Source organism: Homo sapiens, chromosome 5, assembly GCF_000001405.40.
Source record: "Homo sapiens chromosome 5, GRCh38.p14 Primary Assembly".
NCBI lineage: Eukaryota > Metazoa > Chordata > Mammalia > Primates > Hominidae > Homo > Homo sapiens.
Window position 1 is genome coordinate 27,380,481 of NC_000005.10, and position 72,089 is coordinate 27,452,569.

A 72,089-nucleotide genomic window follows, 5' to 3' on the forward strand; every position below is an offset into this window, starting at 1 on the left:
ATTTAATGTACATCACGTAATTAGTTTGCACATATGAAAACATTTGTCATACCATTACCACATCAAAGTAATAGCCACATACATCACCTTCCAAAGTTTAATTATGTCTTTTTTGGTTTTATTTGGGTTGTTTACTTGTTTTGTGTGTCTTTGTTTATTTTTGTTTCTCTTTGAAAGAACCCTTAATATAAGTTCAATTCTCTTAAAAAGATTTGAAGTGCACAAAACCATCACTATGTTGTACAGAAAATCTCTAGAACTTGTTCATTTAGCATAACTGAAACTTTATATCCATTGAACAAGTCCCAATTTTGCCTACTCCTTGCAATCACTGTTGTATTCTCCAACAGTGTAAGTTTGTCTGTTATAGATAATTCAAATAAGAAGAATCATGCAGTATTTGTCCCTCTGTGATTGGCTTATTTCACTTAGCATAATGCCCTTCGGGTTCATCGATGTTATTGAAAATGGTAAGGTTTCCTTTTTTTTAAGATTGAATAATATTTTATTGTATATATATACTACATTTTCTTTATCTAGCTCTTTATCAATGGACACTTAAATTGTTTGCATATATTGGCTATTATGAATAATTCTGCAATGAACATGTGAGTGGAGATTTCTCTTCAAGATCATGATTTCAATTATTTTGTGCTACGATCTAAATGTGCCCCCTCGAAAATTATATGTTGAAACTTAATCACCAATGTGATGGTATTAAGAGATAGAAGTTTTAGCAGGTGATCAAGTAAATAAAGGAGAAGCCCTCATGTACAGGATAAGTGTCCTTAAAAAATAGTGCAACAGAGCTGTTCACCCCTTCCACCATGTGAGGAAGCAGCAAAAGGCACCATCTTGGATGCAGAGAGTAACCCCCACCAGGCACTGAATCCACTGGTGCCTTGATCTTGGTCTTCTCGGCCCCCAAAACTGACAAAATAAATTATTATTCTTTATAAATTACCCAGTCTCAGGTATTTTGTTACAGCAGCAAGAACAAACAAAGACATGTTGGATATAAGAAATTGAACCCTTATCTTAAGCCGTACATGATGTAAATGTATTAAAGATGTAAACATTATGACTTAAACTGTAAAACTAATTGAAGAAAATATAGGTGAAAGCTTGTTGATGTTTATTTTGTCCAATGCTTTTCTGTGATATAACATATGAATCATATTTTAAGTCAAAGCCATAGATACAACATATTTTTCCAAACATTATCACCTGTTTCCAATAAAGACTTATGAGAATATAGCATTTTTAAAGTGATTTTTTTATAATGTTTTTCTTCAGGATATTCAACATTTTTCCAAGATGTTAACATTCATTTTTGTGTTTTCATATCTATTCTGAATCATTATTTTCTGCTAGTGAATATTTTCACCTAACAACTAGAACTTATGTGCCTGCTTTTACTCTTTTCTCAAACAGTTTGTTGACTCAACTGTCAAGAAGTTATGGTTCGACTGTCACACCACCAAAGAAAACATTTAAAATTGCTAGCACATGTGAAGTTGCTAGCAATTTAAAATGACAATTTTAAATGCCATTGATTGCTGGATAATTTTAGAGATATTGAAAAGTTAAAAATATACTTCACATAGTAATATGAACTTATGTCCACATGGACTCTTGAACTTTTTCCTCAAATCAGTTTATAGCTAGTTTATTGTTCAGTGACATAAGAAACATTTATGAAAATATTAAAGAATCAGAACATAAGACCATTTTCCATCTTGCTATTGAATATGAAATTCTTACAAAAATATATAATTAAAATTATGATATACCTTATAGGATCAATCACATTATAGTTAGTCATTAAATAGGGTTACATTCCAAAAGGCTCATCATGTTTGGTTCTGTAAAATAGTTTGACTGTGGACCGAGTCTTATTTGACAATTATAAGCCAAATGCTTATTTTGTATTCAAAAATGTTTGAGAATTTTAGTATATCCTAAAAAGCATTTAGGGTGTACAACAATGATAGGTTGAATTTAATTGCTGATTTTCAATTATGCCTCTTAGAAAATGGAGGTGACAGGCAGGCGTGGTGGCTTACGCCTATAATACTAGCACTTTGGGAGGCCAAAAGGGTGGATTGCCTGAGCTCAGGAATTCAAGGCCAGCCTGGGAAACATGGCCAAACCCTGTCTCCACTAAAAATACAAAAAATTAGCCGGGCATGGTGGTGCGTGCCTGTAATCCCAGCTACTCAGGAGGCTGAGGCATGAGTATCGCTTGAACCCAGGAGGCAGAGGTTGCAATGAGCCGAGATGGTGCCACTGCACTCCAGCCTGGGCAACAGAGAGTGAGACTCTGTCACCAAAAAAAAAAAGAAAGAAAAGAAAAGAAAAAACAAAAAAAATGGAGGTGACACAAAATGATCAACTACAAGTGCAACAGAGCATAAAATAATTGGGAATGAAACAGAATGCAGGAAGTATGCACAAAAGGGAATACTGAATTTTACTAAGATACTATGAACATTTCCACAGCTCAGACGTATAGATTTGCTTCAACAGTGAACACCAATGGATAAGACTATCTCAGGCAGAGGAAATAGCACTAGCCAAGACACAGAAGTGTGAAGCCGCATAGGACATTAAAGGTAGAAATCATTTGGCCCTGTTGAAATTGTTTGCTGAATTTAGAAAAATGTTATATTAGAAAAGGATAAATAATGTGACTAGATCATAGGGATAAAATAAATAAAAAATGTGTAAACTCTTCTGAATAGTTAGATTTATTGGAACAAGATAGATCCATGCAAGTGTACAAAAAATTTCAACTTTATCATTGACACATGATGCAAAAATAAATATTTGTTGGTGTTATGAAAGATATATTAGAGGTAAGTATTGAAAGATAGAGTTAAGTATTGAAACAGATTAATTGGCAGGTTACAAAAGGAGGCCAAGCTCAAGATGATGAATTTTAATAAATATAGTAAACAGGCTAATAAATGTTAAGGAACACAATAGAGCAAAATTGTCAATTAACTAGGAAATGGTTAAGGAAGAGATGAAAGTTGATTAATGTGATTAATTAATACAGAAATCCAATGATTAATGATGGGATTTTTTTTAAAAGACTCAATTTACAGGCTTTCTCTCCATATATGTGTGTGTGTGTGTGTGTGTGTGTGTGTGAGTGTAGGTAGATATTATTGCTATATTATATATAGATGTCACATATATACATATGATGATAAAGACATGATAATGGAGCATGCTACTGTAGAAAACCAGTTTTTGACACTTAGCTACAAGATCATAATAACTTGCAAATGTATTTGGGGAAAACACATCTGCTAAAAATGCCAGCAAGTTACAACTTGAGGAAGATTAAAACCATTTTAAACTTTAACAAATAAGTACACAAACCTCTTGAGCACACTGAATTGTTCACTTATGAGCACACTACACAGACCTATGAGAATCTGTGCATCATATTTCCCTGAGCATGGAGAAAAAGAATAGTCATGAGTGCCTGTTATTCTAACATGCCCTAGAATTCTTAAATAATAGGTATTATTAAAAGGAGATCTATTTTATTTAAACTTGTTAAGCTTAAATAGAATGAGCTAATGGGGGATACTTTTCTATCATTCTTGACTTACATTGTCATCCTCCAAGATATCACTTCAAGTTGCTAAGCCCATCTATTTATCTATTTATTATTTTACACTTGAAGTGGGGCCTAATATAATTATTGTCAAGTGAATGGTAGTAGTAACAATAATTTCTAATAATAATTGGTAAATAATACATTTAGAGTAAATATCATTCCTGAATCATTAGGTGTCAACCGCAAATAGAGTTAATATAGAAACAAAGAAAGGACAAGTAAAAGGATGCCAAGGTAATAAAATATTTTAAAATAATATTGTAATGAATATGTAAAATTTGCTAAAATAATAAGGTAAAAATTATTTAAAGCATCATAAAATGATAAATTTCTAAAATAAGAAAAATCCTGCACATGTATTAATATAATTATTCACTTTTTAAAAGCAAAGAGCAAAATATATTTCAGAATATTTGATGTAACAACTGCCTGAAAGATTTTTCTCTGAAAATCTATAACAATTTTTAAGTCTCTCAAATTACATCATCAATCAAGTATCATTTATACAGACATTACTTTTTAAACTATCATTTTCTCTCAGAATATCAAATGCTTTGAAGCTGTACTGAAAATGATTTTGATACATTAAGGTGACATGCCAAAAAAATTTCCAGAGACATTTTTCACATACTTTTTAATGCTTTTTTGGTGTTTTTTCATTATTTCAAGATTAATTCAAAAATAATATTTTGGCTGGGAAAATTTTCATAATTTGACTATGTACTTTGTTTTGCGACCCTTATTGACGTAATAATACAGTAAGAAGATCATGTAGTGAAGTACTGGGAATTTATGTTGCTTGAATTGAAGATTTATTGATAAGGCATCCCATTCACAATTTGTAAAATAAAGAGATTCATACTGTAATGAATAAAATTTGTTCTCTCCCTGGGATACAGAAAATTCCTTATTTACACATCATTTAACTGATTATACTCAGATCTTTTACTAGTCATAATATGTGGCTGCTCTAATATTCAAAGATTAGATTTGAATCCAACTTCCTCTTATGATTATAGATTTTCTTTTATCATTTAGAGACAAAAAGAAGTCTCCAATAGTAGCTGAAAGTTTTCAGAGGTTCCTCACTTGTCCTATGGGTTTAAATTAGGGTGAAGATGGTCTAAGCTTAGCTATAGACCAAGCTTTAGGCAAAGCGATTTTAGAAGGTGCATATTATTCCTTTAGAAATTAAATCACTAATTCGTGTGTGTAAGACTATCATTAAAAAGCAAACATAGCAAAATTATCATTAGATTACCTGACCTTCAAATATTGTGAAAGATAACCATTTTTTTTCTATTTCATTTTTTTTTCCTCAGGATATTTGTGTGTGCCAAATCCTTAGCCTGCTATTGTCAGAAACCATTGACAGGCCTCTTTAAAAATATTAACTTCTCAATCACAATACTAGACCCATGTCTGAAAGAAAGCCATGTAAAATATTTCCCCAAAGAGTCTTGAAAAAAGGAGCCACTCCTAAGAATCATTTGTGCTGCATTTTCTCTTGCTATATCAGGGTGATAAACTGGGTTTGGTTAATGCAAGGGTGTTTTCTCAGTTGTCCTTTGTGGGTAGACTCAATAGTGTTCACATCTGAGACTCTTTCATCACCAGCTGTAGAGAACAACCATCTTTGAACAATGAAATGTTATGCTGAATATGAGCTTAAAACTTTTGTTGAGCCCTGTGTTGCTGTTTATTTTCAGTGGTAAAATCAAGTACAGTCATTCTTCGGTATCCATGGGGGATCAGATCTAGGACTCCTGTGGATGCCAAAATTCGCAGATGCTCAAGTCCTTTATATAAAATGGCATCATATTTGCATATAGCCTGTGCATATGCTTTTGTATACTTCAAATCATCTCTCGATTACTTATAATACCTACTACAATGCCTACAGATCACTTTATTTGTGTGAATTCAACACAGTACTCAGCACCTGGCAAATTAAAGTTGTGCTGTTTTGGGACATTGTGGATATATTTTTCCAAATATTTTCCATCTGCACTTGGTTAAATCCACAGATGGGGAACCCACAGATCCAAAGGGCCAACTGTATATTATTTAGGATTCTGATTGGTCTGTGTAAGCCTGTGTTCCATGATGAAGTCCAGGCTGTATCTTTCTTTTCTATTACTTCATTCTCTTTTATTGATGAACTTGACGTTTACACTTAAAGAAAATGGCAAGAAGAAGATGCTCAATAAACCTGACAGCTTGAACCAGCTCCAAAGAATAACAAGTAGAATTTCTGAATGTACTAGTGTGCTTTGAACACAAAGACTTGAGTCATCACTCAAGACCTTGTATAGACTCTTTTCTTGCCTTTCTTGGTTTCCCTGAGAATTGATTTGATTTTTCCATCTACTGGGAAGTACAGTATGTCAGGCTCACAGGTGGTGATAGCTGGCATTTGGTTAAAATCTATACATGAGGTGCAGAAGTAACATAATTTTTCAACCAGCTCAGTTTTTACAGGGTTGTCTCAGTTGAAGTATTCACTCCAACCTGAGCAAACTTATGCTTCATACACGCACTCCCATCTTGTCCTAAATATTATTTCTAACAAAGTTGCACATTTTTACTAAAGACAACTTAGCACTGTTGCGGCCATTTTGAGGAAACTTCGATATGACTTAGACAATCTTATAGATGTCTTAGAAGGGAAGGTACAAAATACCTAACATTTAATGGTCAGCCTTTCTTGACTGGCATGTGGAAAAATCAAAACCTAATTTGGACTCCAAAATCATTTTCCTAATTTTTTTTTTCTGGTGCAGACTATTCAAACGTGAAAACAGACAGCAAATAAACAAGCAAACAACTTCGAACAGCTTTACCCTTAGAATTCTCCATCTCCACATCATGAGCTTTTCTCCACATTTACTCCTCCTACCTCCAAGACACAATTCTATTTCAAAATTATAATTTCCTTCTATCCTGTATGAAACCACTTTAAGGTCAGAAATCTATGTCAGGTGGACTTTAGCACATTGACATGGACAATTTCAATGGCATTGTCAAAAATTTCCCAAATCCATGAGAATAAAGGAAAAAATTTAAAGGGATACTGAATTTTCTTGGGTCCTTATAATCTCAGTTTTTTGAATTTATAAAACTAAAATAGACTGTTTATTAAAGATGGTAATTTAATAGCCAAGACTTGGATAGAGATAATGATTGGGGGAGAGGGAACTCCCAGGAAGGATCTAAAGGAACATGGATGCTGAAAGTCTGAGAATTGACTTCAAATAGCCCAGGTCATAGTATAAAACCTTGTCAAAGACATTTCACAAACTTTAAACTGATTAAATATTGACCTAAATTTAATTTCAGAAACAGTGAAGGCAAAGGATAAATTGGAGATTTTGGAGATCACTTGAAAAATACTTTTAATGTTGACAATGTAAAAATTGCCCTGGACAAAATCAAACAGGCCAGGAAGCCTGTAAAGTTCAATATTTTTACAACATTGAAGAGGGATTAAATTCACTTCCGCTAAGATTAAAAGCAAACAAAACAACAACAACACTGAAATTTTTAATAGCTGTGGTGGGGGAAATTGGAGGCCACCTGTATTTGCTAACAGTCTTTACCCAAAGGAAAAGTAAACTTTCGCATATCTTCATGACAGAAGTTAGCTTTACAATTTGGAGCAAAGAGCCAACTGAAGTTAGGCTTCTACCCTCCCAAAGAGACTAAAAGATGCAGGAACTTTCTCCTCCAATGTTGACGTTTCAAGGAGGGAGAGAGAGAGATCTCAGGTTCTTGAGAAAGCCATTCACTGGATCTTAAAACTGGTAAGGAACTCCAAAGGAGAGATATATACATTTCAAAGAGAGCTGAGAAAGAATTTGCAATTACAAGTGTTCTAAAATGTATGCTCTATAAAAAGGGTTGTTAGGGGACTACAGTAAGAAAGAAACCTGTCTAAAGCTTAGTCAAGCTAAGGGGAACATTAAAACCATCTCGGGCACCGTATTTTAGGTATAGACATAATACAGATGTTTCCATTGCACGTTCCACATCTTTTTTAGATCAATTTAAACCTGAAATGTTGTCTGTAAGAAAACAAGAAAAGTGGCAAATGTTCCCCTTGACCAATCTATAACATTTAGCTGAATGCTCTACAAATATTCAAAGAAAAAAAATAACAGCAACAAGATTCAGATTCATTTAATGGCTCTTACTCTACAAATAAAACTATGTGATGGATGAACTCCAGTGACAAAATGAGAAGATACTCTTTTATACAAATGTTTCAAGATATTATGAAAACAAATAGGACTTCAAAAACTTTTGACCCATCCTTGCTACCAAGAGACAGGAGAAAGATGCTTCTGAGTTAGGGTGGAGTGGCTCTGAAGGATTGCAGTATCTAGTTAGCATTGATTCCCTTAAGGAAAACAGGCTCTAAAGTATAGAAAGAGAAAGCAGAGCTTTTGAATAGCAAAACTGCTACTTTGTCAACAGTAAATTCTAGTACAATTTCCATATATCTCCTTTGGCATTCTAAGTCTACTTGAGTGGTCTAGGATCTCTAATTCCCCCAGGCACTTTTACTCATCCAAATTGTACCTGTTTCCTTTGGGCTTCTAACAAATCAACATTGAATTCCTTCTCTATTTCATCTAACTTAAAGAAAAGTACCTCCTTTATAAATAAAACTGCCAAACCAAATGCTCATAAATCTGGCTGTTCTTGAAACAACTGAAGGCTCTGTATTGCTGACTACACACGGATTTTTCTTTCTTTTCATACTTAAGTCAAATCCAACCGTGTGTTTCCAAAGGAGCCAAGGCTTCCACTGGTGCTGGGAAAATACTGGGCCTCAGTCCATCAAAGAAAATATTAACTCACCTAAGTTAATAGCCAAACTTGCCTGATACTCTTCAAAGTCTGAAGCAAAAAATAAAGCTGAGTCTCATTGTAGAAAGAGTTACATAGATAGAGGCTCATTGTTCTCTGTGCCAGACCTTTTTGTAACGCCAAAAAGCTAAACGTTATGAATTTAGGCTCTTGCAGCATCTAAGAGATACAAGCAAAATTGTGATCTCTCAAAATTTGTGTGTGGGCTTTCATATAGCGTCAAAAGAAAGCTAATCTACCAATAAAAACACTATTAAAAGCCACTGAAAATGCAAAAATTTTCACGAGAACAGACAGGTCTTCATAATTATGACTTACCTTAAAAAACATTTGATTTTTTTATTATGCATGCTACAAAGATCATTTACTCTTGTTGATATGTTGAATAAAAATAAATCACAAGTTTAAATGACATTTTCAATATTTCAAATCTAGAACTATCAGAATATGTTCTATTACAATGTGATCTATTAACTCATCCAATTTGTTGCCGCAATATTATATGCTGCTTTATTTATTTAATAACATATTGTACTTTATTAGAGACCAAATTTTGAAAGAAATACTACACCTGTACTTGCATGATCCTTACAGTGAAAGCCTCCTTAAATTTTGGACCTCAGCTCCCTCATTTCCCTTAGCGTCAAGGATGAGATGTGGTGGATGCGAGCAAGAACAAATCTGACCCAACGAACACAAGCTGAAGCCCAAGAAGACAAGCTGACATTGATATCCGTCCTGTTTGTTTCTTGCCTTGATTTTGAGATTGTCTTGTATAAGTTGGGATCCTTCATCACAAAGCTAAACATACCCAGACCAAGAGTCAGAGAAGCTGATGAAGGATCCTCTGAAAGGTGAAGTATTTGCAGTGCCAGTCACTGTGTCATGCTAATAAGGTGAACAAGCAGAGAACTGACAAAATACATGACCAATAAAATGCCTGTGGCTTTATTTCTGCCTACGTAATGATCTATTTCATGATCCTTCCCAACAGGAAAGGATATTCTAGGAAATGTAGGTCAGCCTAGCCAAGTGAACCTATTGCAAACACACCCACCTATTTTTGTATTTGTTGAATACATTAAAATATCTGTATTGACAAAATATCTGTATTGACAAAATATGTTAGTTTTTTATTATTTAAAACATCAAACATTCTATAAAAGTATAGATTTGGTACAACTCAACTAGGGATTATTGTCTGAAAGTAATATAAGAATATTCAAAAGGAAAATAAAGTTGTGTCTAAATATCAAAATTTGCCAATTGTTACATTATTTTATGGAATGATCATGGCTAGGGAAATACGCAATATTTAGGAATCTAATATACTTTACTGATTAGATTTCAACTAGTTGAATTTACATGCAAGTATTATTTTGGCATTCTACTGTGTTTCTTTAAACATCATCAAAATTTTTTTGCAGTTGATACTTTCAAATTTTTAAAAATTTATTCATCTGTGAAAAATAGTGTCAAATTCAAAGATTCACAAAAGCAATGCCATAATGCTCTTTAATAATATACCATTAAAACTATGTTGTTTTCCTGTTCTTATTAACTACGTAGAACTCATTCTTTAGACAATGATCAACATATTCCAGCGATACAATAATTATAATGTTTAAATATGTTAATTTGTAAAAGTGCAAATATAAATCCATATGTGTTAGATATATTTATTTTCTGGACATACTTATCTTTTAATAAAGGCTTACATTTAATTTGCATTATTTACTTCTATGTTTCCATCTAAACTAGAATCCATACATTTCTTAAAAATTGAATATTTTGTTACAATAAAAATATCAAGTAAATTTAGACTCTGCTATTAACACCTATTATTATGTAGGCAGTACAAAGCATACAATGATTTTGTAATGCCTTTATGAGTTTCTATGGTGATAAGGAGCTTGCATTGATAGACAAATAGAGTTGAATAAGTGATAGTATCTCTTGCATTATAAAATCTATTATCATTATCTGTATAGCTCTTTCATCTCGTACATTGTTCCTAAATCTTCTTAAAGTGAATAAAAAATTAAAATAGACTCTTTTGTGAAAGTCCATAGGATCTGCAGCTGGGTAATTTGTTCATCTCTAGTAGTGCCGAAATAGCCCAATGACACCTAAATGCACTCCCTGGCATACTTGTGAGATTGCTAACGCATCAATTATAGATGTCTCTGTTAAAGTTTCCTGGAAGTATGTGTCCCAGGGAGCTAATTTGTAGGCTTGAAGGCTTTGATATAGGTGTCGATTAAGTTGAATTTGGACTTTTCATAATTGGAAAATGTTAATTGAAACAAATTCTCATTTTTCAGTACAGCTAATCAGTTCCAGTCTTTAGCACATTCATTCCAAAAATTTCCCCATTACATTTCAACATTTCACTGATGACCTTCATATGAAGTTGAGTGTGCTATTATCGAGTAAAGATTTTAGTCTGATAGAAGAACACCATAATAGCTGGTACATGGAATAATTTTACTGAAAAGAGAAGAGACATTATGTCATTGGAGTGCCATGTACAATTCTGTTTGATTTTAATCACCCTCCCCCCAACCATAAATTTGCTGGGTACATGATATGCTGGGACAATGTCTAAAATAAAAAATGTATGGTTTTCTGGTTACCTAGTGGAATGGCTATCTGGACTGGGGCACATGGTTTAAACTTAAATTTAAATAGAACTTTTCTATTCCCCCCAAAACTATATACATATAAAATTAACTCTAGTTGTTCAATAAAACATTCCCAAAGTTCACTGGCTTAATGAAACAAATGTTTCATTTTCCAATCTTACCATAATTTAATGTAGAGGAATGCTAGGGCAATAGTGTTTGCTCAAGGCAGTCATTCAGGTTCCTAGTGTCCTTCCATTTTTAACATGTGACTTCAAATTTGCCCTGAAATTATTCAGCTAGACTCTATGGAAAAAGATAATATAGAGGATCCCATAGGAAGATATTGAGACCAGACCTTCAAATAAATTGTTTTCATTATTTCCATATTTATTCCATTGTCCGTTCACTCACATGGCTCCTTCTAATTGCAAGATGGATGGAAAATGCAATCTAGCAGTTGCATGGAAGCAAAGTAAATGCATTAATATTGGAGGATTATCATTCTCTGCCATGATCCCTTACCTCTTATCCTTTACCTTTAATATTCAATTCCCTACACTCTTTGCCAGGTACCTTTATTCTTAATGTACAAAGTGCTTTTGCTTTTATTTAATATAGATGAATTTAATTTGTTTTATTTTATAATAAAATACTTATATGATTTTGATCAGCATGTTCTTTGACAGACTACTTGATAACCACACTGTTATTTGATTGAGGGTTTTGAACAATTATTAAAAATATTATAGTTAACTTATAATGTGGAAAAATAAATGAAATTTTAAGTTAATGACTAATTATAGAAATAGTCTTTAGACAGGTAAAAATCCTCATCCTATCGGGTAATGGTGTTTAGACCAACACTTTGCCTTACCTTGTCTTTGAGTAGTTACTCAGGATGTACTATTAATTACATCTTACATTATGGACAAGTGAACATGTATAGAGTTTCTAGCCCAATTGGAAGAGTGCAAAATGGTCAACATCAACAATAAAACTAAAATAAAATCTGTAGAAATGACTAAGAAACATTTTTCAAGGTGCTGATTGCATCTTCATATAGATGAGGCAATGGCATTATCAGTAAGCCAGATTCCTGGACATGTAAAGTGTAATTACTGCTGTACTTCCTGCTTTATTCTAATTTATAGCTAATGAGTTGGATATTTTATTTATTACAAAAAAATATGCTTCGACTGCCTGTTAGTATCTTTTCTCCTATTATATCACTTATGCTTTGCCACAGTGATGTTTTAACTTCAGTTCATAATTGTGAGGTTTTAGAATTGGCTCCAGGCCATTGGTATAAATAGTATCCCAGAACCACAATAAAAACAAGGAAGTACCTGGACATAAAACTGTGTTCAACAGTAAATCTACTAAGATCTTTCTTTTCTGTATTTATTTCATGCAGCTTGGTTATAATATCTCAAAGAAAAGGTTTTTTTTACAAACAAAAGTACTCATCTGAACCAATAATAATATACAGTTTAAGCAAAAGTTGTGTCAATGCTCTTTGATAGTCAAATCCTGCTACATCTGAGCATTTAATGGTATTTTCACTCTGTTGAGAAAATATGTAAATTTTATGATATATTACATCCTTGGCATAAGCAGAAATGATCAATGTCTCTTGAGGCCTTGAGAGGAATTTAAGTGAATATTATTAATCAATTAATCAATCAATTCAATCATTATAACAACCATGCAATATTGGCAGTATTATCATCCTCATTTTATAGAGAAGAGTTCAACAAATGGAGGCTAATGTTGGGTTTCAGCATTTTCCAAAGTATTTCTATTCCTTTCCAGAAAGAACCAAATGTAAATTTTAATTATTATTTACAAAGAATTCCTATCAAGATATCCATGTAATGTTGACTCCCAAAAAAGGTCACCAGAAAACTTATTAAGTAAACTAAAGTCTATGCCAATGCAGGTATGGAAAACACCATTTCGAAAGAATCTTAGTAAATCTCCAAAGAGGATGACAGAGGAAGATATTTTTATGATTATTAGGATCTGGAGGCCAGATAATTTAAAACAAGTCTTTCAATGTGGGAAACTGTTTGAACTAGAAACGTTATTGACATCAAAGATTAGGATAGTTGGCTGAGGTGGTGGCTCATGCCCGTAATCTCAGCACTTTGGGAGGCTGAGGTGGGTGGATCACGAGGTCAAAAGATCGAGACCATCCTGGCCAACATGGTAAAACCCCATCTCTATTAAAAATACAAAAATTAGCTGGGCGTGGTGGTGGGCACCTGTAGTCCCAGCTACTTGGGAGGCTGAGGCAGGAGAATTGCTTGAATCCAGGAGGCGGAGGTTGCAGTGAGCGGAGATTGTGCCACTGCACTCCAGCCTGGCAACAGAGTGAGACTCTGTCTCAAAAAAAAAAAAAAAAAAAAATAGGATAGTTGGCACAGATAATAAATGGTCTTGATAAGTAAACTGTTATCTCCTAACTAAATTGTTTGCCCAGGTGAGCAAAATTTTCTCCTGATAGGAACAATATACTTTGTCATATATTGGCAATATCTATTTATTGGTTTGTAGCCTTACATTCCTGTGCAAGAATATCTAGGGAAAAAGTCAATACACGTTAAAATGGTAGGAAGAGTGTCATTCAGTTCTCAGTTGAGATTGTTAGACTATGTTAATGCAAGTTATTTCAATTGTCACCACCTTTTTTGGAAAAGAAAATTTCTTATTATGTGATATGAACAAACTACACTTACAAAGACTTGTGAGAAATTTTTGTTAAAGTGTGGCCATTTTCTCTAGGATCCTTACATTCAGAAAGGAAACAGATCATTGATTGTTGTCTCAAATTAAAAAAAAAAATCCTATTTCTTTGGCCTTCATCACAGTTATAAATTCCTGCTTGGATACATGTCCTATTGTGAAAATAACTGTTATCAGCCTGGAACTTTTCTGTCAAATACAATAGCCACTAGCCTCATATCATTATTTAAATTTAAGCTTTACTTATTTAAAAATTAAAAGGCAGTTTCTTAGTCGTGCTAATCAAATTTCTGGTGCTCAAGAGCCACCTGTGGCTAGTGACTATCATGTTAGACAATCCAGAATTATAGAACATTTCTAACATCACAGAAAGCTCTATGGCACGGCATTAATCTCAGAATTGTTTATATTCTGAGAGTTGACTTAAAATATAGTCACCTTTTACAAAGCATAAATATCCTTTCTGGGCTTTTGGAACAATAGTCTTATGCATGGGTAGGACCAGTGCAATAAAATCTCCAAGTAGTAGTATTTCACATTAATTATTATTTTTATGTGAAATGACAGTGTATTATACGTTCCAGTTTGGCATCAAATTCCCATTGGGCTCTTGTGTTTTCATTTCATTATTTTTTGATAAAAAGGTATAAGAGGGAATGAGAAGTAAACACTTTTTCTCTTCAAGTTTCACTGAATGTTCATTAGATATTTATGGGCTCAGTGAAAAAAAAAATACCACTGAGTCATTTCTGGGAAATGTGAAAATACATAAAAGCAATCCCAACATGTGCTATAAAATTTTAATGTATATTAAAATTAAACACCTATGACTTAATAGTTTTGCTGTATTCCACTGCAGGAAAATAAAAGAAATTTATAAATGAGATTAAAATTTTCAAGTATTTGGTTCTACTTGATTAGTTTCATTCAAACACAACACATTAGTTGAAACTGTAGAATATTTAAACTAGTTGATCCCTTCCTGTGGAATTTTTACTTGGTGATTATTAACTACACTTGAGCATTTTGGGTTTCCAATGTAAGATGTGCTCCAGTACAGTTACCACTATCTGATAAAATCAATAATGGTGCTTTTTTTTCTTAAAGTGACCAATATATTATCACAAATTCCTTTAAAAAATACTTTGAAATAGTAAATAACCTAAGCTTATCTTTTAAGCATGAATGGGTCAAGTTTAATAAATTAAGAAGGCAAATGCAATAGACACGCAGTATCTCGTGTGTGTACGTGTGTGTGTTCGTGTGTGCGTGTGTGTGTGTGTGTGTGCATGTGTGCGTGTGTGTGTGTTTTCTTTACCCAGTTGCTAACCAGTTCTTAAGGCTAAGCTCATATAGTTATGTTCTTACATTTTGAAAAACATCTCCATAATCTCAATCTCTCAAAATTTAGTGCGAACATTTTCTCTGGGTCTTTAATAACTCTAGAATTTTACTTTACCTGCAGCTTTTTAAATGTTTAATCTTTTCAACAGAAACACCTGCCTCTTACATCTTTCTAAAATAGTTAAAGCAGGGATACCTTTCCTGGCATCACACTGTGTGCGTCCAAATGGCAGGTCTTTCAAGATCATGCAGATGCATTTATTTTACCCTTTTAAGGTGAGTCCTCCGAAGCCCTATCAAAAATTACTAAACACAGCAAATTGTTTTTACTTTTTTTCATAAGATGAATGTACTGGAATAATATCCACCTACTTTTTAATTAAAATTGATTTAGATTGCCTACTATGAACCAGACACTCTATTAGGCACTTTGACATGTATTTTGCTATTTATTAATCACTAGAGTTTAGTGAGAAAGATGGTCAATCTTTGTTTATAAAATTAAGAATCTCAGTATAAAACAACTATTTTCTAAAAAATTCATAGCCGATGCATGAATTCTGGTTCTACCAAATCCAAGTTTGAATTTAATTCAGATTTAAGTATCTTAATTCCATACAATATTTTTTAGTTCCTTAGATCCTAAAACTACTTGCAGGCAAAAAATATTTTGTAATTCCAGTTTTAGTATTCAAGTGCAGAAAATGTAATATCCAAAATGTTTCACAAATTAATCTACTTATCAAAAACTCTTGTTTCTTCCATGTTTAAAGATCTTCTTATTTAGCCATCTAAACAGTCTCCTTACTTTAAGTAGATTTGCCTGCTTAAAAATCTATTTTCTATAACTAATTTTGCTGTTTGAGAATTTCATGTAAATTTGCTTTCTTGTGCCTCACTTTTTCCAAGCAACATAATGTTCTTGAGATTCTTCTGTGTTGCTGCATGCATCATGATTGATTACTTTTTACTGCTTAAAAATTCCATCGCATAATTATACAACAATTTGTTTATTCAATCTCTTGTCAATGAATATTTGAGTTGTTTCCAATTTTTGGCTTCTATAAATTATTTATTGCCTGTGGCTAAAAATGAGTAAATTTGATTTCAAAAGGGTATGAAGGAACATTTGCAGTGATTAGTTATACAAGTGTATATATTCAGGTATAGTTTAATGTTTAAAATGATATCTTAATAAATTTCACAAAATATTTATACTTCTTATGGTAACCAGAATGAGATGTAACTCACACAAATATTACCATTTCACTTCCTTTTTGTAAGCACTGTAATAGTTCCCTATATCATTAAAAAAAAAAAAATTAAACTTCAAGCCAGGCGCGATGGCTTACACCTGTAATCCCAGAACTTTGGGAGGCAGAGGCGAGTGGATCACCTGAGGTTGGGAGTTCAAGACCAACATGACCAGCATGGAGAAACCCCGTCTCCACTAAATATTCAAAATAAGCCACGTGTGGTGGCACATGCCTGTAATCCCAGCTAGTCAGGAGACTGAGGCAGGGGAATCGCTTGACCCTGAGAGGTGGCGGTTGCAGTGAGCCAAGATCGTGCTGTTGCACTCCAGCCTGGGCAAAAGAGTGAAATTTCGGGTCTCAAAATAAATTAATAAATTAATAAATTAATTAAACTTCTTGGAATTTATACAAAACCCTTCCCTTACTTGGTTAACAATCCATTACCCACCTTACTTACTTACTAACTACTAATATTTTTAACTTGATCCTCTTAAAATATCTTCATGTTTAAATAATTTAAAAATATATTTAACTTTTCTGCACATTCTACAATAATTTTTCTTTACATATTTCTTGAAATTATTTTCTACATTATTCTCTTTTGTGTAATTTTTACCACACACACACACACACACACACACACACACACACACCATTATCATCTCCATAAAGATTATCTTCCAGACCATCATCACCATCTCCACAGCCAACAAAACCGGCAACTCTAGCACTCTGCAAAACTGAGTAGTTTTAATTCATACTTCAGATTTAGACCAGGTGTGGTTATATACTGTTGTTTGTAATTGCTTCTCTACCATTCACAAACTGTGGAACCATAGACAATACAACACATTTTTCTTATCCTCATATACCTCATTACAAAATAAGGATATTAAAGAATAGTGATAATAATGGTAATATTAATATATTCATGTGAGGATTCACATTGAGGATTAAATAAGAAAAGGAGTATATGTAGTTCATTTAAGTATATGGCATAAGACAAACATTTACTTATTCAGCATTAAAAACAAAGCAACATGTTGGATGAATTATCTCCCTTTGTGAATATATTCCCATCACTTTCCTAAAACTTGTACCACTGGGTATTTTATTTTGTTTGTAGCTATTGGAAATAAAATTATTTTCTTGGCTTCTTTTTCAAATTACTTCCTGTTGGTAATTTGTATCCTGAAACTTTTACTGAACACCTGAGAATAACCTTAAGCAAAGAAGTGAAAGATCTCTACAATGAAACTAAAATACACTGATGAATGAAATTAAAGAGGACACAAAAGTGGAAATATATTCTGTGTTCATTAAATGAAAGAATTAGTATTGTTAAAATGTCCACATTACCCGAGGCAATCTACAGGTTCAATGCAGTCTCAATCAAAATACTAAAGACATTCTTCATAAAAATAGAAAATATAATCTGAAAATTTATATGGAACCACACAAAACCCAGAATAGCCAAAGTCTTCCTGAGCAAAAGGAACAAAACTGGAGGAATTATATTAACTAACTCCAAATTATACCACAGAGGTATCATAACCCGAACAGCATGGTATTGGCATAAAATCAGACACATAGACAAATGGAACATAATAGAAAACCTAGAAATAAATCCACACATTTACAATCAACTCATCTTCAACAAAGCTGCCAAGAACATATATTGGAGTAACGACAGTCTCTCCAATAAATGGTGCTGGGACAACTAGATAACCATTTGCAGGAGAGCAAAACTAGACCTCTTCCTCTTGCTCTATATATAAATCAAATAAAAGTGGATTAAACAGTTAAATAAGAGACTTCAAACTATAAAGGTAATATAAGAAATTATTGGGGATAATCTCCAGGACATTGGTCTGGGCAAATATTTCTTGAGTAAGACCTCAAAACAACAGGCAACTAAAGCAAAGATGGACAAATGGGATCACAGCCAGATATGAAGTTTCTGCGCAGCAAAGGAAACAATCAATGAAGTAAACAGACAACCCACATAGTGGGAGAAAATATTTGCATACTAATCATCTGACAAGGGATTGGTAATCAGAATATATAAAGAACACAAACAACTCTATATTACTATTTTCCAGAAACAATTAATCTGATTACAAATGGGCAGAAGATCTGAAGAGAGATTTCTCAAAAAAGACACACAAATGGCCAACAGGTATATTAAAAAATACTCAACATCTCTAATAATCAGTGAAATACAAATCAAAACTACAATGAGTTACCATCACACCACAGATAAACTGGCTTTATCCAGAAGACAGGCAATAATGAATGATGGTCAAAATGTGTAAAAAGGAGAAAGAGCATACATTGCAGTGAGAATGTAAATTAGTACAGCCACTAGGGACCACAATATGGAGGTTCCTCAAAACACTAAAAATAGAACTACTAAATGACCCAGCAATCTCACTGCTTGGTATATTTCCAAAAGAAAGGAAATCATTGTGTAACACATGAGACACCTGCACTTGTATGTTTATAACAGCACTATTCAAAATAATAATACTGCTATAAAGACACATGCACACGTATGTTTACTGCGACACTCTTCACAATGGCAAAGACTTGGAACCAACCCAAATGTCCATAAATGATAGACTGGATTAAGAAAATGTGGCACATATACACCGTGGAATACTATGCAGCCATAAAAAATGATGAGTTCATGTCCTTTGTAGGGACACGGATGAAGCTGGAAACCATCATTCTCAGCAAACTATCACAAGGACAGGAAAACAAACACTGCATGTTCTCACTCATAGGTGGAAATTGAACAATGAGAACACTTGAACACAGGGTGGGGATTATCACACACCGGGGCCTGTCCTGGGATGGGGGGAGGGGGAAGGGATAGCATTAGGAGATATACCTAATGTAAATGAGGAGTTAATGGGTGCAGCACACTAACATGGCACATGTATACATACGTAACAAACCTGCACATTGTGCCCATGTACCCTAGAACTTAAAGTATAATAAAAAAAAAAAAAATCAAGCTATGGAATCAACCCAAGCATCCAACAATGGATAAATGGGTTAAAAATGCAGTACCTATATGCAATGGAATATTATTCATAAAAAGAACTAAATCCTGTCATTTGCAACAATATGGATAAATCTGGAGGACACTGTGTTAAGTGAAATAAGTCATGCACCGAAAAAATAAATATTGCATGTTCTCACTTATAAGTAGCAGCTAAAAAAAATTGAACCTATGGAAATAGAGAGTAGTTTCCAGAGGCTGGGAAGAGTAGCAGAGGGGTGAGGGAATAAAGTGGGGATGGTTAATGAGTACAAAATAGAGTTAGATTGACTCAATAAGATATAGTATTCAGTAGCATAATAGGATGACTTTAGTTCACAATAATTTATTGTATATTTTAAAGTAACTCAAAGAATGGAACTGGAATGTTACTAACAAAAGGAATGATAAATACTTGAGCAGATGGATACTCCCAATATCCCCATTTGGTCATTATACATTGCATATCTGTATCAAAATATCAAATGTACCCTATAAACATATACAACTATTATGTACCCATAGTGATTTAAAATAAAACTTAAACTACTGCATTAAAATTATCTTAATTTTCTCACATCATTATATTTTTTATTATATTTAAGCATCCCAAATAGATATACTTTTTAATATACCAAGTAAAGATCAGTGTTTTGTAAATAGTAATATCTAAGAATATTTTTGAATTAAATTAAAGTGAAATAAAGAATATGTGTCTTAAATACAGCACTTTTCTTAAAGCTAAAATAATTAAATTTCTTGCTTTATAACACAGTCATATGGGTCAAAATAATTCCTGGGTATGCCTAAACCTTCTTTTTCACATCAAATTGCCATTTGTCAATTTGTCGCATTTTCATGTCATACCTATTTTGGTGGCATTTTCTTTTCAAATTAATGGCATTTTCTAAAAAAACATTTTTGCCATTTGCTTTTAAGAAAACCTAACCCCAAGTGAAGTGATTTTTATGAAGTCAAAAAATTCATGTTACTATGCATTTTCCTTAGGCTGATTTTAACTACCAAAATAATATTCTAATGTGCTTATAACATAGATAACCAGGCGGATCTTTTTCCTTTTTCAAGACTAGAAAAAATTAAATAATTGGAATTAATTGAAGCATATTGTATATCTCACCATAAAGAGTTATCGTAAGACTGATTAAAAAAAGCTGAGTAGAGCAAATTATCATGTCCCTCACAGCTTTACATATTTCAAGGAGAGAAATAGTATGATTAATTAATTGTTAATTAATTTTTTATATTATTTACTCAACTGCACATATATATGCATAATACCTTGCATAATTAATATAAATATTTATAAATAAACTGAAATGGGTAATTTAGAAACATAGATTTCTAAACTTGTCTATAATCTGCATGGAGGCAATTCAACTGATATAAAATTTTAATTTAACTTCTTAATAGATAACTTTATATAGAATAAAGATAAAGGAGTTTAAAAACTCCAAGCAAAAATGGTTACATGTATAATAATTGTTTCCAAATATTTATTAAATTGATAAATAAATATATATCTTATCTGGATAGTAATGCTAAACATGTAATATATGGTAATTGATCCATATCCTAATGAATAGCATATAAAAGCCTGTTTAGGATAGGACCTTAGATATTTCTCTGTAAATATTCTCATATTTTTGTTGGTTGTATAAATTTATTAAAATAATGCCTGTAACAAATACTCAATAATTGTTAGTGACTGCCACAATTACTATTATTAATACCACTAATACTAGTACTAGGTTCTGTTTCTCTCTGTGCCTGTTTTGTTCCCTATAAATGAAGGGAAAGATAGCGTGCTTATTTTACAGAATTATTGTGAGTTAATACATGTAAAGATGAAAGCGTTTGACATCAAGAAAATACACTGAAAATGTTGGGTTTTGCTATTATTGTGTGTGTGTGTTGGGGGGGGCAATTCTTATATTTTTCCACATCCCTTTTTATCCTCTTATAAAATACAAACAAGGCAAACTGCATTATTATTAGGAAGATGTTTACATTTTACATTACATACATCTGAATTGAGACTTTATTAAATCTAAGGTTTTATTTATCAAGAATCCATAAAATGTAAACAAACTATGCAAATGTGTATTAATATGTACTTTGCAGTATTTTTAAAAAGAATAGATCAACTCAATACCTATGCAAGTGAAGGATTAGTTGAATTAGAGTATATTAGTAATAAAATGCTAAATATCTTTGACCTTTAAAAATGCTGGTAGGTCTAACTGTACTGACAGAGACATAGCCAAACTGTATTACTAAGTTTAAAAAAAAATTGTTAAATATATGTAAATATACCATTTAAAATAAATAAATAATTCTAGAGGACTGTTAATTCTTGTACCTGAGAATTAAATTTTGGATTATTTCATTTCTCTCTCTCTCTATATATATATATAGAAACACACACATATGTACACATACACACATATATATCAGTGACTGTTCCCAAATACTCAAATTAAGGTTTACTATTGAGTAACAATATAATTATCAAAATTTTGGAACTGTGATTTAAACAAAGTTGAGTACAAAAGAGTTGAGAAATGGTTTGAGAAACCTGAATTTTTTGTTTAGTCATATTTATAGTCCTTCAGTTTTATAATATTGTTGCATAATATCTTATTTTGTGTGTAATAAACACCCTCATTGAAAAAAACTTACTCTAAAAAGTGAACTGTCTTGAATTATTTTTAAGGAAGACAGCAGCGCCCATCCATGTTAAATTCCAGTAGCAAGAAATCATCTTTGGTAAAAAGGCTTTCGTTAGTGAGGTACTGATGTGTTTTATTACTCTAATTTTAATAATTTAAACATAGAATCGTAATCGGTTCCATCTAAAGCATGAAACTACTTTTTCTAGTATCCCCTAATGTATTTGGTTTAAAGTTAAAATTTCTCAATGAGAGGAACTCTCCTGTGAGTATGAAGTCACAACTAAAGGAAAAGCCATTATATCTGGGAGCTTCTAGGGTCAGACACAGTAAGTTCATAAGGTTTAGTGGTTTCAGCTAATGAGACAATTTTCTAGTAGTAATAAGCTTTGCAGACATCCAAGTGAACGCTCTGTATTGTTCATTTTACCTCAATATAACTATGTTCCTAATAATTGCAATCATTTAAATATATTGATATTTTTTCCTAAGTTTGAAAAATGAAAGAGAATTACAATAGATTTAAGTTAATTAAAACTTTGAGCGAATCTAATTATTTCTTCTATCTTTCCTTTCAAAAAGTGAAGGAGTCTATGTGTAAACTGGTTTAGTTTCCGGGAAAACCAAACATGATTTAAATTTAAAAGCAAAAGAAAGGAATTCTTCCTACACTGTCCAGATTCCAGGGGCTCATTTCCCAATTCCTTTGGCAGAATGAATGAATTCCTTTTTGCAGTTTTCGCTTTCCAACACACCTCTGCTAGAGGCTCATCTTAGAGTCCATGTTTGGAGAAATAGAAAGTAAAACAAAACCAATACCCAAACAAATAAACTAATGAAACAACCGGGAAATTCACTTTTGGATGAGTTACTTCAAGTTTTCAGTTTCTCTCCTTCTCTTCTGGCTTCTGCTTACTTTCCAAGGTTCTTAGAGAGTTATTTAAATTTTGTTCAGAGACTTTAGTTATAATCTATCAGTAAGAGGCACGAGCTGTAGTGGGTTTACTCTGTTTTGGCTGGGATGAAGAGTCAATAAATATTTGATTATTCTGAATTTGGGAAATTAATTTGTTACAAACATAATTGAGAATTGTCAGAGGAGACAATAAGAAATGAAAATTATATCTAAAGGCAAGAAATAGATACCGGTAAATTTTAAAAGTAAACAGCAAGTAAAAATAATAATTAGCAACTTAATTCTTTAAATAAGGAATTTTGGGTATGTATGATTTAAAAGTATGCCAAATGCTTGGAGCATTGACAAAACATTTAGTAATTAAAAGGACTTGCTGGTTTTGAACAAAATAACCTTGAAAATTTTGTAGCAATAAATATAAATTTTAAATTCCTCCAGTAACAATTTGCAACAAATTATTCATAAATTATCCTGATGTTTTACTAACCCAAGTAAAACAAAAAAATTAATCAAATATCAAGAAAATATTTTGTCCGATTTTCATTTTAAACCGATACTGATAAATTGTTAACATTCAATCAACTTTGTTTAAAATATGAATTATTTACTATATTTTTAAATATATCATTTGAAAGCAAAATAAACCAAGGCAAGTAGAACTCATTTTACTCTAATATTTGTATTAATATTTATAGTATAACATAAAAAAATTTAAATTATTTTTTACTATGTATTATCTTTGGTTTATTCTTAATATGCTGGTAATCTTAATATGTTGATGTGTATATGTGTATGTGATTGTGTTGTTTGTGCGTTTGGATGTACATACTTACATAAGTACAATAGATAAAATGTTTACTTTTGCTTTACTACATATGTATACGATATAATCAATGAAAACCGTGTGCCAACATCAGTTTAAATGACAATACAATCAATGAGAAGACACAATATTTTTATAATTAATATAATTCTAATTTGTTGAAAATGTTGTCTCCCAGAAATACTATCTAAACTCATTTAAAATAAATAAAACTCTGTAGCCTTATATAAAAAGTTGTTAATGTTATTTAATTCATGCTAAAAGTTTGGTTTAATTTTTCTTCTTACTTAGGAAGGAAGGCCGTTAAAAATTTCTTCATTAAAATTTTTCTTCTGAAGTACAGTTTTAGTAAGTGAAAAAGATGCAAAATGACTTACTTTTTAATTTTTTAAGAAAATATGTTTATCTTCACTAGATATTTCTAGGGTGTGCATAAGATAATAGAAAAATCATTTTATAGCCAGTTAATCTCCCATTTTCTTAATAAAAGTCAAAATGAGAGAAAAATTGCAAAAAGAAAAATAAGAGAGCTGGAACTGACTCCAGACGTGTATAAAATTACCACTAGGAAAAGCTAATTATCCTCCCTTTGCAGGCAAAGGAGAGTACTTATTTGCAGAAAGACCAATTTTGACATACACAGAATAAAAAATCATGGTTTAAACAATAGTTTATGATTTTGAAAATTTTATCTGCTATATGATTAACAAAAAAAAAGGTACAAAAATGTACTCCAAATACAGAAATGAAAGAAGGGGGCATTGTCCATGTTAATCACTATAATGTCTCTTTAAAAGTGAAGACAGATAGAGGATGTGGAGAAATAGGAACACTTTTACGCTGTTGGTGGGACTGTAAACTGGTTCCACCATTGTGGAAGACAGTGTGACGATTCCTCAGGGATCTAGAACTAGAAACACCATTTGACCCAGACATCCCATTACTGGGTATATACCCAAAGGATTATAAATCATGCTGCTGTAAAGACACATGGACACATATGTTTATTGTGGCACTATTCACAATAGCAAAGACCTGGAACCAACCCAAATGTCCAACAATGATAGACTGGATTAAGATAATGTGGCACATATACACCATGGAATACTATGAAGCCATAAAAAATGATGAGTTCATGTCCTTTGTAGGGACATGGATGGAGCTGGAAACCATCATTCTCAGCAAACTATCGCAAGGACAAAAAACCAAACACCACATGTTCTCACTCATAGGTGAGAATTGAACAATGAGAACATTTGGACCTGGGAAGGGAGACATCACACATCGGGGCCTGTTGTGGGGTGGGGGGAGGGGGGAGGGATAGCATTAGGAGATATACCTAATATAAATGACGACTTAATGGGTGCAGCACACCAACATGGCACATGTATAAATATGTAACAAACCTGCACGTTGTGCACATGTACCCTAGAAATTAAAGTATAATAATAATTTTAAAAAATTTAAAAAAGTTTAAAAAGTGAAGACAGATAATCTTCCCATAAGGATTTTCTTCCCTTTTCTCTTTCAAGTCCTCTCTCAAGTGAAGAATAAAAAATTTCCCAAATAGCCATTGCAGTTTCAGATAGTACTTAGTAGAGTTATAACTGTTAGAAAGATATGCATATGAGAATTGCAATATAAAATAGGAAAACTGTGCTTTTGTAAACCTTGGATCTCCACAATCTGGCCAAAGATAAGTCATCACAAATTGAGTATCCAATGAACCCCCATGTCTGGCCAGAAAACAAACAAATAAATAAATAAATAAATAAATAAATAAATAAATAAATAAATAAAACTGTTCTCATGGATATAAACAATAAAACTAAAGCATCTGTATGATTTTGAAAAGTTGATCCAAGACAGAGTTTGTACAATGAATACTGGTCCAGAGAGACCTTCTGAACCCATCAATCCTTTGGGATTATCCAAGAATTAATCATCATTCTTATGTTGATCTTGCTATATATTAATACTTCGTTGTAAACACATGGACAATGAATGGAGTAGACAAAGACAGATGACAGTGTTTTTAAAGACATGGCAGTGTTTCCTGTAGGATAAGTGTTTTCAAATATGATCACTTAATCAAATGAGTCTTTAACAGGTTTTTATTTCCGAAGAGATAAAATGAATTCAGCATTTGGGAATTCCATATTGCAATTTACAACCTATATATGACTTTCACTACACATCATCTCACTTTCACTATCTGAGAGTACAAGCCTCTAGAGCCTTCTTAGCAAGTTCTTTTGAATTGATGGCAGTGAGGACATATTGATTAGATTTCAGTAGAATCTTCAGAGATCATCATGCATTGACTCTCCAAAACTCCTGAAAAAGACAAAAATGAAAATAAACTAATGCAGCAAAGTTCAGTTTATTAGAAATACTACACTGAAAGAGAATACCACCGTGAAAGAGTTTTAATCGTTTCTCAGGAGAGAAAATTTGGAGAAGAGTATTGATAAAGTTTTTATTAAAATAAATTTTTTAATAATCTATCCATGGCAACCATTGTACTTTTGCAATCTGCTTCTAGTTTAGACAGAGAAGGCACTTGGTATATATAATATGAACCCACATTTCTTCAATATTTCTTACAGGTGCTATTAGTAATTGGCTCAGAGAACTCGCCATTAGGGGCAGTGCATCACTTAACAATGGCTGGGCGTGAAAGAGGCAAGTAAATTTATTTTAAAATTTTAGCATTCTCCTTGTTCCAGTCTGAACATATCTGAATTGAGAGTATATTAATGAAGATTGAAATGCTGCATGTTTAATGACAGTTTCATCTTTATTCAAAATATGTATACAAAGGAAAAGATATGTCTTTTCATGGGTTTATAATATCTTGATTAATGGAAGATTCATTATATCAATAGAGAATTTTTAATAAGTTAAAATTTTGCATCTTATATAAAATCAAAAATAGTATGAGCACATATTGAAAATTATCTGACTTCTTAATTAGAGAACTAATCTAAAGATGAAGCTGGTCCAAAGGAGAAGTAGAGCAATGTTGACTTTTATTACCCTTCAAAGGAATGCTGAAATGAATTTGCTAATCGACACGAAACTAGTTAATGTACTATTTTTAATAAACTGTCACATTATAGCTATATTTTCTATAGGTAATCTATAGAAATAGATGAATACATAATCTATAAATAAATAGTTAAATAAACAAGCTATTTCCTCCATGTCTACAGTATACTATAATAGCAAATGCAAATTCAAAAGTACATTTTTTTCAGGAAACAAATTATCTTCATCTGCAACTGTTTATGCTCCAGTAGATGTCGAAGTTCAGGCAGCAATGCCGTTACTTGATGTCTAAGTTTAAATAATTGTTCTTTGCAGTCAGCATCAATTTTTTTTTTTTTTTTTTTTTTTTTTTTTTTTTTTTTTTGAGAGGGAGTCTCGGTCTGTCGCCCAGGCTGGAGTGCAGTGATGTCACCTCGGCTCACTGCAAGCTCCGCCTCCCGGGTTCACACCATTCTCCCGAGTAGCTGGGACTACAGGCGCCCGCCACGACGCCTGGCTAATTTTTTTTGTATTTTTAGTATAGATGTGGTTTCACCGTGTTAGCCAGGATGGTCTCGATCTCCTGACCTCATGATCCACACGCCTCGGCCTCCCAAAGTGCTGGGATAACAGGCGTGAGCCACCGCGCCTGGCCAGCATCAATATTTTTAAACATTTTAAAGTTTGTAATAATTTTAGGCTTACAAAAATTGCAAAATATTACAGAGTTTACTTATATTTCTCAACTTTCTTCATCTAATGTTAATATTTTACCCTAATTTCCAAACACAATTGTCCAATGAAGAAACCAGGGTCTTTGTAGATGTGGTTGATTCTAGGGCTGGGGCAGGCAGGAAGATGTGTCAGAGACACTTGGGGGTTTCAGAAAGTAAGAAAATGATTACAAGGAAGAAGAAGAAGAAAAAGAAAAACCATATTGAAAGACTCCGGGAGCCAAGCTGAAGGATTACCTAATGACCAAACCTGGAGCAATTTAAAAAACAAACATCAATATTTTTTATCGAATGAAGGATATTTTTAAACAAAATGAAAATGCTATGGTAAGAATTGGGGTAGGAGAAATGACCTCATTTGGATAGATGGGAAGGAAACAATGCCAAAAGGTACCTCGACAGAGTTTTCTTTTTGTAATATGGGGTATTTGCAGTAATTGGCTATAGTTGTTGGCCTTCTATAAGTATCTATGCTTATACACACCCTAGAAAGTCTTTGTACAAACACCTTTTCCAGTTTGAAGACCACTCGTGTAATAAGTAGGGTTTCTGTTTCATATTTACTGTGATAAATGCCAATAAGAAAAGAAACAATAAATTTCAAATGTAGCCAATAAAGACATTTTTATTGAATGTCTACTAAATCCCAGGTACTCTCAAGAAGTCCCTTCCTTTGAAAAAGTTTTATTATAGTAAAACAAGAGATTATTAATTTCATAGAGCAGACAATAAGTGAGTTAATTTTAGTGATTTTTAAAGACAGCAGTATATACATTATTTGATTCCATACAAGAAGATAAATGAAAATATGCTCAAGCGATTATTAAATTTCCATGGAAACTAGAAGCATGTATCTGTATAAAACTTGATACTTTCTAAATATTAAATTGTACCATTATCTGCAGATGTACCAATTTGTCTGACTTTGGCAAAATTATATAACTGTTTCTAAAACAAATAAGTTTATAATGAAAGTGGCACAAAGTGAAAAACGCAGTGTCTATTTTCTACCTCCTATTTTTTCATTTTAAAATAATGGAACAAGCAAAATTTAATGGTTAATTTAAGACTTTAAAATAGATTACATACTATGATATAATATAATAATGCTTTGCTACTGGATTCCAAATATTAAATTTTGATGTTCTTGGTATTTTAAAGATAAAATTAGAATTCACAATGCTACTATTTATAATTCTGATCATTTTTAAAATAATCACAAAATCAATGTTAGTGAAAATTAAAATTTTTACTAAGGATTAGTTTCTGAATTATAATTATAATTATTTTGATAAATATGAATTACAAAAAGATCTTATGTAAGTGGAAACAATATTTCTAGTCTTGCACTAATCAAGCCCCCGAAATTAGAGAGGTTTTTTTCTTACATGCTTTGTTGCTGCTTTTCTAATTCTTCAGATATATACTTTGTGTTATTCAGTGCTGTAAAAACAATACTTCTTACAAGAAATAATTCAACAGTTCAAAAATTACGATTATAGTACTTTTTATACTAATTATAGGCATAAAATATTTCAGCGAGACAGATTCAATATTAATCATATTTTGCCTCTTGTAATACAGGTCATATCACGTTATTCATAAGTATTCATTTGTATTATACACAACTTGGAAATAATCATGAGAAAATAACTGATTAAGGCATAAATGTCTAATATTATAAAATTACCTACTACTCATTTCTGTTTTATATAATTAACTTTACATTAAAATGTAACTCAAGCTTCATTATGTAATTACTAAAACACATATGTCATTAATTGCATTAACACTGTTTCCACTAAGATAATGAAAAAATTAACTTCTATTTTTATACTTGAATTTGGGATTGTGTATTCACATCAATCTGTTTCAAATTATTTAGGAATTATGCAACTATTCTTGTTTAATATGCAACTATTTTACCAGTCATCTTTTAATGCAACCTTATCATTATTTTTAAAATTACTAATGTACTAATGTTCTTTTCATTTGTGTAGTCATGTTTATATCAGTCCCAACCTTTGTTGATAGTAATTTGGCAGAAAAAGTCCAGGTTATCAGCCTTTCTGAACTGATGAAAGTGGTTTCCTTAGCAACTGAAGAACCGTAGAATCTCTCGGAACACCTGTTCTTCCCACTCATAATTCCTGCAGCTGAGAAGTATGCATTTGAAAACTGACTTTTTATTTTGATTTTTGCTTCTATATATTCAGCTTGGTTAGGACTGAGAAAGTTTGCTGAGTTTGACTTACTTGCACAGCTCAAAGGACCAAAGAGTCTGCATGCTTTAGACTTATTATTATGACTAGCAATTAGTATTTCATCTCCCCCATCCCTGAAGTATTCCTCATGTATTTTCCAAAGTCCTGAGCAGCCAGAGATAATGGTAAGGTTTGGAAATCCAGCTAGAGCAATGGACATTCTCTAAGTGCAAATGACAAAACGTGGCTCCATTGTCACCCTCAGGCTTTTTATTCAGCCCACATTCATAATTCAATGGGACTGGTAATATAAAAGGGCAATGTGCCTGACTGCTTGAGAAAATGACTGTCATATTTTAGCTTATAAATTTTTAAAATTATTCATTTCCTTGATTGTGTCAGGTCATTCTCTTTTTCTTAAAAAGTTAACTGAACTTATTCAGATGTATTGTCTATAGTACAGCTCCTAAGGGCAATTAAAAAAAATCAGTCAGTTATTTTCTCTTAGAACAAGTTGAGAAACTTAAAATATATTTCAATGTTTCCTTTTAACAATTGCATGAAAACTTTCTTCTAATTTAAGAATTTTCTTTTTAAAACTTCTCAACATATTAAGTAAAAAATGTATAAAAAAATGGCCTCTATAAACATACAATACTTTCCATGTAGCGACCCATGTCAAAAAGAAAAACTCATGCAGATAGAAGATTAAAGTTAATTTTCCAAATATTAATCAACCATCTCATCATATCTCCAAATTTTCTTCACAGACTAACGTATGCTATTATTTAATTTAATTCTCCACTTATTTGTTGGTCACAATCTGATTTTCTAAATGTAACATTAAGTAATGTCCTCAAAAACCTAACCTTTAACAATTAATTAAATGTTATGGATAGGTTGTTTATAAAATTTACATGTCCACTCAATATGAAATATGGCACTAATTAGAGGAAATTATTTTCCTATTAGTAGACAAAAAACAGTTGTGTAAAAGTGATTTCCAATTGTCCATTCATTTTTCCCCTTAAATATGCCTATTTAAAATGATTTTAAAAACATTTTTATAGAGGCATTAAACTATTTCAGTATTGAAATACAGATATTAAAAGCCTATGTTATCAGAGACCCACAAATGATATAATTTGAAGATGAATTATTATTATTTTCTCTTTTTCCCCCTCATATATTACCAATCAACATTTCTCTTTCTTTTTTTTTTTTTTTTTTGAGGCAGAGTCTTGCTCTGTCGCCCAGGCTGGAGTGCAGTGACACGATCTCGGCTCACGGCAACCTCCGCCTCCCAGGTTCAAGCAATTCTCTGCCTCAGCTCCCGAGTAGCTGGGATTACAGGCGCCTGCCACCATGCCCAGCTAAATTTTGTATTATTAATAGAGATGGGGTTTCACCATCATGGCCAGGCCGGTCTTGAACTCCTGACCTCGTGATCCACCCGCCTTGGCCTCCCAAAGTGCTGGGATTACATGCATGAGCCACCGCGTCCAGCTGACATTTCTCTTTCTTTTGGAAGTTATACATGTGTTAAAAATCCCAAGGAAATAAATATTTATATATCCCTGATATTCTTTAGAAACTCTATCCCTTGTCATTATTATTAAATTTTGAAATAGACACAGGAAATTTGAGGAAGAAATAACATGATAAAACTTTAGATTTCATTCTATAGTACTTTTTTCATGTCAACAAATAACCTTATACATGGATTTGCCCAGGGTCCTGTTCTCTTCTCAAACATCATCACCTCATTCCTCTTTTCTTCTCCTTCCTGATGACTGTCCTTCACTAATGGCAAGATACTGTGTTTTTTCAACACTGTATCCCCAGAGATTAGCAAAATGCCTAACTTTTAAAACCAGCTTAATTTTATTTTTTGAAAGATCAGTGGAATTACAAAATTATAGTTTTATCTTTTACATACCCATACTTTTAGCCAGTTTTTGGATATATTTTATTGTCTGTAATAATTTAAAACCATTCATCTGGAAAACCAAATATTTGAGAGTGAACATCACAGAAAGATTGTATCTCTTACAGTAATTCTACTTGCTGGAACTTAAAAATCTCTAATTTTTTTACGGCTTAATATAATAGATGTTTGTTTCATACTCAAACAGTAGTGCAGTGTGTCATTACACATCTATAGGATGCCTGTATGGTGACTCTAGCACAAAGATTCCTTTTACCTTATGGTTTCTTAAGCCTTCAAAGATCTCTGCTTTCTGCTTTCTTTCTCTGCTTCAAAGAGCTCTGCTTTCTTTCTCTCTCTGCTGATGGGATTGAGCACATGGATTAGACACACTCTCTGTACACTATTTTTCTTAAAAAATATTTTAAGGATAGTTTTTTTGTTTGGAGAAAAATTGAGAAGATAGTACATAGAATTCTTATATACCTTGCACACAACTTCCCCTATTAATGCCTTATATTAGTGTATTCATTACAACTATTTCACCAATATTGATACAGTGTTATTAACTAAAGTACATATCTGTAATGTTCTTTTTCTGTTCTATGATCCCACACAGGATACCAAATTACATTAATTGGTATGTTTTTTAGGCTATTCTTGGATGTGATTGTTTTTCAGAATTTCCTTGTTTTTGATGAATTTCGGTGGTCAGACAATTTGTAGAATATTCCCTCATTGCAATGTCTATTATTCTTTTCTTATTAGACAGAGATTATGGGCTTTCAGGAGGAAGGATGCAGAAGTAAAATGCCATTTCATCACAATATATCAAGAGTATCTATTATCAACACTTCTTATCACCATTTATATTGACTCTGATCACCTGGCTGAGGTAGTGTTTGTAGGTTTCTTCACTGTAAAGTTGCTCTTTTCTTTTCGTTCCTTTCTATTTTGTGCTCTTTGGGAGGAGGTAAGTTGGTGCAGCTCACATTGATGAAAAGCGGATTTATGTTCTTTTATGTTCTCTCTCCTTGAGGGCAGGATGTCTCCAATTCTAATCCATCACCACATGCATCTTTCTGGCCTCCTCCTCCTGCTTATCTGTAAACTCCCACTCCATCAGTGATAAACGTGGATGTCCTCCATTTATTTAACTGTTCAATTTCAGTACACATGTATAGCAGTACTAGAGCTGTTAACCTGGTATCTATTGAGAAATATCATTATCAGCTAGAATACAGTGCCTAAGTCTGTGTTTTTGCTGTCAGTTACACAGAATTTATTATTTTCTTAGGTCCACACCTTGCTCCTCCTCTTCACTCTATACATTGAGGCTGTTTTGTATACTCATAATACAGTTGGATCATTTTGTCACAATCTGTGTTCTATTCTTCCTAAATGATTGTTTTGCTATTCGTGTTATGAAGATTCACTTAATATACTGTAACATTCTATGGATTTTGACAAATATATAGTGTCATTTATCTGCATTTGCATTATCCTAGAGAATAGTTTCTCTATTTTAAAAATGACCTGCGCTTTACATATTCAGTCCCTCCTCCTCTTCCTTTCCCCAAAGCCCTGTCACTAATCTTTTCACTGTTTCTAAGATTCATTGGTGTCTTCTTGACTGAAGAGTTCAGACATTTTATCACTGAAAAATATTCCATTCTATGGATGAATCATAGTTTGTTTATCTCTTCATTTATTGAAGAACATCTTGATCATTTCTAGTTTTTGGCAATTATGAATAGACTGCTATACAATATTCACATGCAAGTTTTTGTCTAGACATAGGTTTTAAAGTAAGTTGGGTAAATACCAAGGAGTATATTTGATGGATCGTATAGTAAGACTATATTGACTTTGTAAGAAACTCCCAAACTGTTTTCTGAAGTGGACTTTCTATGTTGTAATATCACTCAAAAGAAATGAGAGCTGTTAATGTTTTGCATACTCACCTGAAATTGTCAATGTCAGGTTTGTTTTGGTTTTGTTTTTAACTTTAGCCATTCTGTTGTGTGTGTAGTGGTATTTCATTGTTGTTTTACATTTTCCCAATAAAATGTCACAGTGTATATGTTTTTGTAGGTTTGTTTGCCACCTAATATGTCTTCTTTGGTCTATAACTGTTCAGATCTTTTGACCATGTGTTTTTTGTTTGTTTGTTTTTCTTGAGAGGGAGTCTCTCTGTCGCCCAGGCTGGAGTGGAGTGGGGCAATCTCTGCTCACTACAAGATCCCCCACCTGGGTTCACGCCATTCTCCTGCCTCAGCCTCCCAAGTAGCTGGGACTACAGGCGCCCGACACCATGCCCGGCTAATTTTTTTGTATTTTTAGTAGAAACAGTTTCACTGTGTTAGCCAGGATGGTCTCGATCTCCTGACCTCGTGATCCGCCCACCTCGGCCTCCCAAAGTGCTGGGATTACAGACGTGAGCCACCGTGCCCGGCCCTATGTTTTTTTTTTAGTTGTTTACTTTTAAAGATTTGTTTTTAGTTTTGGATATAAGCCTTTTATTATATATATGTTTTAAAAATTTTTTTTCTCAGTCTGTAACTTTTTTTTTCATTTTCTTAACACTACTAACATTACCACATGTTCACATGTTGTATTCTTTTTTTCACTAAAATTCTTAACGTACTGATCATGGTTTTCTTAAATTTCTTGTCCGATAATTTCAAAAATTTGTTGATAGGAGTCTAGTTCTGATAATTTCTTTGCCTCTTTGGACTTTTTGCTGTTGTTGTTGTCTTTTAGCGTGTCTTGTAGATTTTTGTCGAAGGCCTAAAATAATATATTTGGTAATAATAACTTAGGTAAAGGCTTTTAATGTGAGGCTTTATGTTTTTCCAGCTAGGATTAAATCAGTGTTTAATGTTTGCTGTAGCTATAGCTAGCTGTCAGAGGCTTTGAATTCCTCTAGTGTCCTTGAGTTGGTCTCCCCTGTTGTCTTTGGGCTTCCCTAAGAACTCCTACTTAAATGGGGGTTGTGCCTTTACATCTTTCAGCTGATGCCCTGTTGATTGGTGATGTGGGGGATCAGAAAGCATTCTGTAATTTTGTGATTCAACTATGGTATTTTAGATGGCCTGTGTACCTGTGCTGTGACCTTCAACCTCCCTCTTCACATTGTAAGTGAGATATGAAGGCTGAAAAAAGTGGAGTTGGGTATTTTCTCTTTCACTAACACAAATAAACCTCTGGGAAAGTATTTTCCTTGCTGATTAGGCCTTTGTTTGGGGGAATTCTCTGGATAAATTAGAAATTGTCATTTTTCCCCTTATCCTGCCAGAAAAATAGAGTATTTCATGAGGATTTACCAAGGTCTTCTGGGGTTACTAGAAATAAACCCATGGAAATTTGGGGGGACCTAGAGTTTCTCACTATCACAATAGTCTACACTTTACCCCCAGCAATTCCTCAAAGTTACTATTCAAGTGTTCATACCAGTTTGTAGTTACAGCATCTTCTGCTCCCAGCAAGTGTATTCAGACTGTGATTATCTGTATTTACCTGTGTCTCCAAATTTTGTGGTTGCTGTGTGTCCTGCAACCTCAATTCTCTAGTATAGCCAAGAAAATAAATTAATTTTGGTTTGTTCATTTCTTCCCTTGTTGCAAAACCAGTAGCAACACTTTCCAAGCACTTTCCATGTCAGAGCTGAAACTGAATTTTGGAACACTGATTTTTAGTGTTCCTGTTCTCAAGAGGCATATCACTTAGATCTATTAATAGGGTTTGACCATGTCCCCATCCAAATCTCATCTTCAATTTTAGCTCCTACAATTCCCACGTGTCATGGGAAGGACTCGGTGGGAGGTAATTGAGTCACAGGGCCTGGTCATTCCCATGCTGTTCTTGTGATAGCGAGTAAGTATCACAAGATCTGATGGTTTTATAAAGGGGAGTTTCTCTGCACACGCTCTCTCTTGCCTGCTGCCATGTAAAATGTGACTTTGCTCCTCCTTGCCTAGTGACATGATTGTTAGGCCTCCCCAGCCATGTAGAACTGTGAGTCAATTAAATCTCTTCCCATTATAAATTACCCAGTCTTGGGTATGTCTTTATTAGCAGTGTGAAAACAGACTAATACATCTATATACCATTGGCAAGAATTAGTAATATGGTCTTAACCAGCTGCATGGAAGCATTGGGAATATAGTCTCTGGCAGAGCAGCTACATTCTAGAGACAACCCCATGAGAAGAAGCACAAGCCTTGGTGGACTCTTAGGTCTCTCATTCATGGACCCTATGATGGAAAAGGCAAAATCAACATTTAGAAACCATTTTCTGAATTCCAAACATTATACTAGATATTTTATATATGTGATCTCATTTACATTTTACACTCCCTAATTAACTAAAGGAGATTATTAGACCACGTAGGAAATTGAATCAGAGAATTTAGCCAAATGCCCAAGGGTACATAGCTCAATTTATATTTCAACCTAAATCCATGTAACTTTAAAGGCTATGTACTATTTAGAAAGTGACTGAGCTGGGTTAAAGATTTTACTGGTATTTTAAACTAAATATGATTATATTTATAAAATCGTTTGAGAATAATTTATTATTTGCACTAGAAAATCTCTAATCAAAATGTATTTCTTCTCATTTAGTCAAGTTGATTGTCACAGATTTGCCATTGCCTCTAGGTAAAACACACAATAGCCTCACTCCTGCTTTTCCTAAGGAAGTCCACAGTATCTTGTTTCTGGAAGGCCTTCCAACCTAAGCCAGCCCTACCCAGCAGTCCAGAGCCCCATTTTTTTTTGTATTACATTCATGTTTGCTGTGGTGAATAGCATATTCTAACTGCAAAGTCTCTTTGTTTTTAACGTAAAGTTATTCAGATGGTAACTGACTTCTTTATTGAATTCAATTTTAATATTTACTTGGTTGAGTCTCCTGAGTATACCAAGTTGTCAAGTCTATCACTAGAAAATAATAGTGCTATCTCATTTTCAATATTATTTACCTTTTATCTTATTGTACTTACTAAGACATTATAAAACAATACCAAAATCATCAAGCATGCTTGTCTTTCTACACATCAATTCTTGCTGGGACTATTGCAATGACTTCATAACAAGGTCTCTAGATCTGATTGTTATTCTAAACAATCAACCCTTCATATAGTCATATTTAAAGTATTTTATTTTCATAGTTCTGTCTTTTGCAGTAGCTGGTTAGATCAATAATGATAGAAACTATGAAAATTATGCCAATGACACCTTCATACAGATTTCCACAGCATCTAAAACAGTATAGCTACACAGTATAACAATTTATGTTAAATTATCTTTTATTTATTTTTAACTTTTACTAGCCCTTTGAAACATCTTGTATAACTAAAGAGAATAGAGCACATAACAAAAGCAGAGTCTTTTTATTAATTATATAGAGAGGAGAACAATATTTTGAGAATCTGGAGATATTATGAAATTGGGCTTCCCAAGGCTTGGTGATCTGGCATGGAGAGGATTGCAGGAGTAGATAGGCCAAATATGATCTCTTCCCTCTTTCTGATATCCTGCCAATAATTCTATGGTATAAACTCCCCGAAATGCCAGAGGACAAAGAACTCATTGGTGAAGTCCAGAAAAGTTAGCTTCACTGGACACTCAACAGAACGGAAATGAAGAAGAGGAGTAGGGCTGTGAAGAGTCAGAAGGAAACCCTCTAGCACAGGTGAATTTGATACTATGCCAGGCAAAACACATTCTGTCTCCCAACACAGGGCATACAGAGTCAGATCAACTACTATAATGTTGTGTGGTAGTATCAATTCAGTCATACTCATTATACTCATTCCTCAATCTTAATGTGTTAGTCATCATCAGTGACTTTCAAATAAGCTACTAGGGAAACAAATATTTAAGTAAAATAAAACACATTCTTATAGTCTTTGTTTCTGTATCACAACAATGTCTAAGTTGATAATAATAACTTCCTTCATTGCCATTGTGTCTTAAATTCTTCCAGCACCTTAAGAGAATTGAGTACATGAAGACAAAACCCAATCCTTTATGTGAAATCTGAGACAACAGTGATCTATGTTCACTGGATTTCTGTACTTTAACCAGTCTACACTAGTGACTCTCAAAAAGTGTTTCACTGAATAATCTGGATTCCAAACATGGTCTTTTTTACTGCAACTATATAAAAACAATAAAAGTTCCTCTTGGGAATCAGGCTCTATTGCTGTGCTAACCATCTTTCTGTCTGTTGTTAGAGGCCAGTAAATAGCCTTAATTTACAATTTAACAGAAAAACAAAGCAATATATGGGTATTAGTAGAAACATTCCTCCCTTGGTAACTAAGACCTTCACACTAACTGAACCAAAGTTTGTGAGAAAAGAGAGCAAACATTTATTCAATGGGGTATTTGGTGTCATAAGGAGAAGAACTACTGTCAAATTTATCCTGTCGTTCATACCTACACATTCTGACTAGGGATGTGAGGCCATATATTGGCTTTTATTTAAGGCATCAAGCAAAAGCTTCCCAGGTGTCTTCCAACTGGGACTATAATGGGAACCTCCACAAGACATTCTGCCCTTTTATCAAGCCAGCTTCCCTATGGCATTGGAGCACTGAAAATGTTAAACTCCTATGTTGGAGTACATTGTCACACTACTTTCTCTATAAAGTAAGAATGTTAGCTAGTATTCTACAATTCCAAAAATAATGAGGATGGCAGAAACATTGCAGAAGAAGGCAAATCTGCAACCAAAGTAATATGTCTATTTAAAAAAAAATTTGTGAGTACATGGTATTCTACATATTTATGGCGTACATGAGATATTTTGATACCGACATACAATGTATGATAATCACATCAGGATAATGGGGTACTAATTACTTCAAACATTTGTCCTTTCTTTGCATCACAAACAATCCAATTATACTCTTTTAGTTATTTTAAGATGTACAATATATTATTGTTGACTGTAGTCACCTTGCTGTGCTATCAAATAGTAGCTCTTATTCTTTCTTTCTGACAAAATTTTTATACCCATTAATTATTCCCACTCCCTCACACCCAAGGCTACTATTCCCAGCTTCTGGTAGCCATCATTCTACACTCTATCTTCATGAGTTCAATTATTTTCATTTTTAGCTCCCACAAATAAGTGAGAGTACTTGAAGTTTTTCTGTGTCTGGTTTATTTCACTTAGCATAAAGTCCTCAGGTTGAATCCATGTTGTTGCAACTGACAGGATCTCATTCTTTTTATGGCTGAATAGTGCTCCACTGAGTATATATACCACATTTTCTTTATCCGTTAATCTGTTGATGGATACTTAGGTTGTTTTCAAATCTTAGCTATTGTGGACAGTGCTACAATAAACATGAAAGTGCAGCAGGGCACAGTGGCTCACACATGTAATCCCAACATTTTGTGAAGCTGAGGCTGGTGAATCACTTGAGACCAGGAGGAGTTTGAGACTAGAATTTATTTCTGCATTCTCTACTCTTTGCCATTGGTCTGCATGCCTGTCTTTATGCCAGTATCATGTTATTTTGATTACTATAGCTTTGTAGTATAATTTGAAGTCAGGTAATGTGATTCCTCCAGTTTTGTTTTTTTCTCACAATGGCTTTGGCTGTTCTGGGTCTTTTGTAGTTTCATAATAATTTTACGATTAGTTTTGCTATTTCTGTGAAGAACATCATTGGTATTTTGTTAGGAATTGCATTGAATCAGTAGATTGCTTTGGATAGTATGGACATTTTAACAATATTGACTCACCTAATATATGAACAAAGAATATCTTTCCATTTTTCTGTGTTCCCTTAAATTTCCTTCATCAATGTTTTATAGTTTTTATTGTAGTGATCTTTCACTTGTTTGGTTAAGTTTATTTCTAGATATTTTATTTTATTTGTAGCTATTGTAAATGATATTACTTTCTTGATTTATTTTTCAGATTGTTCACTGTTGCCATATAGAAATGTTCAAGATTTTTGTATGTTGATTCTTATATCTTGGAATTTTACTGAATTTTTAAAATCAGTTCTAGTAGTTTTTTCATGAAATCTTTAGTTTTTTCCAAATATAGGACTATATTATCAGCAAACATGGATGATTTGACCTTTTCCTTTCCAATTTGGATGCCGTTTACTTCTCTTGTCTGATTGCTCTAGCAAGGACTCGTTGAATACTTGTCCAGTACTATTTTGAGTAACAGTGGTGAAAGTCAGCATTGTCATCAGGTTCCGGGTCATAGAGAAAAGGCTTTCAGTTTTTCTCCATTCAGTATGGATACTCCACTAGCTGTGGGTGTGTTATATATGCCTTTTATTGTGTTGAGGTATGTTCCTTCTATTATCCACTTTTTTGAGGGTTCTTATTATGAAGGGATGTTGAATTTTATCAAATGCCTTTTAAGGGTCAATTGAAAAGATCATATGGTTTTTGTCCTTCATTCTGTTGATATGATGTATCTCATTGGTTGATTTGCATATATTGAACCATCCTTGCATCCCTGGAATAAATTCCATTTGGTCATGATGAATGATTTCTCCAATATGTTGTTGAATTCGATTTGCTAGCATTTTGTTGAAGACTTATGCATAAATGTTCATCAGGGACATTGGCTTGTAGGTTATTTTTTTTTTTATGTAGCCTTGTCTGGTTTTGATTTCAGCTTGCCACTGGCCTCATAACATGAGCTTGGAAGTATTCCCCCATCTTCTATTTTTCAGAATAGTTTGAGTAAGATGGTATTCATTCTTCTTGAAATGTTTTGTAAAATTTAACAGTGAAGCCATTGAGCATTAGGCTTTTCTTTGCCATTGGGACTTTTCTTAAAGCTTCAATCTCATTACTTGTTATTGGTCTGTTCAGGTTTTGGATTTCTTCTTGGTTATATGTTGGTAGGTTTTATGTGTCTAGAAACATATCCATTTCTTCAAGGTTTTTCAGTGTACTGTAATATACTTGCTCATAGTAGCCTCTAATGATCCTTTGAATTTCTGCAGGATTGGTTCTAATGTCCTATTTTTCATCTCTGGTTTTATTTGTGTCTTCTCTCTTTTTTCCTAGTCTAACTAGAGGTTTAACAATTATATTTATCTTGCCAAAAAAAAAAAAAGAAACAAACCTTTTCTTTATCTTCAGTATTTTTTCATTTCAATTACATTTATTTCTGCTCTCATCTTTATTATTATTTTTTTCTTCTGCTAAATTTGAGATTTGTTTGCTCTTGCTTTTCTAGTTCTTTAAAATGCATCATTAGGTTATTTATTGGAAGTTTTTCTGCCTTTTTTGATAGAGGTGCTTATCCTTATAAACTTTCCTTAGTATTGCTTTGCCGTGTCTTGCAGGTTTTAGTATGTTGTGTTTCCATTTTCCTTTGTTTCAATAATTTTTTAAAATTTTCCTGTTAGTTTTTTCACTGACCCCTGGGTCATTCAGGAGCATATTGTTTAATTTCCATATGTTTGTATAGTTTCAAAATTTCTCTTATTATTAGTTTCTAGTTTTTTTATTATGATCCAGAAGGATACTTGATATAATTTCAATTTTTTGAATTTTTAAGACTTTTTGTGGCCTAATGTATGGTCTATTTTTGAGAATGGTCCATGTGCTGAGGAAAATAACATGTATTAAATGTTCTATAAATACCTGTTAGTTCCATTTGGTCTACAGTACAGACTAAATTTGATGTTTCTTTGTTGATTTTCAGTCTGGATGATCTAACCAATGTTGAAAGTATGGTTTTGAAGTCTCCAGCTATTATTTTATTGGAGTCTATCTCTCTCTTTACCTCCAATAACATTTGCTTCTATTCAGCCATTTTCCTCCAGCTCCCTCTGTGTTTATTTATTTATTTATTTATTTTGCTGGCAAATTGCTACTCTGTCCATCATGGAAAGGATCCTACATAGCTCATTTGCAATCTGAACCTTCTACAAAAACTGTCCTATGAGAGGCTAGGTGTTGGCCAGTATTTTCAGACAGTTGGACATTTGGGAATAGCAGGATCTTGGCCAATCCATGCATAACGTCCATTTCTGTCACTATGACAAATTTTCCTGTAGACTCTTTGATCAAGACTATTGTGGCAAGGTAAAGAGTTTGGGTTGCATCTATATGTCTTTGAAATAGTTTTGTTTTTGTTTTAACTTTTATTTTAAGTTCAGGGATCCATGTGCAGATTTGTTATGTAGGTAGACCCCATGATGGGGTTTTGTTGTACCAATTATTTCATCACCCAGCTATTGAGTTTTGTTTTTAACCTATTTTTGGAATTAGCAAATCTTTTCCTGTGAAGAGCCAGAAAATAAATATTTAAGGCTTTGCTGTCTATGTGATTTCTATTACAACTACTCATCTCTGTGGTTCCAAGTACAAAAGCAGCCACAGAGAATACACAAATGAATAAATGTGGCTGCATTTCAATAAAACTTAATTTATGCAAACAAGGTAGCAGATTTAATTTATAGGCATAGTTTGCCATCCCCTGACTACTTGATTATCAGTCATTTCTTAATTAATCTGTAAGCTAGGCTTCTGTTAATTGGCAATAAAGCCAGTGTCAGTGTGTAGCACATGAGTCTGATCCAGTTGTGTGCTGGATCTAGCTTGCACTGGCTTCCACCATCCAATTATGTATATCTCTTCCTATCTCCAAGTATTGACCAAGTTAGGAGTATTATATTATGGAAATCCACAAATGCTCCTAATCAGGGCTACTTACTCCCTGTAGTTTGTGGAACACTGCCAGAATGCCACTGGTCTGAGACTTTGCTCATGCAGTTTAATAGTCTTCAAGCCTAGATTAAATTTTTGCCAACTCTATTTTACAATGTAAGGCTTCTCTATGTGTCCAGTTGATTGAATAAGTGAGGTTACATGCAATTTATAATGTCTTGTTTGATTTTTGCCTCTCCAGGCTTAGAAGTTTTCTGATTACATATATAAAGCAGAATCTTACTAGGCTGCTCATCCGTTTGGTTCATAGAGACCACAACATCAAGCAGCTATCAGTCAGATCCCTGCTGATCAAAAAGCTATGAGAATAACTTTGGTTTGGTTCTGTTACTTGCTATAATAATTAAGTTTCTCTGTCTTTGCTGTTTAAGCATAGAAACCTGTCTTCAATTCTAATCTCGATATTTCTATTGAGATTAAGAACTCCACTTTCCTAGCTACCTGAGAGGCTGAAGGGGGAGGATCACTGGAACCCAGGAAGTCAAGATGTAGGAAGCTGCAACTGTGCTACTGTACTCCAGTCTAGGTGATGAAGTGAGACCCTGTCAAAAAAAAACAAAAAAAAACAAAAAAACTCAACATTATATTGCCTTCATTTACCTTCATCTGCCTCCACCACAACTTTGCTATTCCAGCAAAGTTGGTGACTACCTCTCCAATGAGTTACCTGACAAAGGGTAAGGAATGTAACCACCGGGTCCTTCAGGGGCCATGTTAGGAGGCAGCAAGAAACACAATAGATCAGTTTCAAAAATTTCCTCACTGTAAGCCTTTTAGTTTATTTCTGTATTAAAAAACAGTAATTCAAGCATCCAACCTCCTTTACTCCAGGCAACAGTGAATCTAGGCATGGAATTAGGGAACTAGCAGATCATAAATGGCACTCTTAGTTAATTGTTCTAATATAACTTTTAGAGGTTTCCCTTTCTGTACCACTCTGGTACCAGTTATCCTATGAGTTAGAGTTCTGGTGAAAAAGAGATAGCACATATAAAAAGTAATTGAGAATTGTTTAAGAAAGAAGCCATTTTAAAATGAGTAGGTAGCATGAAAACTGCAAGTAATAGGGGATCTCAGGGACAACAATAGTAAGAGCTTCTCTACCCTACACCTCAGAGAGTAGGAAAGAACATTTTTTAGGATAGGGCTTGCCCATGAAGTTGTCATCTTTGGTAAAGAGACACAGCAAACGTGGAGTGATCTGACAGGGAGTGTGTCAGAGGAATCAGCTTCCCAGCCTAGTTAAAGCCAATTAATAGACACAGTGTCAGGGAGACTGTTGAGGCTGCCCATTAAAGTCAGTGCTCTCGGCCACAGAACTGACTTGAGAATAGTCAAGAGTGAATCTAAAAAGGTTATAAGAAAACATATAGCATATATATAGTGTGAAAGCATAAGAGTTGTTCTAAGAAAACTATCAATTCAAAGATGAGGCAGGATAAAAATAGCATCAAAAAAGCCAAAGGAAAAATTTCAAAGGTGAATGATTTGGTCAATAATATCATTAACACTAACTACAGTAAGTATAACAACTTTAATTAAATATTACAAATTTAATGTTACCCAGAAACTGGAAACATTTCAGTATTTTTTAGAACATCTGTATGTAGCATTGATCATTTTTCTTAACATGGGGAATATGTGTGATATCTCTAAAGTTACACAGAAAGTAGGTTAAAGGCTATTTTGTGTCAAAGTCACCCCTCAAATACTTGACTCTAAATAACTAATTCAAATGCAGTGGAGTAGTTGAGAAGGGAAAGATAGAAAATATTGTTGGATTTGCCAAAGTTGCTGATTGGTTATTAGAGATTTCTGGTATTAAAACGATGGGTTCTCTAAGAGACGAAATAGCAGTTCTATATCATACTTTCCCAGGAATTTGATTTTGACTTGATTTCATTTAAATAGGTAGAATTGTAAATAAGGGCTGACATTGTTGAGTCAGTGTCAGTGGTTGTATGCTTATATATTTAAGCATACAAACACGCATACACATCTTTTAAACAGCATACTTATACATATTCAAAAATAAGCGGAATACAACATTTTACAAAAAAAGTTAAAAATGTAATTGAGTGAGGCGATTTATAGGCAACAAAATTTCAAATCATGTAGGAAAAGATTGGTTTCAGTTGCTTCCTGTAATTTTCTTGTTAAAAGAGAATTAGTATTATAATGAAATGATTTCGACTCCATTGAACATCTAGTTTTTAATATAAAATGTTAGTAAAACGTGTTAAATTTATACACACAGACACACACACATTTTAGACAAGAATATTAAAAAAGTTACACTTTTATCTTTTTCCTGTTTTATCTTTATATCTTAGAACTTTTAGAAAATCATTCTGTATTACGATTGATAATGCTATATTTGCAATCAGCTTTTTTCTATCTTTACTATTAACTTCTAAATTATTTGCATTTTTTCTGTTTGAAATAAAAAAAATTAAATCAGTGGCCTATGCTATCTTTCTTTAGACCAAGAATCCCGAGGTTCATACATTTACAGAAGAGAGCTTTATTTTGTATAAAGGGTTATAGCCTGGAGGCTGGCCATCCCAAAGGTTGGCCAATAAACATGTGAAAAAATGCTCAATATCACTAACTATCAGGGAAATGCAAATCAAAACCACAATGTGATAACACCTTATTCCTGCAAGAATGACCATCATCAAAAAATCAAAAATAGGCAGGGCGCGGTGGCTCACGCCTGTAATCCCAACACTTTGGGAGGCCGAGGTGGGCAGATCATGAGGTCAGGAGATTGAGACCATCCTGGTTAACATGGTGAAACCCCGTCTCTACTAAAAACACAAAAAATTAGCCAGGCGTGATGGCATATGCCTGTAGTCCCAGCTACTTGGGAGGCTGAGGCACGAGAATCACTTGAACCCAGGAGACAGAGGTTGCAGTAAGCCAAGATCGTGCCACTCTACTCCAGCCTGGGCAACAGAGCAAGACTCTGTCTCAAAATAAATAAATAAATAAATAAATAATAATAGATGTTGGTAGATGTTGGCATTGGTATGGTGAGAAGGGAACACTTTTACACTGTGAGTGGGAATGTAAACTAGTATACCCCTATGGAAAACCATGTAGAAATTCCTTAAAGAACTAAAAGTAGATCTACCCAGCAATCCCACTACTGGGTATCTACCTGGATACCCAGAGGAAAACACACTATTATATGAAAAAACACTTGCACACGCATGTTTATAGCAGCACAATTTGCAATTGCAAAAATATGGAACCAGCCCAAATGCCCATCAATCAATGAGTGGATAAAGAAAATACTATACACACACACATACACACACACACACACACACACACATAGATACATTATATATATACACATTAAATATAATGTATCTCTATATATTTTATCTATATAATGTACCTACATTATATCCGTCGACATAATGTACCTACATTATATCCGTCGACATAATGTACCTACATTATATCCGTCGACATAATGTACCTACATTATATCCGTCGACATAATGTACCTACATTATATCCGTCGACATAATGTACCTACATTATATCCGTCGACATAATGTACCTACATTATATCCGTCGACATAATGTACCTACATTATATCCGTCGACATAATGTACCTACATTATATCCGTCGACATAATGTACCTACATTATATCCGTCGACATAATGTACCTACATTATATCCGTCGACATAATGTACCTACATTATATCCGTCGACATAATGTACCTACATTATATCCGTCTATATAATGTATCTACATTATATCCGTCTATATAATGTATCTACATTATGTCTGTCTATGTAATGTATCTACATTATGTCTGTCTATGTAATGTAGATACATTATGTCTGTCTATGTAATGTAGATACATTATGTCTATCTATGTAATGTAGATACATTATATCTATATAATGTATCTATCTATATAATGTAGATACATTATATCGATATAATGTAGATACATTATATCGATATAATGTAGATACATTATATCGATATAATGTAGATACATTATATCGATATAATGTAGATACATTATATCGATATAATGTAGATACATTATATCGATATAATGTATCTATCTATATATAATGTATCTATATATATAATGTATCTATCTATATATGTATATACACCATGGAATTGTACTCAGACATAAAAAGGAACAAAATAATGACATTTGCAGCAACCTGGATGGAATTGGAGACCATTATTCTAAGTGAAGTAACTCAGGAATGGAAAACCAAACATTGTATGTTCTCACTCATAAGTTGGAGCTGAGCTATGAGGAGGCAAATGAATAAGAATGATACAATGGACTTCGGGGACTTTGTAACCAAACACCACCTGCACACCAAAAACCTATTGAAATAAATACAAAATTAAAAATTAAAAAAATAATTCCCCCAAGCATTGGCAAGCAAATATTTACATGTAAAAAAAAAATGATAGTTCTGAAACCACATGCAATTCTGATTCGATGTGAGACTTACCTTTCCACATCAAGGTAGTGAATTAAGAAAATAATGACTCTCTGCCAGTGATTGCTCATTATCTGTCAGGGAATGCTCTAAATAATATATAGTACAGAATTTTGCCACCCTATCACGCTTCTGAGAATGTTCAAGTAAGATGACACCCATTTTACAGATGAAGTACAGTATGAGATGGTTAAATAACCTGCCAAAATACTCAGCTCAAAATTGCTTGCGGCCTGGCCATCAATATTCAGAGCCTACCCATTGAGCACCACGCTTTACTAACTTCTACAGTTGCCACTATCATTTACAAATCCAAGATCCTTAAAATAAGCTGCATATTTAAATCCCATGTTACCATTTACACGTAATGGAATAATGGAGAATCAAGAAACCATAAGCTTTTCGTCTTGTCTGATACGAGGAGACTTCACATACTGTGTCTGTAGCATGCAATGCATGTGTTTCAAAGTCCTTGACAAGAGTTCCACAATTTAGAATATTATTTGAAATAAAATAAAGTGAAAAAGTCAGTTTGATATTTAAACTTCATGAAAACGAGATACGTGTTCTTTTTCTTAGCTGTTATTTCCCTACCCTCTCACCTTAACTCTGTTAAATCCACAAATGCTTTTCACATAACTTCAGGGGAAACACAGCTGTAGAAAATCAAGAAAAAGAATATTTAATCTAGACATTACTAGATTTTTATTTATTGAAAAAAACTGAATTTTGCCTTTCATTTTAGACCTAGATATCATGACTTATTCCTATTATAAGAGAAAATTAAGTTTCTGCAGATGATTCCCTACATTTAAAAATGTTAAAAAAAAGTGATATTCTTTCTATTTAATCAAAATATACTGTGATTTGTGAAAGACTCAAACACTACACAGGAGAGAATATCACATTACTAAAATATTTGTAGATGATATTTTCAAATATGTTCTTTAATCTAAATCAATACAACATTTGACTTCACAGTGTTTTTAATTATAATTTTATAGCATTTTATGATTCAAAAAATGATAAGACAAGTTTTACTTCAATATTAATTTTTCATTGTGTTCTGTTGAGCAAAGTAATCCATTAGGAATATATGGAAGTTTTCACAAAATGAATAAGAAAATACTGTATCTCACATTAGTTTAAGTTGTTGAAGATAAGAAAATATTGTTATTGAAGAAAACTACCAAATGCATTCCCTAAATACGAAAAAAGTGTATAAAAGATATACTAGATGCATTACAAATGTGACTCAGAATCTCCCAACAATAAAAACCCATCTTGCATCAAATGGCAATACCAACATGTATCTTCTTAGGTGTAAAATGATTTCTCTTGCCAAGTATAGTTTTCATCTGTCTAGCAGTTAGTTTGATGAAGAGTTTATAAAGTAAAAATATGCCAAAATCGAGACTGTTATGTATTAATTACATTCAAATTTTCCATTTTTTCCTTAAGCATGAGAAACATTTTGTTCAGATTTAAAAATGAAAAACAAGTTAAGGACATCTATAATGACTTCTGGTGTCTCTTGAATATTCATATTTGGGTCATTATCTTTCCAAGGTCAGAAGAAACGTTGATTGAATTGCATGCTTCCTAATGGGCATATTACTTTAGGCATCAACGACTGACAAACAATTCTAAATTGAATTTATGCCTAACAGATAAATAGCACATGAAACGATCATTTCTTGTTGTTACTTTTGCTCCGAATTCTGCTATTGTAGTTTAGTTTATAAGATAGTTAACTCCTCATGGACAACACCACCATTATTTTATATTAAATGCTTCTTTCCTATCCTGTGAGATACAATTGTGTTAACTAAGTAAAAATTATTTATGCATAAAAATGTCAAAAACAGTTATTTTTGACAGTTATCCATCAAATTATAGAGGCTAATACGCTGCCTAATTCTACTTTACAAGAACTTCATCTTGGCTGTATTGGTGTGTTAACAAAATCATATTTTCCCTTCTAATTTTTGTAGCAATGACATATTAAATACGGATTTTAATATAATATTTTTAGCAGGCATATTTCATATTGTTTAAAATCATTTATGCAAGATGTAAAGCAAAAACCAAATAAACCTCCAAGCCATAATTAGTACTACAGTCTAGCTTATTTTAATTATATTGAAAAAGTATTTGAAACTAATATAAAACAGTTTTAACTAACCTGTTAATGTTATTATTCTCAATTTATCAACTAAGTATGGCAATTATCATTTCCACTTTACTTTCTTTTCCTCACCAGCCTATTCATGTAAAATGTTTTGAATGCACATTGCCAAATGTATATGGATGCATGTTATACGTATGTAAAGGTATGTTTCCACATGGGTGAAATTAATTCACATCCTTGATAGTTGGATCTAACAGAACTGACACAAATATTAATTAATGGTCATTTAAACCAATTTATAGCGTTAACCTCTGGCATTATAAGTTATAAATATTATCTTAGACTTTTCAAAGATTGATTTGATTTTTTATATTTAAGCAGTCTTATTTAGGTTAACCAGTCTAATTCAGTTGATATTTACATAATACTAGACTTTTTTTTGTTTTTTTGGAGACAGGGTCTCCCTCTGTTGCCCAGGCTGGAGTGTAATGGCGCGATCTTAGCTCCTTGCAACCTCCGCCTTCTGGGTTCAAGGAATTCCCCTGCCTCAGCCTCCCGAGTAGCTGGGACTACAGGCATGGGCCACCACACCCGGCCAATTTTTTCTATTTTAGTAGAGACGAAGTTTCACCATGTTGCCCAGGGTGGTCTCAAACTCCTGAGCTCAGGCAATCTGCCAGCCTCGGCCTCCCAAAGTGCTAGGATTACAGGTGTGCACCACCGCGCCCGGCCATAATACTAGACTTATAATCAAATAATAAAGACATTATAATAAATAATAATTTTACATAAGATTAGTATAGTAAAAGGAGGAATGTGGCAATTAAATACATTCCAAATAGCTATTACTGAAAAGTCAAAAAATATTTTAACAAATGCTGGCGAGGTTGCACAGTAAAAGAAACACTTACATACTGTTAGTGGGAGTGTAAATTAGTTCAAACATTGTGGAATAAAGTATGGCAATTCCTCAAAGACCCAAAGACAGAAATACTATTCTACCCAGCAGTCCCATTACTAGGTATATACCCAAAGGAACGAAATCATTCTACTATAAAGACACATGCATGGGTATGTTTCTTGGAGCACTATTCACACTAGCCAAGACATGGAGTCAACCTAAATGCATATCAATAATAATAGGCTGGATAAATAAAATGTGTATGGAATATTATGCAGCCATAAAAAGAACAAGATCATGTCCTTTGTATGGACATGCATGGAGCTGGAGGCCATTATTCTTCCCAAACTAATGCAAGAACGGAAAACCAAATACCACATGTTCTCACTTATAAGTGAGAGCTAAATAATGAGAACATATGGACACATAGAAGGAACTGGGCCTACTGGAGGGTAGAGAGTGGCAAGAGGGAGAGGATCAGGAAAAATAACAAATGAGTACTCTGCTTAATACGTGGGTGATGAAATAATATGTACAACAAAGCCCATGACACAAGTTTACCTGTGTAACAAATCTGCGCATGTACTGCTGAAGTTAAAAGTTAAAAAAATACATTCTGAAATAATAAAACATTTCAAAATTGTATTGTTTATATTATATTCCCACTATTGTCAATTAGTACATGTGCTGATACAAAAATAAATCTATTTCTTTTAAGAATATAATTCAGGCCGGGCGTGGTGGCTCATGCCTGTAATCCCAGCACTTTGGGAGGCCGAGGCGGATAGATCACGAGGTCCGGAGATTGAGACCATCCTGGCTAACACGGTAAAACACGTCTCTACTAAAAATACAAAAAAAAAAAAAAAAAAAAAAAAAAAGCCAGGCGAGGTGGCGGGCGCCTGTAGCCCCAGCTACTCGGGAGGCTGAGTCAGGAGAATGGCGTGAACCCGGGAGGCAGAGCTTGCAGTGAGCCGAGATTGCGCCACTGCACTCCAGCCTGGGTGACAGAGCAAGACCCCATCTCAAAAAAAAAAAAAAAAAAAAAGTAATTCACGGTAGGGGCCAGTAATGTAATCATTTACTTGATGCCTATTCTCTCTAAGACAGTAAAATGAAAGCTTAATTTTCCATTATTTTACAATCTTTACAATAATTTTTCAAGTCGGAAGTTATCATTGCTTTTTACATGAACAGACAATTAACCTGGCGAAGGTCACAGAGCTACTTGGTTGCCTAGTCCATACTCTGAGTCTAAATTTTAAGGTATTTCTATTACACCCTAACATCTCTCCATTGAACTTTGAAACATAAATAGAAATTTTATGTCTTTATGCAATATTTATTTATTTATTAGAATAAAAATCATAGTCTATTATATATATATATATATATATATATATATATATATATATATATATATTGTCTGCCCAAACTGAATTGTGAACTCCATGAAAGCAAGGATGTTGTCCATTTTACCTTTTATCTGCTCTAATTTTTTTGAAAGGTGACATGGGAACAATAAAAAAGGGTATTCATTTAAGAATCAAATCGTCATGGTTCAAGTTCTAACGCCTCATTTAATGGGGGAAACTTGACTAATCATCTGTTTCCTTATCTATAAGATGCAGAAAATAATAATAACCTCAGAATATTGTTATGTGTAGTCAACTACAATAGTATATGAAAGCCTGGTGCAGCCAAGGTATTCAACATCCTCTTCGTTAATATCCATCCCCAAGGTTATGTAAGGGAAAGCTCAGAGTGCACTTTCTTGGTCCAATTCTCAAACTCTGGGTCACTTCAGCCACCACATGGGCAATCCATCTAATGCAGTATTCCATGTCGTTTTACTGAAATTCACGCATTTCCATTTGACCATTTTATGATGACTCAAAACATTTATTCCAATAACCATTGAATTCAATAGATATAACTATGGATGTAATTGGATACATATGAATATAAATATTATGTCACAGAAACCTCACACCTTTGTGCCTTCTCTCATTTGGCGCATTTCATCTATCTCATCCAATTTCTGTTTCTGGGAGATGATCAGCCAGTTTGCCAGTCTCACTTACGATAATTACGTTTCCCTCTATCCAATTTTTTCCCAGTGGCATTCCAGCCAGTCTCTTTATTGCAACAAACTTACCCACCTGCTTTTCCACGTTTTTGGTGCAATTCCAATTATATAGCTACCTCTTTTTATCTAAGAGGCAAAAAATTATTAAAGCAAATCACTCACTCGGATTGATTCTGTTATAAATTCATGATATCTAGCACCAATAAAAGTCTGAAAGCCAACTAGCACATCTTTTACCCATCTTTGTTAAGTGTCACATGCTCCACACTGGTTATCAGACATCTCCTTTTACTGTAAACCTCTCCTACCTAATATTCTGCTTTCAGCAGCCAACTCTCCATTCTACCTTAAAACAAAAATAGAAGCCATATACAAGTGTAACAAACACTCACACACGTACACATTATGGTACTACTAACCTACCTGCTTACCAACATACATGTCTATGTTCATGTTCTTTTCAAATGTACTATTTTCACAATAAAATAGGTGGCTCTTCAGTCAATTCCAAGTAACTATTAATTATATTTTGTTTCTACTTGCTTATATGAAAAGCTTCTCCTTTAATGATCCCCTCAATTTCCCTCTCTTTGTTTTATGTTCAGCTTCTGTCATCTCTATGGGCTCTTTCTAATCATGTTTTACACATGCACAGTTCACTTCTCTTTTGTAAAACCAATTAATGGAAATCAAAATAGCTCTCCTTTGATCTCATGTTTTCCTCCATCCACTGCCTATTCTCTCTTCATACCACTCCAATTTTTTAAAATGCCTGCATATCTGCTTTCTTTATTTACTTCCCATTTACTTATTCTTAACTTATTCTCTTACTTATTCTCAACTTGCTGCCATGTAAATGTGGTATTTTCATCATTACAGGTCATTAAAAGTGTGTGAATACACACACACACACACACACACACACAGAATGACCATTGGCAGTTCTTATTTTAATGCACTTTTTTGGTATATGTAACACCCCATCTTTCAATGTGACATCATGCTCCCCTGGCTTTCCTATAACCTCCTAATTACTCCCAAGCAACATCAACATAATTTCAACCAGCTGGTTAAGGGAAGACTGTATAAAATTGTCCCTTGATAGCCTAAATACTGTTAAATTCTAACCTCCTTTAGTGACTCTCTCTTTATCAATGCTCAGGTCTTAGAAAATGCTTTTTATGTGCTCACTTGAGGGCTTTTACAAAGATACTCCTTAACCAGGAAAACACCTGTCATCACAAACACACTCCTCTGGCAGCTGTGTTACTCATAATAGTCTCCTTTAATTTGTTAGCTTGCCTTAATTGTTCCTCCTTATACTCCTACAGAAGTCTCTACTATCTAAGGTATGTGTGTATAACATCAAATGTGTGCCTACCTTGTCATTTGTCTACTCTCTGCCCCAGATTTTTAGCTATGTGACAGCAGATCATTTACTCATTCATTCTTGCATTCAGCAGTCATTTAATGTCGCTAAGGTGAGTTTTGTATTTGTTTTCAAGATAGAACAATGAGAGAACTGTACTTAGTACTTGCTCTCCTAATTTATTAGATGAGATACATCCTGAGACAAATGAACACACAATTTTGATCTAATATTAGTTATTTTAAGGCTATAAAAGTACAGTGTATATGTGTCAATAAAATAGTCTTCATTGTTGTAGAATATTATTTCAGGGATCCTCACAACCCAGAATTTCCAAGTTGATTTTAAAAACTCACTGTTTCAGCAAAAACAGCAAAATACATTTCACAATCATCGCATTTTAAATCTCTGCGTCTTAGCTTGTATATTTCCATTGTTAAAGGCTACTGAATGAGATATTTCCTGTTTTGCAAGTTTACTTATTCACTTCCAATTTGAAAACAAAAGCCGGTTAATATTGTATATTGCAGGATTAAAGAACTACTACATGTTAGGGCCAGTCACGTCTCACAGGATTTGCTAAGAGACATATAGAATGAAAAGACAGAAAAATAAATTTTTATTAGACAAAATACCATACTGTGTATACTCAGGCTAATAGTAGTTGGTAAGAAGAAATCAGAAAACCTTGGTAGATATAACTGCCAAGTTTTTATTTTGACAATCACTCCGAATTCTCACCCATAACCATGATTACCTATTTCTGAAAGTGATCTGCAGAAGAAGAAATATAAGCACGTAAAATACAGCAAATTAAATTACATACGAAAAAAATCCTCTTCAACCAAGCTTTTGTATGTCTGTATTCCCTCCAGCCCTGACATTTAACACAGACTGTGGCATGAATAGTAGTTAAATACTCTGCTTCTCAGGAGAGAACTCGTAATGCTATTCTTGCTCCGTGTCAACTGGCCTGAAGGAATCACTGTGAAGTTAATATTCATGCTCCTTCTATGTTGACATATATTCTGAAGGGCTGAGAGGAGCCTGGGGTCATAACTTAGGTAGTGAACTTCTTGAACTTTCTGTGCCACATCTCTTTGTATAGTTTTATGGTTCATCACCTGGCCTAACTGGAACCTTCTATCCTAATCAAACGTTTTACTCAATACCTCCTATAGTGCGCATATTTTTTTCTAAGTCTTTTTCTTGTAATGAAAATGAAGCTTCTTTTTTCCTTTTTCCAAGTATCAGATATCTTACTAAAACCATATGAGACATCTCCACTCCTGTATAGTTTTCTAACCAATCCAATCCATATTAGCTATGATTTCTAAATTCTAGTGAAGTGTGTTTTCTTCAACATCCTCTCCTTTACCTAGAATGAATTTTAAGTGGACTATCAAGTCATGAATAAAATAATCTAGAAAAATATCACCTTTCCAGATGTACCTTAGAATTTGTAGTGTTTATGTCTAATATTGATATTATTTTATTATTGTCAATTATCATAATATCAAAGATGTAAATATGTACTAAGCAGTTTTAAGTGTTGATGACTTACTTTAAAGTCTTGGAATGTGCTAGGTTAGGACAATAAGTTCAATGTGAGTGTTTCTTAAAAGTGAATATGTAATAAAAAGATTTATGTGACCAATTTAAATAACCAAAACCTCCCAAGGATGAAGCATCAGAGGATTAATAAAATTAATATCTAAGAATTTCCCCCATCTTTGCTCAAGACACAACATCAGCTGTGACCAGTGTGAAATTAATTCTCATTTCTGACATCAAAAAGTAGTACATTTGACTATAAAGCTCTTTGGTAAAATGTCTTATTTGTTCTTGCAATCGGAGTTTTAGATCATTACAGGGATTTTTTGAAAATATCTAGCCATGTTTCTCAATACCAACTCCAGAAAATCAAACACAATATAACAAACACAAAAACAGCAAAGCAAGTAAACAATTCACAATAAAATAATTGGGCTCTAAAGCCAATCATTTATTATTAGTTCATTAGAAGATTAATTCTATCAGAGCCATGAGCTCTTTCTTTAAGAGAACTCCTAACTCTACTGCTAGCTGACTAGGTTTATGCTGACCTTAATGATACTGGCCAGGTCCAGGTTCATTCTGCTCATATGCAGTAAATCAATCACTGTGACATAGATTCTGCAAAAGAGAAAAGATTTACACACTAGGTCACCAAGAGATGAGGTGGACGAACAGTTCACAGGACATATGTACAGAAAATGGCAACATTAGCATGATCTTGAGGGTGGAGTTTTTGACCCTCTGATATCAAAAGGCCACCTCTCAGGCACCCATGCAGACCCAGTTGAAGGGTCAGTGGTCTCAACTAGTTTGAACTAGACAGGAGCTGGCCAAGTTTCTGAAAAACAATGGAAGCAACCATCACCATGGTCACCTATGAATGTTACTTATTAAGTCACCAGTAAAGGTTAAGTTTTAGTGTTTAGTGGTAAGGCCTTCAGTTACTGCAACCCTCAGCTACAGAGAAAAACAACAACAACAACAAAAGCAGGTGACTGAAAGCAAGCAGAGCATGCAGACCTGACTTTATTAACCCCATGGTTTGACTAGGACAAAAGATTATCAAACAGGAGATATTTCTATTTGTATTTCTCCACTCCAATAATTCATCACTGCTTTAAGAGACAATATTTAAATTTAATGAACTCCATCTGTTTAGAAAGCCTTAAAACTATAACTTCTGATTAAGAAGTAAAGCATATTATTATATGGAAAATGTTATTGACAATGTTTGTGATTTTTGTATATAGAATGACTCTATTTTCATATTTAACATTTCATTAGCCATGACTGATTCTCGGTTTATTTTGATAACAGAAGCCATGTAACAACTATGTAGAAAAACGTTCTTTCACAAGCAGGGAAAATGGTGACTCTCTTGAGTTAACATTATTAAAGCTTCATTAAAACTTAATTAAAAACCAGCAATTCTCTTAAAAAAAGATTCAGACAGAGCCTAAGGTTATTCTTAAGCAGGCAAATATATATATATTTAGATATATATTTATATATATACTTATATATAAAATTTAAAACTGAGGAGAAATAAGTTGAAAAGGCAAAGTTGAGATATAAACTAGAGATTGGAAGTATATTGAAATCTGTAATTTTATTGGATGGGCTGAAATTTAGCTTTATGCTGTGCTGCTTGGGGGGAAGAAAGCAAACTTTCTTGTCTAAACAATTATAATAAGAAGTGGACAAATACAAAAACATTACAAAAATAAAAATACTCATAAATAATACATTGAGTGATAATATTTAAATTATCATTGACAACAATCTTCTGAAGTATGCAGTAGTTACTTTCATTGCTAATAGCATCACACCAAATACCTTTCGGAGGAAAAACATGTCTTGGAGGCATGTAATGTTTCTGTACAAGAGCTGGTGTACAGTTCAGTCAGCCTCCGTAAGTGTGTCTCTGCTGATCTGACATTGATCAGCAGCACACTTAGTGTGTCTGCAAATGGGGAATAATTATAAGTCACTTAATCATTCCTTCCTGAAAAGATTTTTCCCCCACCACTGAACTTGCAGCAACAGTCACAGCTATTTATTTTCAATCTAGTTCAAAATAATCTTATTCCACTGTTTATTATATGATCTCCAGAATATATTTCATATACATATATATATATGAAATATGTCCTGGGTTTACTTACTAGAATTTGATTAATCAGCATTTACTTTAAAAATTGATCCCCAGAGCTTTTGTGATGGTTGCACATATACTATAACTGGAAGACACTTATATGTAGAGAAGATTATAGAACTGAAGTTGGTGAGAGTAAGATGATATAGTTCTGTGAAAGATGAGTTGTTTAACAGTTGCATATGCCTGTGAGTTAATCCTTCCGCTACTCAAAAGAGCTCTCAGAATGTTGACTTTAATCTGCTTGAGCAAGCAAGCATTTAGCCATAAAAGCCACAAAGATTTCACTCCATATTTCAGAGCCTTGGTAATTTTATACTTAGTAAAAGGAAAAAAAAAGGTTAAGCTAATTTTCGATGTACATGCTCTTTATTCAACATAAACTTTCAATATTACAGGTTGTCTAAATAATGTGCATACATATTCTTCAACATACATCATTAATGAAATCTAGAGTAAGCAAATACATTGATATAAGTTATCCGAGCTGTTCATTTTAAGCAGACAAAGGTGAGGAAACTCCTACCAAAAAAAAATAAATAAACCAAATACTAAAAGTGTGATTTTTTGTTATGATTATACATGACGCTAATTTTCAATAAACCATTTAATTTTAGATTTACAGAAAAGTTGTGAAGATGGTGCAGAAATGTCCCATATACCTTTCACCCAGCTTCTCCTGTTGTTAGTGCCTTACATGATGATGGTGTGTCCGGAATGGGTGGGTTCTTGGTCTCACTGACTTCAAGAATGAAGCCGCGGACCCTCGCGGTGAGTGTTACAGCTCTTAAAGTGGCGCGTCTGGAGTCTGTCCCTTCTGATGTTCAGATGTGTTTGGAGTTTCTTCCTTCTGGTGGGTTCGTGGTCTCACTGGCTCAGGGGTGAAGCTGCAGACCTTCACGGTGAGTGTTACAGCTCTTAAGGCAGCACGTCTGGAGTTGTTGGTTCCTCCCAGTGGGCTCGTGGGCTCGTTGGGCTCAGGAGTGAAGCTGCAGATCTTCACGGTGGGTGTTACAGCTCATAAAAGTAGCGTGGACCCAAAGAGTGAGCAGTAGCAAGATTTATTGCAAAGAGCGAAATAACAAAGCTTCCACACTGTGGAAGGGGACCCGAGGGGGTTGTCAAAGCTGGCTCCGGCAGCCTGCTTTTATTCTTTTATCTGGCCCCACCCACATCCTGCTGATTGGTAGAGCCCAGTGGCCTGTTTTGTTAGGGCACTGATTGGTGCGTTTACAATCCCTGAGCTAGATACAAAGGTTCTCCACGTCCCCATCAGATTAGTTAGATACAGAGTTTCCACACACAGGTTCTCCAAGGCCCCACCAGAGCAGTTAGATACAGAGTGTCGATTGGTGCACTCACAAACCTTGAGCTAAACACAGGTGCTGATTGGTGTGTTTACAAACCTTGAGCTAGATACAGAGTGCCGACTGGTGTATTTACAATCCTTGAGCTAGACATAAAGGTTCTCCACGTCCTCACCAGAGCAGCTAGATACAGAGTGTCGATTGGTGCACTCACAAACCTTGAGCTAAACACAGGGTGCTGATTGGTGTATTTACAATCCCTGAGGTAGATATAAAGACTCTCCACGTCCCCACCAGACTCAGGAGCCCAGCTGGCTTCACCTAGTGGATCCTGCACCGGGGCTGCAGGTGGAGCTGCCTGCCAGTCCCGTGCTGTGCACTCGCATTCCTCAGCCTTTGGGTGGTCAATGGGACTGGGCGCCATGGAGCAGGGGGTGGTGCTCGTCGGGGAGGCTCGGGCTACACAGGAGCCCACGGAGGGGGTGAGAGGCTCAGGCATGGCGGGCTGCAGGTCCTGAGCCCTGCCCAGTGGGAAGGCAGCCAAGGCCCGGCGAGAAACTGAGGGCAGCGCCGGTGGGCCGGCACTACTGGGGGACCCAGTACACCCTCTGCAGCCACTGGCCCGGCTGCTAAGTCCCCCATTGCCCGGGGCCAGCAGGGCTGGCTGGCTGTTCCGAGTGCGGGGCCCACCAAGCCCACGCCCACCCGGAACTCCAGCTGGCCCGCAAGTGCCGCACACAGCCCCTGTTCCCGCTCATGCCTCTCCCTCCACACCTCCCTGCAAGCTGAGGGAGTGGGCTCCGGCCTTGGCCAGCCCAGAAAGGGGTTCCCACAGTGCAGTGGGGGACTGAAGGGCTCCTCAAATGCCACCAAAGTGGGAGCCCAGGCAGGGGAGGTGCCGAGAGCAAGCGAGGGCTCTGAGGACTGCTAGCACGCTGTCACCTTTCAATGGTACACAACAAAGAAATCAACATTAATATGTTACTATTAGTGGAAACCTATATGTTGTTTGGGTTTTACTGTTTTCCCCACAAACTGGATGTATTATTCAATAAAAGAATGGTTACAAACTTTAGTGGAGTAATGAAAACCTTGTTAAAGCATAGGATAAATTACTATTTCTAAACACTTTATGAAGAAGATCATGTTGAGAATCAGATTGCACATTCATTGTTTTCTTTTAATACCTATGGACATTTATTCAATGTAGATTTTATTATTTGGCTGTGAGGAGAGACTATGTTAGGTCCCAGTGAAAAAGGGGCCAGAGGATTACAAAAATCAGGGCAGTTGAACTTGCTACCTGGATTTGGGAAATACAAATCTCCGAGTAATTAACTGAACCTCTACAATGTAATTCTCCAGGTTCAATTATCAAGTAATTTTATCCTAGGATCAGTGATCATTTCCAGAATAACTGTTCTAACCTCAGGACTTTATAGGAAATATGTTTTTCAACGTATGCTAAAAAATTATATGTTTGAAATGTCATGAGGCTTTAGGTCAAGTTAGATGTTTTACTAAATTTTTGATAAACCTGATACTACAAAAGTAGGCTCTGTAATTATTTATGTAAGATTTGTTGTAATTTTTATGGAAGTATTGCTGTTGTGTTATCTACAACTAACTGCATGCAAATACAGAACTAACCTCAGCTAAAATGGCTCAAAATGGAAGGTGGAATTTTAAATAGTCCTGTGCCAACGACAGATAATCTAATATGTAGATTTTAAAAACCCTTCTTCTTACCTGTTTGGTGCACTTATAAGCAAAGACAGACTCAACACCCACAGTCAAAACAAAGGAAGCGATTGCTCTTTATTCTGAATTTAGAATTATCATTCTAAAGTGGGTCGGAAGCCCTGAATGGTTATTGATAAAATAAACATGGCTAAGAAGCAAATGGTTAGGTTAGACAATATATTAATATTAATAAATTTTAATATAATATAAAATTTTTTCATTAAGTATGCAAGTTTATTGAAATGTAATAAAGAAGAGTCTTTATTTTTGTCTTTATACTGACTCTTCAAAATTTTTTCAAGAGGAAATAATACTTTACTGCTTCCTAATGAAAAATGTGTACATTATCATGAAATTTCTTATTACTCTCAGGTAGTCATGTCTTGTGGTGGCATTAAGGTGCAACCCCACAGTATCAATTTGGTAATTGGATGTGTCCAATCCCATAAATAAGACATCAATTTGCATTTAAAAATTGCTCCCCTCATTTCCCAAATAGGACATGGTTCAAAGGGATGTATCTGCTTTTAGGGAATGGAGTGTGGTAGGTTTCCTTCAAGCTCTGCAAGTTCTCCTCACACTAGAAATTGTTTTACTAAGAAACAAAGCAACTGAGAAGGGAGATAATATTCCAAGATGTGCACACTTTGACCAACCACCAAAAGAGAGTTGAATTACTCCCTAGAGCAGCCCTGTGATGGCTTTGTACTGTACTGCATCAATTTAGCTTAATCTCAAATTAAATTTCCAAGAATATCCTATTCCATGTGGTTTTGGGATAGAGTTGGTCACAGGAGAATTTTTCTTGAAATTTGGATAACAAAGTAGAAACAGCATCCATGATTATGCTCTGAATGTTTTAGTAAGCCAGACATTGTTGTAGCTTGCACATATTGTCCCTGATCTGCCAGCTTACTTTGCTGATGGGCCAGCAGCTGGAATTGAAGTTCCTTTATAGTCCGTGACATCTCCTTCTTTAACAACTTTAAACCTTTGGCAAGATTTTTAGCTCTGTAGTGAAGGGATCCAGTTTATCGAGTAGGTCACCTGTACCAAAGAAATTAGAAGTCAGGAGACAAATAAAGGTTCAATTTGTCCTCACCGGTTGCAGTTTGTTTTTATACCTCTCCTTTCCAGGTTCAACATAAGATTGAAACATAACAATCTACATAAATTACTGAACTGCCTCTCACAAATGTGTAGTCTGTCACCTGTAATAAACCCTTTATATTCTACAATCACAGGCGATTTTAGACTGTCTCTTGATTAGATGTCAGCTATGTCTCCAACACTAATGCAAAGTGTATCTTTCTATATTTCAGGAAATATATATATATATATGTATGTGTATATATATATATATATATATTCCAAATTTCAGGAGGGCTGTAATGATTCTTCCTGATGATTTTCTTTGAAACCCCACTGACAAAATCTGAAAGGTTGGTGGTATATTTTTCTTTATTTTTGAGATGGAGTCTTGCTCTGTAGCCCAGGTTGGAGTGCCGTGGCACAATCTTGGCTCACCGTAACCTTTGCTTCCCAGGTTCCAGCAATTATCCTGCCTCAGCCTCCCGAGTAGCTGGGATTACAGGTGCACACCACCACACCCAGTTAATTTTTGTATTTTTAGTAGAGGTGGTGTTTTGCCATGTTGGCCAGGCTGATCTTAAATCCCTGACCTCAGGTGATCCACCCACTCGGCCTCCCAAAGTGCTGGGATTACAGGCGTGAGCCACCACTTCTGGCCAGTGGTATCTTGTTAGGGATGCTCAAACATTCTTGTAAATTTGAAGCCACTGAATTCTACTTTGAAATTTCTGATAAGTCACTTGGAGAATGTTTTTTCTGATAACTCACTTGGAGAATTTTTTCTCATCTTGATGCCATTTTCAAACCTAATATTTCAGCATCTCTTAATGTAATAGAAAATTGGTCAACATTTTGGATAAATTAACTCCATTAATCAATTCTGATCCTTCCATTAAGTAAAAACTGACATTTCAGTTTACACAGAACATAAGTGTTATTCTTGTTTGCTTCTCAGCCCATGTGACTAAATACCTATATTCTGTTGTAATTTGCTACACTGCTTTCATGAAATTGGTAAAGCATAGTGGAAGTATGTTTTCCTGAATCCTGAAGTAAGCCTACAGTAAAAATACAGAAAGCTGTGTTTTCTTTCTTGTCTAAGATTATTCAGGAACTAATATTGGAGTCAGGGTGGAAATGTCTCCCTCACTGATGTTCAGTTTCACTTTTGTGTTACCATGGACTAGCTCCTTCATAGGATCACAAAGGGGTTCAATCAGGCTCTGATCAGAATTCAAAAACAGGGCCTAACCTTAAATTGTGGAGGAAAATTTGATCCAGCCTTGTAGCCTGTTATAACTAAATAGTTCTGACATCCAAACTGTTAAAACACATGTCTATTTACTTTGCATTAATTGCTCAAACAAAGCATGACTTATTCTTCCCACCTTTACCTCAAACTATAGGGTAAAATAGTTACCAAGTATGTCAAAATTTCTTTTTCCAAAACAGAACACCTAGAACACAGTAGATATCCTACATCAGGCTGACTCTCTATGTTAGCATTGACTTGGGCCCCGGTCACTTACCTCAGAAACTACATGAATAAACAGAATCAAGGCTAATTATTTTTATACATTTTTGCTTCTCAGACAAATACTACACACCACCCAGACAGCTTATCTCTAAAATGGCTGTTTTCTTAAAATGAGAGATGAAGAAAGATTAATAGTTTATCAACCCAGGCAGGAAATTGAGGAGACAGGTTATTAAACTTATATTAAAAGAAAACTATAAGCTAGTAACTTTGATTAAATTTGATGCAAAAATTCTAGCAGCTATTAAATCACTATTGCTATTATTAAATAAATTACTATTTTTTTTGGATGAATTCTCACTCTGTTGCCCAGGCTGGAGTGCAGTGGCACAATCTCGGCTCACCACAACCTCTGCCTACCAGGTTCAAGCGATTCTCCTGCCTCAGCCTCCCTAGTAGCTGGGAATAAGGTGCACGCCACCATGACCTGCTAATTTTTGTATTTTTAGTAGAGGCAGGGTTTCACTGTGTTGGCCAGGCTGGTCTCAAACTCCTGACCTTGTGATCCACCCGCCTTGGCCTCTAAAAATGGTGGGATGACAGGCATGAGCCACCGCGCCTGGCAATTACTATTATTATTAATAAAATATGAACAAATCAAATTCAAAATTCAACAACATTTAAAAGAATTATGCAACCTAATCCAGTGGGATTTATTTCTGGAATACAGGGTTGGTTTAAAATATGCAAATAAGTAAATGAGATACATGACATTAACAGAAAGAGAAAAATACATTATGATCTCAGATTCAAAAAACTTTGACAAATTTCAACAACATTTTCTGATTAAAAATTCTCAAAAAAATGGGCATAGAAGGAAATTTCCTAAACATAATAAAGGCCGATTATGGGTTTCACTATGTTGGCCAGGCTGGTCTTGAACTCCTGACCTCATGATCCGGGTGTCTCGGCCTCCCAAAGTGATGGGATTACAGGTATGAGCCACCTAGCCTGGCAATTACTATTGTTATTAATAAAATACAAGCAAACCAAATTCAATAGCATTTAAAAGAATTATACAACCTAATCAAGTGGGATTTATTCCTGGAATACAGGGTTGGTTTTAAAATATGCAAAGAAACACATGGATACATGACACTAGCAAAAAGAGAAAAATACATTATCTTCTCAGATTCAGAGAAACATCGACAAATTTCAAGATTTTCTGATTAAAAACTCAACAAAATGGGCATAGAAGGAAATTTCCTAAAAAAAAAAAAAAAAAAAAGGCCGATTATAGAAAGCTCACAGATAACAACTTAATCAATGGGGAAAAGCTATAGCTTTTCCTCTCAGATCCAGTAAAAAGCAAAAATGCCTACCCTTCATCACTTCTACCTAACATAGTACTGGAAGTACCAGCAAAAGCAATCAGACAATTAAAAAAATCAATGCCATCCAAATCAGAAAAGAAGCAAAATTATCCTTGTTGCAGATAATGTGAACTTATATGTAGAAACTACTAAGTCCCCATAAAAAATAGAGCTATTAGGTGGATCACCTGAGGTCGGGAGTTCAAGACCAGTCTGGCCAACATGGTGAAACCCCGTTTCTACTAAAAATTCAAAAAGTTAGCTGGGCGTGGTGGCAGGCATCTGTGATCCTATCTACTCAGGAGGCTGAAGCAGGAGAATCCCTTGAACCCGGGAGGCAGAGGTTGCAGTGAGCAGAGATCACGCCACTGTACTCCAGCCTGGGTAACAAGAACGAAACTCCGTCTCAAAAAAAAAAAAAAAAAAAAAATTAAGCTGATAAATGAACTCAGCAGAGTAGCATGATCCAAAGTCAACATACGAAAATTAGTTGCATTTCTTTAAACCAATATTATCTATCTAAAAGGTAACTCAAGAAAACATTCCCATTTACAATAGCATAAAAAATAAACAGTACTTAGAATATTTTTAACTTTTTAAACTTATACATAAACATATTCATATTTATGAGGTACATGTGATATTTGATACATGCACACAATATATAATGATAAAATCATGGTGTTTGGGATATCCATCACCTGAAGAGTTTATTATTCCTTTTGCTTGGGAACATTTCAAATCCTCTCTTATGAAATATAGTAAATTATTATTAACTATAGTCACTCTATTGTGGTATCAAACACTAGAACTTATTTCTTCTATTTAATTGTATTTTTGTGCCCATTAATCAATCTCTCTTCCTCTTTCTGCTTCCCAGCCTCTGGTAACTATCATTCTATCTTGTTCTTTATAAGATCAACTTTGTTAACTCCTGCATATAAGTGAGAACATGCAATATGTGTCTTTCTGTGACTGTCTTATTTCACTTAATATAATGACCTCCAGATTTATCCAGTTGCTACAAATGACAGGACTTTTTTTTCTTTCTTTACAACTGAGTAGTATTTCATTGTGTATATATGCCACATTTTCTTTATTTATTTACTGATGGACATTTAGTTTTATTCTATAGCTTGGATATTGTGAAAAGTAGTGCAATAAACATGGAGATACAAGTATACCTCTGATATATCGATTTTCTTTCCTTTGGTTAAATATCCAGTAGCAAAATTGCTGGATTGAATGATGATTCTGCTTTCAGTTTTTGAGAAACTTTCATGGTGTTTTCTATTATGGCTGTACTAATTTACACTCTCCTTAACAATGCATGAAGTTTCTTTCTATCCTCATCCCCACCAGCATTCATTATTTTCTGTGTTTTTGATAGCCATTCTAACTGTAGTAAGATGATATCTCATTGTGGTTTGATGGTCATTCCCATCATGATTGGTTATGTTGAGTATTTTTATATACCTTTTAGACATTTGTATTTTTTTTTTTTGAGAAATGTTTATTCAGATTTCTTGCCCACTTTTTAACGGAATCATCTGATTTTTTGCAATTGAGTAGTTTGAGTTCCTTATATGTTCTGGATTTTAGTCCTTTGACAGATAAATAGTTTGCAAGTATGTTCTCCAGTCCTACAGGTTGTATCTTCATTCTGTTTGTTTCCTTTGCTGTGAAGAAGTTTTTAGTCTAATAATGTTCCACTTATCTATTTTTGCTTTTGTTGCTTGTTCTTTTGAAGTCATAGCCATAAAACTGTTGCCTAGACTAATGTCCTGAAGTATTCTCTCTCTGTTTTCTTCCAGTAGGTAGGTTTATAGTCTCTGGTCTTTAGATTAAATCTTTTTTTTTTTTTTTTTTTTTTTTTTTTTTGAGACAGAGTCTCGCTCTGTCGCCCAGGCTGGAGGGCAGTGGTGTGATCTCGGCTCACTGCAAGCTCCGCCTCCTGGGTTCACGCCGTTCTCCTGCCTCCGCCTCCCGAGTAGCTGGGACTGTAGGCGCCTGCCACCACGCCTGGCTAATTTTTTGTATTTTTAGTAGAGACGGGGTTCCTCCATGTAGGTCAGGCTGGTCTCGAACTCCTGACCTCGGGAGATCCACCCACCTTAGCCTCCCAAAGTGCTGGGATTACAGGCATGAGCCACTGCACCCGGCCTTTCATTTTTCTTTACCTTTTTCCACTTCGTCTTACTAGGTTGTATTAAAAGACCTATCATCAATTTTAAAACTCTTTCCTCCCCTTAATTTAGTCTATTATTGAAGCTCTTGATTTAATGTTTTACTTCATTCATTAAATTTTTCTGTTCTAGGGATTTCTATTTAGTTCTTTTTTATATCTATCTCTTTGTTGAATTTATCGTTCAGATCATGAATTGTTTTCCTGATTTCTTTGTGTTGTTTATCTGTGTTCTTTTATATTTTACTAAGTTTCTTCACTATCATTATTTTGTATTCTTTTTCAAGCATAGCATAAATTTCTTTATTGTCAAAATCTGTTACTGGATAATAATTTTGTTCCTTGGAGGTGTCGTGTTTCCTTGCTTTCCTTGTTTCTGTGTCCTAATGATTATTTCTGCATATCTGGTATAATAGTTTTTTGTTACAGTTGTGTGGATTGGCTTTCATAGGGAAATACTTTTTCCTATAGACATATCTATAGTGTTGCTTAAGGAGGGCACTTTGGCTTTTGTTCTGGGCGGGTACAGTAGTGTAATCTCTATATGATTTCTTTAGCTGTACTCAGCATCAGTCATTCCTGTAAGTTCCTCATTAGCTTAAGCTGCAGCTGTTAGTGGAAGCTGTGCGAACGCTTTGCTGGAGATGAGAACGTCAAGTGGGCCAGACCTCAGGTACTTGTGTTGGTGGTAGCAGGCCAGAAGCGTCAGTCCTTGAGCCCCCAGAGTGCATGTGTGTGCATCAGCAGTGGCAGAAAAGGCTGGCAAATCCCCAGGCCCCTCAATGACACACATGGGCATTGCCAGTGGAGGCTGTGTATAAGGCAGAATGGTTTTCAGTCTTCTCAATTGTGTTTATAGGCACTGGCTGTGGTGAGTGGGGTCCATTGATCTCCAGGCCCAAGAACGGCATGTTCAGACACTGACGATGGTGGCAACAAGTGTGGTGGACCAGTTGTCAAGCCTTCCATGGTGCAAACGGGCACTAGTGGCATTGCCCAAGAAGGGTCGCTCCTCAGGTTGCTGGATGACACATGAAGGAGCTGGCATTGGCGGTGGTGGTGAAGCTGGTCTTTCCTCAGGCCCTTCAATGGTGTGAACTTGCTGTGGCAGGCAAAGTGGATTGATCCCCAGGGCCCCAGATGTTGCACCTAGGCACTAGTGACAGTGGTGGTGGGTGGGATCACCAGCAGGCCAGAGTCTAGGATGGTACCCCAGCAGGCCAGAGTCAAGGCCCCCTGAAATCCTGTTCAAATGTATAGTGTCCCTGTTTCTGGAGGGTGTGGGATTACCATCAATTTCAGCAGCTCCAGATGGGTGGCTCTCAGGCTTTGGGGAGTGCATGCTTTACACATGTTTTTTTTCCTGCACTGCACTACCAGTTCCCCAGGGTATAGAACATTATGTGGACTAGAGCATTAGGGACCCAGCCATACTACTGGGTCCAGATGGCATCACGATGCTGTAGCCCTCTGGGTGATTATGGAGGTATATCAGTGGGGCTCCAGGGATGTGGAGATGCAGGCACTGTTGGGCCCCACGGCAGGATGTAGTCTTGTGAGAACTGGACTCTCAAATGGCAGCTGCTTGGGTCTTGGGGGTGTATGGGACTCCATCTCTGGAACAGTACCATTGCATCATCTCCAGTGAGCTCCCTATACTAGTATCAGAACTGGCAAAAATCATGGGACTCTCTTGTAGAATTACAGAAGTCTGTGGTCATAATATGGACGTCCAGGGATCTCTTGCTTGCCTTTTCCCCACAACGAGGAGTTTCTCATCTCCAAACCCATTACAGCTAGGCTAGCTGCTTTGCATCCCTCTCCATCCATATCTCAGAGTTTCTTTGTCACTTCTCTGCTGAATTTCAGTGTTGTCTCTTACATGTTATATTGATATGTGATTATATATTTGCTGTTTTGGTCTTTCTTTATGCAGGAGAAAAGTGGCAGATATTTCTATTTAGCCATTTTGAAGCCCCATCTTAGGACTATGTTTAACCGAAGAGGTGAAATACCTGCATACTGAAAGTAATACAAATTAGTGAAATTGACATTGTAAATAAATGGGAAGTTTCTAGTATTCACAGATAGGAAAAATTAATGTTATCAAAATTTCCATAACACTCAAAGGAATTTACAAACTCAGTGTGATATGGCTTGGTTCTGTATCCCCACCCAAATCTCACCATGAATTGTAATCCCCATAATTCCCACATGTCAAGGGTGGGACCAGATGGAGGAAATTGAATCATAAGAGTGGTTTCCCCATGTTGTTTTCATGATAATGAGTGACTCTCAAGGGATCTGATGGTTTTATAAGCATCTGGCATATCACCTGCTTGCACTCATTCCCTCTCCTGCCACCCTGTGAAGAGGTCCTTTCTGCCATGATTGTAAGTTTCCTGAGGCTTCCTCAGCCATATGGCACTGTGAGTTAATTAAACTTCTCTTCTTTATAACTTACCCAGTCTCAGGTATTTATTCATAGCAGTGTGAGAACAGACTAATACACAGTGCAATCTCTATCTAAATTCCAAGAGCATTTTTTAATAGAAATAAAAAAAAAATCTTAAAATTTGTATGGAACCACAAAATACCCTGAATACAAAAAGCAATCTTAAGAAAGAAAAACAATGTTGGAGGTAACATACTTCATGATATCAAACTGTATTACAAAGGTAGAGTTTTAAAAACAATATAGTACTGACATAAAAACAGACATGTAGACTGATGGAACAGAATGGAGAGCCACAGTCTCATATAATCCACTCATTTTCAACACGACTATTGAGAGGACACGATGGGGAAAGAACAGTCTCTTCAATGAATGGTGCTGGGAAAACTGGATCCACGTGCAAAAGAACAAAATGAGGTTCTAACACCACACACAAGAACAGAGAATGGATTAAGAAACTATACATAAAACCTGGAAACATTAATCTTCCAGAAGAAAATACAGAGGGAAATCTCCTTGATAAATATTAGTCCTGAAATTGATTTTCTGAATATCACACCAAAAGCTCAGGCAATAAATGCAAAAATAAACAAGTGGGAGTACATCAAACTTAAACACCTCTGCACAACAAAGGAAACAATGAACAAAGTGAAAGTCAGCCTACAGACTGAAATGAAATATGGGCAAACAATATATCTGATGTTTTAATAAATAAGAAACTAACACATATAAATAGCAAAAAAAAAAAACAACAACAGGTAATAAATGAGCAAATTACCTAAATAGACTTTTTTTTCAAAGAACACATAATGGTGGCCAATATACGTGTCTTTTTTTTGACATCACTAATTATCAGAGAAATGCAAATCAAAACCACAATGTGATACTTATACTTGTTAGGATAGCTATTATCAAAAGAATAAGAGATGACAAGTGTTGGTGAGGGTGTGAAGAAAAGGGAGCCCCTGTACATACAAACTTTTGGGGGGAATGTAAATTGATATAACCAGTAAAGAAAACAGAATGGAAGTTACTGAAGAAATTAAAAATACAAATACCATATAACCCAGCAATTCCATTTCTAAGTATATATCCAAAGGAAATGAAATCACTGTCAATGAGATACATGCACTCCCATATTTATTGTAACATTATTCACAATAGCCAAGCTATGAATACAACCTAAGTGTCCATCAATGAATGGACAAATAAATTGAGGCACGCACGTGCACACACACACACACACACACACACACACACACATAGCCTTAAAAAAGAAGGAGGAGATACTGACATTTGTGGAAACACGGATGAAGGTGGAGGACATAAACCAGACACAGAAAAGAAAATAGTGCATGATCTCATTTATATGTGGAAGTTGAATACATAGAAACAGAGAGTAGAGCAGTGGTTACTAAGGGTGAGATGAGGAGGAAATGGAGAGAAGTAGGTCAAAGGTACAAAGTTGCAGTTATGTAGAATGAGTAAGTCTACAGAAATAATGTCATAATGAAGACTATACAGTAGTTAATACTGTGTACATGGGAAATTTGCTAAGAGAGTAAATTTTAGGTGCTCTTACTGCAAAAATAGGTAACTATGAAAGGTGATATACCACGTTTTTAGTTTCAGAATTGTACTAACTATCGCATGGTAATTTCTTGTTGCTGTTTTTTTTTTTTTCTATTGTCTGTTTCCTCGGCTTGATCATAAGTTTGAAGAGAAGAAGAAACGTGTATATTTTTCTCAACATTCTTTCTCTGTGCTTTGAATTCTGCCTCACAGGTGAAGAGCACACAATAAAACATCTGTGAAGTTAACACATGACTCCTTACCATTAGATTTCTGGTTTTACTTTATGAATAGATTTTTCACGAAGTCATGAATACATTTAACATGGAATTCCAGTTTGTTTCACCTGAAAAAAAATTGCAAACGCTTTAATTTTGCCTTATACTTTTACTTGCCACCGAACCTTTGGGATTTGTGTGTATTTTTTGACCAAGGGACTTTTGGGATCATTTTCTGGATACAACTTTTTAAGGACTGAGTTATACCGGATTACTAACATGTGCCAGTTGTATTCTTATAAGAAAGAGAATGATAATGATTTATGTTAATTACAGAACACTACATAAAACATTCAGTGAGTCTTTTCCAGATCAGGGAATGCTTCCAAAGACTGTTCTATTTCATGTCAGAGGTAGTGGCATTTTGACTTAAGCAATCTTTTAGCATTGGCCATGCCTCAAAATCAAAAAAAGCAGTAATTTCTGTTACCCAAGGAGAAGATCTGAGGTTTGCAATTAGTGCATACAGACAGAACAAAATTACATAATATGTGGAATTGATTTGGAAAAATTCTTCTGGTAACCATCTGATCTCTAGAATTCATAATAAATGTTGAAGATTGGAGAGGGAGGTATTGAAATAAATAACACTCAGATCTCCTACCCATCAAATTTTAGCTTACTAGGTAAGATAGGAAAATGGGATAAAGTAGCCTCTATGAATAGATTAAGAAAATAAGTTGGCCAGGTGTGGTGGATCATGCCTGTAATCTCATAAATTTGGGAGGCTGAAGCAGGAGCATCACTTGAAGTCAGGAGTTCCAGACAAGGCTGGGTATGTAACAAGGCCCCAGTCATATATCTGTATAAATATATTATGTATATATAAAATTAGACAGATGTGGGGTGCATGCCTGTAGTCCCAACTACTCGGGAGGCTGAAGCAGGGAAATTGCTTGAACCCAGGAGTTCTAGGACGTAGTGAGCTATGATCATTCCACTGCACTATAGTCTGTGCAACAGACTAAGACGTTGTCTCTTTTAAAAAAAGAAAAAAAGGTATTTGGTAATACCAAATTACTAAATTGAGGAAAATAACCTAACTAAAAGACCAAAGAAGGGTCTCTTCTCCAAACCTTAATTTCTTTGCCTTTAATTTTATGCTTGCTTAGCATTCTGTTCAAAAGGACTATCAAAGTCTGTCTCATCTACTCAGTCTTTCTTTTTCTTATCCAACACATTATGGTAATCCACTGTGTCCCAGGTACCTAACAAGGTGATGGTAATAAAGTGATGAAATAAAAAAAAACACACACACACAAACACTTACTGTCTACCCCTAGAAGCTTACATTTTCCTGGGGGAGGTATCATAAAGCAAATAAATAG

General features: G+C 34.5%; 1 long non-coding RNA gene across 1 annotated transcript; it reads right to left on the reverse strand.

Annotated features, from left to right (window-relative positions):
• Window positions 1–26,049: 26,049 nt before the first annotated feature.
• Window positions 26,050–33,158, reverse strand: LOC105374695 (uncharacterized). Its single transcript, XR_925873.2, has 3 exons — window positions 32,735–33,158; window positions 32,126–32,206; window positions 26,050–26,290 (listed from the first exon to the last, which is right to left on the reverse strand). It is a non-coding gene; the product is annotated as an uncharacterized LOC105374695 (long non-coding RNA).
• Window positions 33,159–72,089: the final 38,931 nt, after the last annotated feature.